The 51,510-nt window shown below is 35.2% G+C and overlaps 4 protein-coding genes across 14 annotated transcripts; 2 read left to right on the top strand and 2 right to left on the bottom strand.

Annotated features, from left to right (window-relative positions):
• Positions 1–4,736: 4,736 nt before the first annotated feature.
• Positions 4,737–24,855, bottom strand: LOC128181801 (WD repeat-containing protein 6-like). 2 transcript variants are annotated; one of them, XM_052850336.1, is made up of 24 exons: positions 24,565–24,854; positions 24,098–24,193; positions 23,395–23,594; positions 23,006–23,115; positions 22,273–22,420; positions 21,723–21,962; positions 21,329–21,391; positions 21,168–21,215; positions 20,849–20,959; positions 20,677–20,744; positions 17,349–17,506; positions 16,984–17,096; positions 16,464–16,631; positions 15,998–16,234; positions 15,380–15,559; positions 14,350–14,404; positions 14,161–14,220; positions 13,637–14,027; positions 6,393–6,958; positions 5,974–6,105; positions 5,577–5,671; positions 5,386–5,456; positions 5,139–5,194; positions 4,737–4,834 (listed from the first exon to the last, which is right to left on the bottom strand). In XM_052850336.1, the coding sequence occupies exons 1-24, from the start codon at positions 24,683–24,685 to the stop codon at positions 4,827–4,829; spliced, it is 3,495 nt and encodes a 1,164-aa protein (XP_052706296.1). In that variant the 5' UTR covers positions 24,686–24,854; the 3' UTR covers positions 4,737–4,826. The 2 variants fall into 2 exon arrangements, with proteins under 2 accessions (XP_052706296.1, XP_052706295.1); XM_052850335.1 differs by lacking the exon at positions 4,737–4,834 and having other exon boundaries at positions 4,942–5,194; positions 24,565–24,855.
• Positions 24,856–24,985: 130 nt separating this feature from the next.
• Positions 24,986–32,404, top strand: LOC128181984 (protein FAM204A-like). The gene is made up of 7 exons (XM_052850571.1): positions 24,986–25,201; positions 26,336–26,429; positions 30,012–30,135; positions 30,292–30,490; positions 30,963–31,019; positions 31,133–31,182; positions 32,263–32,404. The coding sequence occupies exons 1-7, from the start codon at positions 25,049–25,051 to the stop codon at positions 32,303–32,305; spliced, it is 720 nt and encodes a 239-aa protein (XP_052706531.1). The 5' UTR covers positions 24,986–25,048; the 3' UTR covers positions 32,306–32,404.
• An 86-nt stretch (positions 32,405–32,490) lies between these two features.
• Positions 32,491–34,503, bottom strand: LOC128181983 (uncharacterized). Of its 3 annotated transcripts, none has more exons than XM_052850569.1 (2): positions 34,498–34,503; positions 32,491–33,417 (listed from the first exon to the last, which is right to left on the bottom strand). In XM_052850569.1, the coding sequence occupies exon 2, from the start codon at positions 33,397–33,399 to the stop codon at positions 32,632–32,634; it is 768 nt and encodes a 255-aa protein (XP_052706529.1). In that variant the 5' UTR covers positions 33,400–33,417; positions 34,498–34,503; the 3' UTR covers positions 32,491–32,631. The 3 variants fall into 3 exon arrangements, with proteins under 3 accessions (XP_052706529.1, XP_052706530.1, XP_052706528.1); XM_052850570.1 differs by lacking the exon at positions 34,498–34,503 and adding an exon at positions 34,007–34,025; XM_052850568.1 differs by lacking the exon at positions 34,498–34,503 and adding an exon at positions 33,992–34,010.
• Positions 34,504–41,172: 6,669 nt separating this feature from the next.
• Positions 41,173–51,196, top strand: LOC128181686 (uncharacterized). Of its 8 annotated transcripts, XM_052850169.1 has the most exons (5): positions 41,199–41,310; positions 41,863–42,039; positions 42,231–42,267; positions 43,486–43,612; positions 49,741–51,196. In XM_052850169.1, the coding sequence occupies exon 5, from the start codon at positions 50,250–50,252 to the stop codon at positions 51,039–51,041; it is 792 nt and encodes a 263-aa protein (XP_052706129.1). In that variant the 5' UTR covers positions 41,199–41,310; positions 41,863–42,039; positions 42,231–42,267; positions 43,486–43,612; positions 49,741–50,249; the 3' UTR covers positions 51,042–51,196. The 8 variants fall into 8 exon arrangements, with proteins under 8 accessions (XP_052706128.1, XP_052706130.1, XP_052706129.1 ...); XM_052850167.1 differs by lacking the exon at positions 43,486–43,612; XM_052850170.1 differs by lacking the exons at positions 41,863–42,039; positions 43,486–43,612 and having other exon boundaries at positions 41,194–41,310.
• Positions 51,197–51,510: the final 314 nt, after the last annotated feature.

Below are 51,510 nucleotides of genomic sequence, written 5' to 3' on the forward strand. Positions count from 1 at the left end.
CGATGTCGAGCTCCTTTAATTACCTCTTTCCTCAAAAAGTGATCAGCATCCAGTCTGTGTTGTAATTAATCGAGCATGTTGATTTCCCGAGGAATAGAATAGAAACCACATATTTATAAGCACAATATGTGTGCGCGTGTATGCGTGTTTCATTTCCGGTTTTGTGATAGTCTGGTTTTCTATCAGAAGATAGCCACTAGGTGTCGTTTTATACGTTTTTCCGGTCACTTAGACGTAACTGAGCGCCCTCAATTAGTCATTGCAGAAAATACCTTTTCAATACATGTATGCCTCACTAAATAGAGCAAACAGGTTGGGACCAATCGCCTAAATGGGCTATAATAGCCCGTTTTGGAATATAATATCCCATTTATATAATTAGGGTATATATTTTTAGTGCAAAAATAAATAATTTTTTTTGTAAATGGCAATATTTGTGATAAATTAATCTGTATCAATATACATTAAATGCAACAGTTTTGGTAGGCAAGTTTTTCTGCATGTAAACCTACTGTTTGTGAGAATTCATGATCCACAAGAAGTTTGGCATTTTCTGAGAGATCAATCTTTGCAACAGTGGGGTTACAGGAAATTTTTTTAACCAAAGGTTTCTTATTTTGATGTATTTCAATGCGAATTTATAATATTTTTGCAAAATAAAAAAAATATTTAACTTTTTGCACTGTAAACACCTTGATTGGGATATCATATCCAAAACAGGCTATTACAGCCCATTTGGGCAATTAGTCCCAACCTGCAAAATATACTAGTATTTTAATTACGATATATTATACTATTGAGGCACTGTTAATTGTATCTAATGTTAGACGCTTAAAATAAAGTGTATACATGTAAGTAAGGTCCTTAAAGTTTGAAGCCCTGTGAATGGTTACTTTGAAGGTCAATAATATCCCTAAACCACAGGGGCTTGGTTGTTGGATATTGAATTTCCTAATTATTTGTTCACGAAGAAAAAAATGATTAAAATTGGTAATCTTATGTGTATTGCAATAGATAAATTCACTGAAACCCCCCATTTTAGTCATGTTAAAAAAGTGTATTCAATGTACATTTAAAAAAGTACATTGAATACACTTTTTTAACATGACTAAAACGGGGGGTTTCAGTGTATTTATTTAATGCAATACACAGAAATGCATCTAAGATTACCAATCTTCATCAATTTTTTCTTCGGGAACAAATAATTAAGAATTCACTATCCAACAACCAAGCCCCTGTGCCCTAAACGTGACACTATTTTCTGGAAATGCATTTGATTATTTAGATTGCTTGTGAACCACAAAAAGCCATTTTCACGGCTTAATTGATATTTTAACAAAATGCAAAAGCCAGTGGTAATTTCCTGGAAAGTAAACTAATGTTTATAAATTGAATTCAAATCACTCCGACTTTATGGATCCTAATCGAAGCTGTATTTTTTTATCGGCATACTATCCCAATACATTTGGTTTTATTCACCATCAATTCTGCTGTAGCTGACCAACTTTAGCAGTTAGAGCCCCTTCATAATCCAATAGCATCCACTTGATTCTTGAGTGGTTTTGCTCTGAGAGTTCTGTATAGACGATAGCTGGGTGACTTGGTGTCAATTAATGGGTTCTGAGCGACATGGCTGATTCTCTAACAAATTGATGAGTCGGGTCTGGTTGTATTAATCACCTCCTATTTACAATAATCAAACTTCTCTCCTTTCATCAGCTCTCGTCAATAACAATTGGTTTTGTCCCGTGTGTAGTTTTAGCAAACGGTATAATACGTTATCACATTCAGTAGACCAGTACACAAAAATTCACTTTTTTAATATACGGATGCCACTAGAATTAAAAGTAAGTTGTTTTTTTTTAAAGATAAAATGGGCGTCTTCTTAACATACTCCTTTAAAATCCCAATATATACATCCAATACACAAAAACAATACAACAGGCCGTAGACTAGACCTTCGGAATCAATCTAAAATAAATGGCATTGTAGGATACAGAAAATTTGTATTCTTTTTTAATAAAATGAAAGAACAATACGTGCAAATATACGGTATTCATTCTTTGATTTTCTTGTATTCTTTGATTTCTACATCTGCATCTTACTTTGTACAAAATACAATTTTATTTCTTACTTGCAAATAAATATACCAAAGATGAAAGTAGTTAATATCAAGACTCTTTCAAGATTTATACTACATATTATATATAATCATGTTATATACTTAACTACAATTACTTAAAGAAAAGATTTAATAGAGTATTTAATTCTTATATGATGCAAAATTTACGGTTAAGAATCCTACTTAATATTATACACTTTATCTAATAGTATTGATTCAATGATTCCAGTTACTTGATGCGTCTTGTAGCCTATTACTTGAAGTATATTACTTGAAGAAAATATTAAACAGGTGTATGTAGAATTTATATGTGTGTCACGTAAATTTTGCATGTACTGCCACCCAGTAAACTCAAATAAATTTACAACGTGACATGTGAATTAATTGTGGCTACGGTTGATAACACTAACAACAACAAATGAAAAGCTTCAACGAGATTTCAGATTGGATGACTGTGGCACATCAATAAACATAAACTAATTGACCCTTATGTCCAACGCACGTTCAGGATTGTGCAAAAGAGTTCCCCCAGATTTAAATAGAAACAAAAGGAAACTGAGATTAAGCAAATTGTTTTTATGCATGACGTTATCTAACATTAACATTTGAAGTTATTTTGATATTAATTAGCTGTGCTAGATATAAATCTACTGTTGGTGTACGGGGATTATACAATCATTTGATTCACCCAATGACACCACGCACAAAAACGTGTTACATGTACTATCAAAATTGTTTATTTGAAGCACGTGGTTAAAAATATTGGACGAAGTAGGCCAAATAAGTTGGGCAATCAAAGAAAGATAAACCACTTTTACTACTACTGAATCTGAATATATGTACAACAATGCACAGCGACAGTCAAATCTAATCAATATGAAAGCAATTACTTTTACATGTACATTAATATCTATGCTAAAAATATGGTATATATAGTCGACTGCACATATGCATATATTCAAACGTTTAATACCATTTAAAATTTATACTTAATAATATAATATTTATGTGTATTATTAGGTAGAAGGTATGTATTGTTTTTATGAGAAAAATAAATTCAGGTGCCTGTTACTTAATCATTTTTGTTTCAAGCATCAACTTACATTAAAATTTCTTAAAAATTCCTTTCTTCAAATAACGCATCATTGAAATTACATGTATCATACGAGAATACTGATAGCCAGAAGGGAATAACTCATCTCAAATTAGATTAAATTCGTTTAAAAATTGAAATACCGACATTCGTGTGAAATTCGGTGAATGATGTGTAATTCCAAACTGAATTGTCAATTATCAATGTAAAGTACAAGTATGTCTGAACACTGGGTTCATAATCGTTCAAATTCTCAAGCAACTGAATCATTGATAATAAAGAAACATTTTATTCTTACAATTTGAACAACGGACCCCCCTACCCACCCTGCGCCAACATAAAACACAAAACGCCGATCTAGTGTCACAAATTTCATAATATGGACTCTTTGCCGACTAGATGTTACGTGAATCCTTGTCCGAAATATCTGCCGATTTCCAGGAATTTTTTTTATGATTTTGATATTTATGATGATATTTTACACGTCTCATAAAAAAATAACAAAAACGTCAGATATTTCATACAGCAAAAATCAATGTACTTTCACTACATGTATATGCCCCCCCCCTCCCTCCCTTAGCCCCTGACCCAGGCACCCTTGCTCACCGTAACCATGCACATATGTTGCCTGCTTTAGTCGAGATTTTTTTAAGTCACTAGGATGCATGGGATCAGTTTGATTCCAACCCTAACTCCACAACATTTGAACAATTTTCAAAATTTTGGTAGAGGCATCCCTCCTCAAGATAATTACGACAGTTATGAAACAGTAGCAATTGGAGAGACGTTTCAACAAGCTCCCTCATTTCATGTAAAGCATTTCTTCATGTAACATACAAGTATTACTGACCAGAGTCCAACTATTCTGGGTAGGTTTGTTTTCATTTTTATTGAGACGGATTTAACGCCGTTTTAATTCCTAAAATGGCCAGATAACCTTGTTTTATATTTAGTAGTTATTTAGAAGTAATTGGAAGTAAAGTGTGATATTGAGTATTTGCTCATATGAAAACTGTTCAGTATAAAGGAAAAGCGTGTGTATTGTTGTAATGTAAAGTTTAACACATGCTGTATGCATTGACAGATTAAGGTGCGCAGTAGTTGCCGTATACTAGTAATAAATTGTATTTATGTAGTACACAAGTATATGAAAGGGAAGTACGTGTACGAGTCTAATGATTGTGTAAAGTAAAGTATATGTAGTGAAGTAGTAAAGTTATGTACAGCAAAATGTGCAAATATAAGTGTAAATACAGGAAAATGTATTGAGTAAAGTAATGAGTAGTAAAATGCAAATATAAGTAAAATATTGTTATCTGTGTATTTATCATTTCATTTGTATTTCAGATCCCTTTTTATACCTTTTATTTGGAGTCTATGGAAAGGTTGACTATCTACATGTATTTGTCAATTAACACCTGATTAAAAGCCTTGTAAACTTACTGAGAGCCGCAAAGCCACCCGGCGACAGCGTGTATCTTTAGAATTAGGACATTAGAATGATTCGTTTCTAAGAACCACTCCAAAGTAAATTTATCAGTATGATATTATGAAAAATACAAAACACAAATTTTTGTTTATCAGTTTTATTCATTTTACCTAAAAATTGGGTTAAATTCCTGGAAAAATAACAAAAAATAAGATTCAGAAATCAACTTTTTAAAAAAATATGCAATCAAAAATGAACAATCAACGACCTTAACCTGTGTATGATATACAACACAGTTAATGATCCATCATTTTGGCAATCTAATCTGGTAAAATTCAAACCAAGTATGACATGTGTCATCTTTTATTTTATATTAAATCCACTAAAATTGATGCCAATTGCAATGAATATTGATGAAAGCACAATATTGCTTTTTATCTGCCATGTTGATTGATGAACTCTTTCTTTTTAATTTACAACAACGATACACATACCATGAATTTGACAGGTTGCTAAGCCCTCTCCAGATATAACAACTGTAAATAGGTCACTATGGAAAAATAAATACCAATAAATTATATGTTAAAGATATCATGAATACACAAAAAACTATAATTGTTGGCATAATAATAATTTCAAATTCTCTTCAAAATTCCCCCAGTATTCTTTCATGATAAACAGGAACTTTTGATAAATGGTCAAATACTTTGTATAACCAAATTTTGATCTGAATTTGCTTACTTGTTTAATTTCTGACAGTCTATGTTTGATATATCAGCAACACACACAAATTTACAGCTCATCTGCTGTAGCTATATTAAAAAATAAAACATCAACATTCATTACATATAGAGAAATTATTTATAAAGATAAATCTCATTTTTAAATTAATTGATAACACAGGACATAAATGGCCTGAGTTTGACTTGTACCTGTATGCGACTCTCTGTAATGTTAACGCTCCACAGTATCAGTCTTTGGTCGATGGATACCGAAATCAGTTTGGAGGGCGACAAGAACTTCACACCTGTAACATTTGTGTCTTATCAGAACCACATACATTACATACATGTACAGTGTACATTTAATTTGTATTGATGTTTACCACAGACAGTTATTATTTAGCTTTCACTGTGTAACCTTCTTTTCATCGACAAGTATATCTATATTTACTATAGTTAAAACATTTTATAACATTTTATATACATTTAACCTGCATTTCTTTATATTCTGCTTTTTTTTTGTGCATAAAATTTTCATTTTGAATTCCTGTCTGAATATATTTTGCATTTCATGTGTATATTTTCAACATTCATTATTTACATGTACCTGTAATTTCTGTTGAATGAGCACATAAACACGACCCTGTTGTGATGACCTTTACGCCTTCACTGTTGATCCTGACTGATGTAACTACGAGGGCATTGTCATCTCCACCGCTAGCTATCAGGTAATCATCATCTAAACATAAAACACAACTGTGTGGTCAAAATTATGACAAAAATGAAAAGTCTAGAAGGAAATACATTGTAGTTATTTAATGCATTTTGACATAATTCATATATAAAGCATTTGGCAAGACCATGACTATCAGTTTTTCCAATACTTAACAGTTTAACATAATTCATATATATAGCATTTGGTAAAATCATGACTAGATTTCAATTTTTCCAATACATTGTACTTGAAAGTATATCATATGAAATGACACTGTAAACTAATTTACTAGATGGGGCATTTTACCTTACCTTGTAGATGTATATAATCCAACCCATTCACACCAGACTGATGATGTTTCATGAAAAACACATGCTTTGTTCTTTGGATACTGTTCTCCTTTGATGAATTGGACTCCATATTGGCTACGGACATTCCACTATCGTGTTCTTTATTGCTGACTTGGCCTTCATCACTGCACTGCGAGTCATTTCTATCATCACTTTTAAGTATATGTTGTTTATGATTTGAGGGCAATACACCCCACATAGACTCCTTATCCAGTAAGTCTTCCCTGAGATTGAAATTGTTTGCTGAAGATTCATGTATGTCACATTTCACAAAAGAGCATGTTTCAAATATCCTATTACCGGTATCAAGATTTGGTTGTGAGAATTTTTTACCAGTTTCATGTATGTCCTTTTTGTTTACTTTCCAGAAAGCAATACAGCCGTCAGTTGCTGCAGATAGAATGTATATTACAGAATCTGACCCGCACTCTCTCTTTAGACAACAGACCTTTAACACACAGTGTTCATGAAGGGAGGATTCCAGAAATGGTATCAACTCTGTTTTTTCTTCATTAAAAATATAAAACCTGAAAATATCAAACAGTGTTGTTAATTACAAATATTTGTCAAATCAATAACAAATACTAAACAACTGTAACAGGATGAGAGAAATATTGACTGGCAGGCCCCCTAAATCTTTAGTCAGGTGCTCTACCAACTGAGCTATCTGGTGCAGGTATTCAAACTCATCTGACCGTCACATTACTAATATTCAGTACTGGGTGCATTAATGCTTATTTTAACCAGGTTTTGACTGGAATTTCAGTATGATATAAATGTCTCATTCATCCATCAAAAGAAGTTAAAACTGATGCTGGCAAAAAAAACAAGAGGCCCATGGGCCACATCACTCACCTGCGGAACAATAGGTATGATAAAATCAGCTTAATGGAGTCATAATACAAACAATCTGGACAGTGTACAATAATACACGTAGATCCTGTATAAATAAAATCCATTTCCCCCCCTGTATATTCTTATGTTTATCATCATTAGTCCCTTTTCTAACAGGTTGATTTTATAGTCATATCACATGTTGAGTATTGCAGTTCTCAAAAAGATCCTAAACAATTGTTTATATATGGGATATAAAGCTACATCAAACTCTGAACCTTCTTGTGAAGCCGGAGAATTGTCCTGGAGCCAAAGTCTTAACAATTATAAAGAATCATCTGGCTGATTAGTTTCTGAGAAGAAGATTTTTTAAGGATTTACTCTATATATTCCTATGTAAAACTTTAACACCCCCAATGTGGCCCCACCCTACCCACAGGGATCATGATTTTCACAACTTTGAATCTACACTACCTGAGGATACTTCCACACAAGTTTCAGCTTTCCTGGCTGATTAGTTTCTGATATGAAGAATTTTAAATATTTACTCTATATATTCCTATGTAAAACTTCGACCCTCCATTGTGGCCCCACCTTACCCCCAGGGGTCATGATTTTCACAACTTGGAATCTACACTACCTGAGGATGCTTCCACACAAGTTTCAGCTTTCCTAGCTGATAAGTTTCTGGGAAGAAGATTTTTAAAGATTAACTCTATATATTTCTATGTAAAACTTCGACCCCCAATTGTGGCCCCACCCTGACCCAGAGATCATGATTTTCACAACTTGGAATCTACACTACCTGAGGATGCTTCCACACAAGTTTCAGCTTCTTGGCTGATTAGTTTCTGAGAAGAAGATTTTTAAAGATTTACTCTATATATTCCTTTGTAAAACTTTGACCCCCCCCCCCCATTGTGGCCCCACCCTACCCCCAAGGGTCATGAATTTCACAAATTTGAATCTACACTACCTGAGGATGCTTCCACACAAGTTTCAGCTTTCCTGGCTGATTAGTTTCTGAGAAGAAGATTTTTAAAGATTTACTCTATATATTCCTATGTAAAACTTCGACCCCCATTGTGCCCCACCCTACCCCCGGGGTCATGATTTTCACAACTTTGAATCTACACTACCTGAGGATGCTTCCACAAAAGTTTCAGCTTTCCTGACTGATTAGTTTTTGAGATGAAGATTTTAAAAGATTTACTCTATATATTCCTAATATGTAAAACTTCGACCCCCCCACCTACATGTATTATGGCCCCACCCTACCCCCAAGGGTCATGATTTTCACAACTTTGAATCTACACTACCTGAGGATGCTTCCACACAAGTTTCAGCTTTCCTGGCTGATTAGTTTCTGAGAAGAAGATTTTAAAAGATTTACTCTATATATTCCTATGTAAAATTTCAACCCCCCATTGTGGCCCCACCCTACCCCCGGGGGTCATGATTTTCACAACTTTGAATCAACACTTCCTGAGGATGCTTCCACACAAGTTTCAGCTTTCCTGGCTGATTAGTTTCTGAGAAGAAGATTTTAAAAGATTTACTCTATATGTTCCTAAGTAAAACTTTGATCCCCCCCCATTGTGGCCCCACCCTACCCTCGGGGGTCATATTTTTCACAACTTGGAATCTACACTACCTGAGGATGCTTCCACACAAGTTTCAGCTTTCCTAGCTGATTAGTTTCTGGGAAGAAGATTTTTAAAGATTAACTCTATATATTCCTATGTAAAACTTCGACCCCCAATTGTGGCCCCACCCTGACCCAGAGATCATGATTTTCACAACTTTGAATCTACACTACCTGAGGATGCTTCCACACAAGTTTCAGCTTTCTTGGCTGATTAGTTTCTGAGAAGAAGATTTTTAAAGATTTACTCTATATATTCCTTTGTAAAACTTTGACCCCCAATTGTGGCCCCACCCTGACCCAGAGATCATGATTTTCACAACTTGGAATCTACATTACCTGAGGATGCTTCCACACAAGTTTCAGCTTTCCTGGCTGATTAGTTTCTGATATGAATAATTTTAAATATTTACTCTATATATTCCTATGGAAAACTTCGACCCTCCATTGTGCCCCACCTTACCCCCAGGGGTCATGATTTTCACAACTTGGAATCTACACTACCTGAGGATGCTTCCACAAAAGTTTCAGCTTTCCTGGCTGATTAGTTTCTGAGAAGAGGATTTTTAAAGATTTACTCTATATATTCCTATGTAAAACTTCGACCCCCATTGTGGCCCCACCCTACCCCCGGGGTCATGATTTTCACAACTTTGAATCTACACTACCTGAGGATGCTTCCACAAAAATTTCAGCTTTCCTGACTGATTAGTTTTTGAGATGAAGATTTTAAAAGATTTACTCTATATATTCCTTATATGTAAAACTTCGACCCCCCCCCCTATTGTGGCCCCACCCTACCCCCAAGGGTCATGATTTTCACAACTTGGAATCTACACTACCTGAGGATGCTTCCACACAAGTTTCAGCTTTCCTGGCTGATTAGTTTCTGAGAAGAAGATTTTAAAAGATTTACTCAATATATTCCTTTGTAAAATTTCAACCCCCCATTGTGGCCCCACCCTACCCCCGGGGGTCATGATTTTCACAACTTTGAATCTTAAGTTCCTGAGGATGCTTCCACACAAGTTTCAGCTTTCCTGGCTGATTAGTTTCTGAGAAGAAGATTTTTAAAGATTTACTGTATATATTCCTATGTAAAACTTTGACCCCCCCCCCCCCCCATTGTGGCCCCACCCTACCCCCAGGGGTCATATTTTTCACAACTTGGAATCTACATTACCTGAGGATGCTTCCACACAAGTTTCAGTTTTCCTGGCTGATTAGTTTCTGATATGAATAATTTTAAATATTTACTCTATAGATTCCTATGGAAAACTTCGACCCTCCATTGTGCCCCACCTTACCCCCAGGGGTCATGATTTTCACAACTTGGAATCTACACTACCTGAGGATGCTTCCACAAAAGTTTCAGCTTTCCTGGCTGATTAGTTTCTGAGAAGAGGATTTTTAAAGATTTACTCTATATATTCCTATGTAAAACTTCGACCCCCATTGTGCCCCACCCTACCCCCAAGGGTCATGATTTTCACAACTTTGAATCTACACTACCTGAGGATGCTTCCACACAAGTTTCAGCTTTCCTGACTGATTAGTTTTTGAGATGAAGATTTTAAAAGATTTACTCTATATATTCCTTATATGTAAAACTTCGACCCCCCCCCCCCCCCCCTATTGTGGCCCCACCCTACCCCCAAGGGTCATGATTTTCACAACTTGGAATCTACACTACCTGAGGATGCTTCCACACAAGTTTCAGCTTTCCTGGCTGATTAGTTTCTGAGAAGAAGATCTTAAAAGATTTACTCTATATATTCCTTTGTAAAATTTCAAACCCCCAGTGAGGCCCCACCCTACCCCCGGGGGTCATGATTTTCACAACTTTGAATCTAAACTTCCTGAGGATGCTTCCACACAAGTTTCAGCTTTCCTGGCTGATTAGTTTCTGAGAAGAAGATTTTTAAAGATTTACTCTATATATTCCTATGTAAAACTTTGACCCCCTCCCATTGTGGCCCCACCCTACCCCTAGGGGTCATATTTTTCACAACTTGGAATCTACACTACCTGAGGATGCTTCCACACAAGTTTCAACTTTCTTGGCTGATTAGTTTCTGAGAAGATGATTTTTAAAGATTTACTCTATATATTCCTTTGTAAAACTTTGACCCCCCCCCATTGTGGCCCCACCCTACCCCCAAGGGTCATGATTTTCACAACTTTGAATCTACACTACCTGAGGCTGCTTCCACACAAGTTTCAGCTTTCCTGGCTGATTAGTTTCTGAGAAGAAGATTTTTAAAGATTTACTCTATATATTCCTATGTAAAACTTCGACCCCCATTGTGCCCCACCCTACCCCCGGGGTCATGATTTTCACAACTTTGAATCTACACTACCTGAGGATGCTTCCACAAAAGTTTCAGCTTTCCTGGCTGTTTAGTTTCTGAGAAAAAGATTTTAAAAGATTTACTCTATATATTTCTATGTAAAATTTCAACCCCCCATTGTGACCCCACCCTACCCCTGGGGGTCATGATTTTCACAACTTTGAATCTAAACTTCCTGAGGATGCTTCCACACAAGTTTCAGCTTTCCTGGCTGATTAGTTTCTGAGAAGAAGATTTTTAAAGATTTACTCTATATATTCCTATGTAAAACTTTGAACCCCCCCCCCCCCCATTGTGGCCCCACCCTACCCCCAGGGGTCATATTTTTCACAACTTGGAATCTACATTACCTGAGGATGCTTCCACACAAGTTTCAGCTTTCCTGGCTGATTAGTTTCTGATATGAATAATTTTAAAGATTTACTCTATATATTCCTATGGAAAACTTCGACCCTCCATTGTGCCCCACCTTACCCCCAGGGGTCATGATTTTCACAACTTGGAATCTACACTACCTGAGGATGCTTCCACACAAGTTTCAGCTTTCCTGGCTGATTAGTTTCTGAGAAGAGGATTTTTAAAGATTTACTCTATATATTCCTATGTAATACTTCGACCCCCATTGTGGCCCCACCCTACCCCCGGGGTCATGATTTTTACAACTTTGAATCTACACTACCTGAGGATGCTTCCACAAAAGTTTCAGCTTTCCTGACTGATTAGTTTTTGAGATGAAGATTTTAAAAGATTTACTCTATATATTCCTTATATGTAAAACTTCGACCCCCCCCCCCTATTGTGGCCCCACCCTACCCCCAAGGGTCATGATTTTCACAACTTGGAATCTACACTACCTGAGGATGCTTCCACACAAGTTTCAGCTTTCCTGGCTGATTAGTTTCTGAGAAGAAGATTTTAAAAGATTTACTCTATATATTCCTATGTAAAATTTCAACCCCCCATTGTGGCCCCACCCTACCCCCGGGGGTCATGATTTTCACAACTTTGAATTTTAACTTCCTGAGGATGCTTCCACACAAGTTTCAGCTTTCCTGGCTGATTAGTTTCTGAGAAGAAGATTTTTAAAGATTTACTGTATATATTCCTATGTAAAACTTTGACCCCCCCCCATTGTGGCCCCACCCTACCCCCAAGGGTCATGATTTTCACAACTTTGAATCTAAAGTTCCTGAGGATGCTTCCACACAAGTTTCAGCTTTCCTAGCTGATTAGTTTCTGAGAAGAAGATTTTAAAAGATTTACTCTATATATTCCTATGTAAAATTTCAACCCCCCATTGTGGCCCCACCCTACCCCCGGGGGTCATGATTTTCACAACTTTGAATCTACACTACCTGAGGATGCTTCCACACAAGTTTCAGCTTTCCTGGCTGATTAGTTTCTGAGAAGAAGATTTTTAAAGATTTACTGTATATATTCCTATGTAAAACTTTGACCCCCCCCCATTGTGGCCCCACCCTACCCCCAAGGGTCATGATTTTCACAACTTTGAATCTAAAGTTCCTGAGGATGCTTCCACACAAGTTTCAGCTTTCCTAGCTGATTAGTTTCTGAGAAGAAGATTTTTAAAGATTTACTCTATATATTCCTTTGTAAAACTTTGACCCCCAATTGTGGCCCCACCCTGACCCAGAGATCATGATTTTCACAACTTTGAATCTACACTTCCTGGGGATGCTTCCACACAAGTTTCAGCTTTCCTGGCTGATTAGTTTCTGAGAAGAAGATTTTGAAAGATTTACTCTATATATTCCTATGTGAAACTTGGACCCCCCATTGTGGCCCCACCCTACCCCCAGGGGTCATATTTTTCACAACTTTGAATCTACACTACCTGAGGATGCTTCCACACAAGTTTCAGGTTTCTTGGCTGATTAGTTTCTGATATGAATAATTTTCAATATTTACTCTATATATTCCTTTGTAAAACTCCAAACTTTTTGAAAATTTCTCAAAATTTTTCATTAATTTTTAATTATCTCCCCTTGGAAAAGGGTGTTGCCCTTAATTTTCACAACTTTGAATCCCCTTTGCATAAGGATGATTTGTGCCAAGTTTGGTTGAAATTGGCCCAGTAGTTTTTGAGACGATGTTGAAAATGTGAAAAGTTTACGGACGGACAGACAGACGGACGACAGACAAAATGTGATCAGAATAGCTCACTTGAGCTTTCAGCTCAGGTGAGCTAAAAAGCACAGATTACATATGCACTGCTTACAGGATCAAATCTGTTTAATTTCATTCAGCCATGACTGAATGACTTACACAGGTAGACAGGCCTACATCACATTGCTGTTTGATACAAACTACCCAAAATCAAAGGTCTTAGCTCTTAGCTCTTAATACTAACTCACCTAACGAAGGCATCTGAGCAAGCAGAAGCCAGGAGGTGCAAATGAGCTGGAAAGTCAGACCATACACTAGAAAGCTGAACACTGCTCAAGTCCATGAACCTGGTTTCTGGGTTCAGTTTGATCTGTTGTAGTTTCCACATCCTGGTTTTGCCTTTTCTTTGTGTTTGGCCAATCATATGCATGCATAGATTCTCTGTTACAACGGAGGTAGAGTCTTGAATGGTCAGTCTCCAGACCAACAACTGGGCTCGACCGCCCGCAGAGAACATCAGTGTAGACTTCTTGCTGATTGAGTCTTTGGAGGACGGACATAAACTGAGTGCCCGCACACTAGAGATGTGTCCACTCAAATGCTCTAGGCAAACCATTTCCTTCACTCCAAATTCATTACCTTGTCATATATTAAGAAAACCTTTTTCATGTTCAATTTTCAATATGGTAGCACTGGACAATTTGATTTTCACTATTTCACAACAGAGATCAAAACTTAGCATGTGAGCAGTAAATTACTAGACTAAGGATACATCTGATTGCTGATATCTGGACACTGGTGTCTTCACTCCCTGTAGCAACAATGCATCCTTCTGAAATAAAAATAGAAAACCTCCGATTATGATTAACTCTTACTTCTAAAACTCCTGAATATGAAAAAATACATGTAAGCAAAAAATCATGATAGATTTCACAGAATAAGAAAGTTAAGTTCTACTCACCTGTGTTTGCATCCAGTAATTTAATACAAGTAATCTCCCTTCCATGGAGAGCATTCTAGGTTTAAATAAAAAGAGTTACTCAACGAACACAAAAAATACTTGTGTACATAGTTTAAACACTTACTACATATTGTATCATGTGTTTGATAACAGTGTTATTTTTTTTAGCCATTTATTTGAAACATACAGTCTAACTTTGTTGTCTCAAACAAGATTGGACTGTTTAAAAACTTTGAAATATACAAGTATTCCTGGTATTAAGGGTAAATCAAAGTACTGAAGTACTGAAAGCTGGGTTCTTTTGGTGTGTTTTTGTGCATATGGTGTAGTAAAGACTGAAAATCTCTCTCTCTCTCTGTCTCTCTCTCTCTGTCTCTCTCTCATGCTTTTAATGTCAGCAAAGCATCAGAGAGCGACCAAATTTTGTAAGCGGCTATAAACAAAAAATAAGTCTGTCAAGTAGAAGTTAAAAAGTTCAACAGTTGCTTCCTTGAATTTTGCAACAAGCATTATATATTCAATCCCCGTTTCTTCATCGTGCAGCAAAGTAGTTCATGGAAATTCATGCGCATTGTATGAGTTCAAAATGCATAGTAATGTTTTAAAAACACGTTATTAATAAGAAAACAAAAAAAGATAGACTATTCATTTGAAATTTAAAAAAAGAAACAAAATGCCAACACTTTTGACAAAACGTAGCTCTTTGTGTAACTATTTGGTATAGCGGAAGCTTTACCTTGACGCTGTTTGGTTTTTTGTTTATTTGTGCTATTTATAGTAACATTGGCGATTAGCCTGCCTATAGCCAGGACTCTGCTTCAGCAGAGCCCGGCTAAAACTTAAAAATCCATAGTAATCGAGATATCAGTGTTCGAGATATTGAAGTTCAATTGCAGCAGCATGTATGCTTACCTATAGGCTATAGTATTGTTCATTAAACACACACATTAACCTTATTTTCCTAAAACTGACATATCCTCTTCATAAAGATACAAACTGCAGTTTTTTACTGAGTTTCATCTCTCCTCACCTTTAACTTGAGCTGATTCTGCTCCAGTCTGGTGTCACACACCACGACTTCACGAGTTTTCTGATAGACGAATCTGAAGTGCTCTCCCCTGATGGAGCAGTCCCATGACCTGTGCCCGCCTCCACACGGAATCTGAAGGAGTTTCTGGTTCCTGTTCACGCTCCACAGCACAAAGTCACTCTGTAGATAACAATAGCATCAACAACTCGGACATTAAATGATTTTTTTTTAAAATCACTGCAATAAGTACATAATACTAGTAATATATATAATGCATCAGCATTTAAAGGTTACTGTTAAAATTTTTTGAGTTTGTGGAGGTTCAATTTCATGATTTCCCATCTTAGATGTAACATTCACTGATTTCCCATCTTAGATGTAACATTCACAATGAACTATTAAACAGTCTTTATTTCATATTTGTAAAGATATAAATTCAAGAAATTATATTCCCTTTAACCATTACAATGTTGACAATCCATGATTAATAGCTCATTAGAATCAAATGTTCAACAATAAATGGTATAATTCTTATTTCGACTACCGTTATTATCATATCTATTTACTAGTAAAAGAAAGTGACGTCATATTAGATGAAAATTACATTTTTCAACTTACAGACTGAAATCCGAATATATGATAATCGGCTCCATCGTCAGCTATTTGCAGCTTGTCAATCCACTCGAATCCTTTGTAAACGCGATGAGTGTTTAGGAGGGTCATGTGACTGTCGTCATGACTGAACACCCGGTAGCAGCCGTCCCTCCCACTCGTGTACACATTACCTTTGTGACAGATAATGTTCGTCACTCCAGTCTTTCCATGAATTTTTGGAAAACTTTGAGATGGGTTCCTCTGTGAAAACAAATTGCAAATTAAAATACATGCAATAGCAATAGGTAAAACTTTATAGGTAGAAGCTTTTAATGACTTATTTGACTTTTCATAAGAGAACTCTCAATTCTACCAGCAATTGGCTAATAGCTTGTAATAAAAAGGCATTAATATTGTAGATTATCTTCTAAAATATCATATGGTATTGATGTTATTTGGTCGATACTCAACCTTTATTGAATGTACTTACAAATTCACTTCCTAGTTGATATACATGAATGGTTCCACCTCTGTCTCCACAAATCAATGAGCCGTGACTGACAGAAGCTGCCGACACCCATCGCTGCTTACATTCTGGTAATATGTACTGTTCATCAAGCTCCAAGTTCAATGTATCAGCATCAAAATTCCATAATTTCTAAAAAACAATCATCACTGACATTCACTCACTAATTCTAGCATCCACCGAGACTCAAACAGATAGAATTTAATTGTAAGGTTTATAACAACTGTAATTTGACAAATTGGGGATGATACTCAACTACAATGATATTGGTGTATACAAAAACAAGTTAATTGAACCTATTTTAATAAACGTATATTTTTTTGTACAAATGTTCACTTCGAAACCCCTTCTCTTTTATTTCATATGATCTTTATTAATCTCAAATTGTTAAGCCTATGCACTTGATTTCAGAGCAATAAGATTAGAACTGCAATATGCATTGCAAGTTAATCCACTGCTAGTCCTCTATCTGACCTTTACTTACAATGCCCCCCTCTGGCCCTGTGGTCAGGAGCCGGGTACCAGACAACCAATGAATGCTCATTATTTTCCCATCATAGATGTCCCAGTCCTTACTTTTCCAAACAGGCTGAGAACCTAAGATAACACAACATGGTGACAAATGGCTTCATGGTTTACATATTGCTCCTTGCATTAAAATGTCACTCCTTGATTTAAATGAAGCTAGAGATCTGTAGTTCTTCAGAAAAAATTGGGACTACAAATTGAAATCTTACAGTTCCACTCATACACAAAACATGTTTCAAAGCACAATGAAAGGACCAATCAGTCATTGTTAAAACTAACATGATGTGTAAAATAGGTGTACACTGATTATCTGCAATTTACCCTCTGCTAGGAAAATTCTGAGCTTTCCATGGATATTTCCCAGCACTACACAGCTCTGCTGTGCTGGAGCTACAGACATCACTGTATATGACCTGTAGTCTGGATCATTCATTAATGTCAGCCATCTTTCTTTTTCAATGTCATGCAGGTAAAGAAACCTGTCACAAAAACAAAATGTAAAACAAGAGGCCCATGGGCCACATCGCTCACCTGAGGAACAATAGGTATGATAAAGTCAGCTTAATGGAGTCATGAGCCTGTATAAATAAAATTCATTTTTCCCCCTTGGAACTCAGATAGCCCTGATTGCTGAAAATATTTACAAGAGCAGACTTTAATCACCGCTCCTGCACATATATAGGGACTCAACGTTATGCAGGCAGAGATAACCGCACACCTACGCAACTCAACAGGTACCAACGTTAATGCAAGCAGAGGTAACGCAAGCAGGGATGACCTCACACTTGCGCCAACAGCTCAACCTAACGCAGGGAGTGCCGCACACTTGCGCTAGAAAGGCCAGAACACCAGCAGGGATGACCATACACTAGTGCTCCGCCGCAACCACCACCAATACAAGCAGGTATGACCGCACACTTGTATTAATGCAATACAGGGCAGAAATGACCGCACATTCTGTATCGTTGGTTAGAATAACACGAAGATTAGAAAGAGCAGGGATGTCAACACCCTCAATCTCTCCGTACCTGTTCAAGTTTAACCCCAAACAGTCGCTCTTTGCAATGCTATAGACACTGTCGCTATATATGTGACCAGCCTAAAATAATTTATAGTATCTAAAAATTGGAAATCAAAAATAAACAAACTAATCCAGCCTAACCCAAAACTACTTATGCAGAACAACTTATATACATTGAATATTTATTATTGTATAAAAATAATCATCACAATAATTGGTTAACAGTGGATGCATTAATTAAAATAATCAAGAATCAATAAATCAAGGGCAATGACCCAAAACAGTAATACAAAAAGATTCTAATGAAAAAATAGCTGCCTGCTTCAATTTTATAGTCATATCACATGTTGAGTATTGCAGTTCTCAAAAAGATCCTTTACAATTGTTTATATATTGGATATTTAGCTACATCAAACTCTGAACCTTCTTAGGAGGCCGAAGAATTGTCCTGGAGCCAAAGTCTTAACAATTATAAAGAATCATCTTGCTGATTAGTTTCTGAGAAGAAGATTTTTAAAGATTTACTCTTTATTCCTATGTAAAACTTTAACACACACCCCCCCCATGTGGCCTCACCCTACCCCCAGGGGTCATGATTTTCACAACTTTGAATCTACACTACCTGAGGATACTTCCACACAAGTTTCAGCTTTCCTGGCTGATTAGTTTCTGAGAAGAAGATTTTTAAAGATTTACTCTATATATTCCTATGTAAAACTTTAACACCCCCCCCCCCAATGTGGCCTCACCCTACCCCCAGGGATCATGATTTTCACAACTTTGAATCTACACTACCTGAGGATGCTTCCACACAAGTTTCAGCTTTCCTGGCTGTTTAGTTTCTGAGAAGAAGATTTTTAAAGATTTACTCTATATATTCCTATGTAAAACTTCGACCCCCCATTGTGGCCCCAACCTAACCCCAGGGATCATGATTTTCACAACTTTGAATCTACACTACCTGAGGATGCTTCCACACAAGTTTCAGCTTTCCTGGCTGATTAGTTTCTGAGAAGAAGATTTTTAAAGATTTACTCTATATATTCCTATGTAAAACTTTAACACCCCCCCCCCCCCAATGTGGCCTCACCCTACCCCCAGGGATCATGATTTTCACAACTTTGAATCTACACTACCTGAGGATGCTTCCACACAAGTTTCAGCTTTCCTGGCTGTTTAGTTTCTGAGAAGAAGATTTTTAAAGATTTACTCTATATATTCCTATGTAAAACTTCGACCCCCCATTGTGGCCCCAACCTAACCCCAGGGATCATGATTTTCACAACTTTGAATCTACACTACCTGAGGATGCTTCCACACAAGTTTCAGCTTTCCTGGCTGATTAGTTTCTGAGAAGAAGATTTTTAAAGATTTATTCTATATATTCCTATGTAAAACTTCGACCCCCCATTGTGGCCCCACCCTACACCCGGGGGTCATGATTTTCACAACTTTTAATCTACACTACCTGAGGATGCTTCCACACAAGTTTCAGCTTTCCTGGCTGTTTAGTTTCTGAGAAGAAGATTTTAAAAGATTTACTCTATATATTCCTATGTAAAACTTCGACCCCCCATTGTGGCCCCACCCTACACCCGGGGGTCATGATTTTCTCAACTTTGAATCTACACTACCTGAGGATGCTTCCACACAAGTTTCAGCTTTCCTGGCTGATTAGTTTCTGAGAAGAAGATTTTTAAAGATTTATTCTATATATTCCTATGTAAAACTTCAACCCCCCATTGTGGCCCCACCCTACACCCGGGGGTCATGATTTTCACAACTTTTAATCTACACTACCTGAGGATGCTCCCACACAAGTTTCAGCTTTCCTGGCTTATTAGTTTCTGAGAAGAAGATTTTTAAAGATTTATTCTATATATTCCTATGTAAAACTTCGACCCCCCATTGTGGCCCCACCCTACACCCGGGGGTCATGATTTTCACAACTTTTAATCTACACTACCTGAGGATGCTTCCACACAAGTTTCAGCTTTCCTGGCTGATTAGTTTCTGAGAAGAAGATTTTTAAAGATGTACTCTATATATTCCTATGTAAAACTTCGACCCCCCATTGTGGCCCCACCCTACCCCCGGGGGTCATGAATTTCACAACTTTGAATCTACACTACCTGAGGATGCTTCCACACAAGTTTCAGCTTTCCTGGCTTTCTGGTTCTTGAGAAGAAGATTTTTGAAAATTTCTCGAAATTTTTCATTAATTTCTAATTATCTCCCCTTGAAAACGGGTGTGACCCTTAATTTTCACAACTTTGAATCCCCTTTGCATAAGGATGATTTGTGCCAAGTTTGGTTGAAATTGGCCTAGTAGTTCTTGAGAAGATGTTGAAAATGTGAAAAGTTTACGGACAGACAGACAGACGGACGGACAGACGGACGACAGACAAAATGTGATCAGAATAGCTCACTTGAGCTTTCAGCTCAGGTGAGCTAAAAAAGTTATGTTTTGCAAAAGAAACTGAAAAAACACTTGAAACTCAACCAGTAACAAAATCAGAGTTATATCTAAACAGTGAAGGAAATTAGAAAGTAAAGATACAACGGATTACGGTAATGACCTGCAAGCAATACATTCTATAATGGTACATTCAGAATACTTCAACTTACCCTTTATTGGTGATGATGATGATTTCATTGTAATTCAGCAGACTCACTGAACGTGGGTAGTCTTCTTCCTAAAACAAAATTTTTCTTTTAACTGATCAAATTTATATTTCCCAATTTTTCTTCTACAGATGGTATAAATTGTCAATTGCTTTTTGACCTTATATAATTGTACCTTCTCCGATGAAGTCTGCTGTAGCTGCAGAGATTGTGTGATGTAATTTGACCTCTCTGACCTTGAGGATAAGTACCAGAGGCGTACACTGGTGTCTCCCCCACCAGTCACCTGCCAATATACAAAACAGTCAAAAATAAGATGTTAATACCACTCTCACTATTAGAAAGATCCTGCATCATATTTTCGAAGAGACAAATATATTTCAATTATACATGTGAAAAATCATTAATTATCATAATCAATTTTATAATGAACATGTATCAAATGTATGAAAATTAAAAAAGAGAGAGAAAGAGGTTTTTTTTTAAAATCCTACCACATATCTTTCCTTCTCATCCACAGATAAACTCCAAATACTTTTTCCCTGCAAAGACAATTTCCCCTTTTGCTATAATTGTTTAACAAATCCAATGAAAAGCTAACATGTGGATTTATTGTGAAATTTAACCTCTAATATGGGATTCCCTGAGAACTGACCCTATGACCTTTGAACTTTTGTAGAACATCTCCTTCATAGTTCCAAACACAGCATGTGGAATCCTAAAATCAAGCAAATATAAATCTTAACTCAAAATATTATCAATATCAAAAGAAATACCAAATAAAGAAACTAACTTCTATTCGAAAAAATGGGAAATGTAAGTGAGCAATGTCATTACAGAAGTATTTATAATTTTGAGTGCACAGTACATCTAGGGTACTGGTGTATACTATGCACCTTTTTTCAAATTTGTGGGGGGTGTGTATCATACATAGGAACAAAACTTCAATATTTCAGACTACGCATTCAAATTGAAATGAGTTATAAGATAGACATTAAAGATAACATATAAATCCATCAACCGCTTGAATAATGATGTACAAGTATTACCTCTCCCACACTGACCAGTGTACAGGTCAGTAGTCTGACGTCCCAGACCCGGGCTGAGTGTCCATACAACACATGCACACAAGTACAGCTACTGTTCTCCCATGATTCCAGAGGAATTTCAGTTTCATGAAGATTAGAATGGTTATCAAATGAAAACTGCCAAAGTCGGATACTGCGATCATCCGAGGCAGAGCACATCATCTGCTTCTGGTGAGAGAAGTCCACAGAAAAAATGACACCCTGAAATGAAAAGTTTATGTTTTAGTTTATGGGGAGTTCTAAAATAATCTGGTGACTTGTGATTAATATAAAGAGGGTGCTATAAAGCTAATTAGACAATAAAATTGAGGCAAATACATGCATTTCCTTGCAGTAAATTGAAAATAACTTTCCGTACATGTGAGCGAACCCATTAGGCAAAAGTTATAATTAATATACTTGTTGTGATTGTCACCTTAGTCCTATTGAAAGTTGGTGATCACAACTTTAAAGAGATAGCATTTGCAAGGTCATAAGGTAATTATATGACACAGAAATAAGCGCCACAAACCTGGTGTCCCTTTAGACTTTTTATCACATTCACATGACCAGACTGGGACCTTTGACCTTTTGGTGACCATAGCAATATCTCATTGAACACAGTTCCTGCAGCCAAAATTAGACAGTCCCATTGTGTGTTAATAAACTTGGCAGAGTATCTGATTACACAAGATAAGGACTATCAAATGCATGCACAAATCTTGATTATGAATCACTTGACAAAAACATCCTAACAAATTATTTTCATTAATCTAATCTAATCTCCACCTCCTAAAAAAATGTTGAACCATTTTTTTTTCACTTAAACTGAAATAGTCCTGGGCCCCAAATGTAACAAAATATGGAAGCGGAAAGAACTGAACTCAAACATTTGGTAAATATTTTAATGATAATGTTATGTAGGTTAGTACATGTAAGAATACATGCAAGTAAATATTTATGCTAAAACTTTCTTCTGGCATACACACTGCAAGTACTCCATAGTGGAAACAAGACTGTCAATATGCACAATGCACAATAGCATTGATTGGATTAAACACTTTAGTTCATTGCTGTCTATATTTTATAGATGGAGAGTAGCAAATTATAGATGGCAACATGGAGGCTGTAACATCTTTCTTAAAACAGATAGATTTGGTCCTTGACAGGTGAAAACACTTATCAGGTTTTTTTTTCATGATTTAACAAGCAATAATATGATCAGTATATGACATATATTTATTTGAACATGTAGAAGAGGATACAGTATACAGGACTCCACACACGAGACTTTCTCCACCAGCCGTGCATGTTTCCAGTCCCATAAAATCACAGAGTTATGTCCCAGAGCCAAGGCCAAATGACAGCTATCTTTCTGTAAAACAAATACATCTACATGTACAATAAAGACAAAAATTAAAAATAAGTAGTTGTGTGCCTCCTTGTAAATTACTGATAGATGTAGCTGTAGTAAATATACATGTACAGTCTACCATATACAGGTATATACATGTACACTGGGCATACTGGTACTTAATACAGCACTTATGTATATAAAACTACATTTTTATTCTAATAACCATGCATTTCAATCATAAAACTTTCTGCATGAAATGTCCAGAAAATATAATCAGAAACAAGACAAAAATCTCACAGGTTTTAAAAACACAGCATCCCAAATCCAGTCTTCAAACTCGGACATTTGTGCTCTTGTTGTTCTGGTGATGGAATAGTCACTATGATCCAGAGGACCTCCATTTTTACCGCTTTGTGCTGCTGAATGGTAGTCCACAACGGTGACACACTTTTCACCAAACACAGCAAAAGTATGAACATCTGTCTCATTGGTAAATTCTAAGGGGAAAAAAAACAAGATCAGAATGATGGTCATGTAGAATAAAAGATTCCATGTGTCAAACTATTGTTTACAATCATGTTGAAAGTGGGCAATTTGAGAGAGGCTTTGATAAAGAGTACATAATAACTTCATTATTTGACCAAAAAGTCTAACTTTCTTTGGAGATAGAAGAATGGATAATCCAATCTAATACAATATGCATTCCAATATCAGAAGCATGACATTAATGTTAAGTTAATTAACATGAAGAATCATTGTCAGGAACCCACTGTCGGTCTTGCTTCTCTTACCTCAAGGTGTGTTTCCAACAATGACATTGAAGAGTGTATGTTATATATTTGTGTGAATGTGTCAACATGTTTATAGTATACTCTTGTACATGTTTATCAAAATACAAAATTTTATATATACCTTTATAATTAATGGTAAAAAAAACCCCATTAAATTTCTTATTTGATTTTGTAACCATATCTGCTTTTTTGGCAAAAAAATAACAAACCTCTTATTCCATGAATACAGCGACATGGCAAAACTAACAGACAGCTATTGCTCTTCTGTTCCGAAATAACAAAAGAATGAAGATAGCTTCCAATTCCTAAAGTCAGAGAGAAAATTTGATAATAATTGAAATGCTTGTTTCAATCTGAGATACGTGTGTCCCTGGCTTTAACATATCTCAATAAAAATAGAGAAAAAAAAATACTATTGGGAATCACTATCATGCAAACATTCCTATATAGAAACAAATTGCAAACAAAACATTAATGAATGTTGACTATGTTTACATTTTTTCAGATCAACAAATTCATGATCATATGTTACAAAAATTATACTCTGCCCAAAGTTATCCTCACATCACATATTGCTTATTTATCAATATATAATGGTTTATGGTACAGTGATAGAAATTAACGAGAAATGCAGATTGATTTGGAAATCCCCAATATCAGCTGGCCTGACATGTACCTGCCAACACGATATTGTCTCCGACAGTGTGTAAAGCGGTTACAGGACCAGTCATAAAATCGCCCTGGATGGCATTCTTTTGTTCCATGATCGGGTCTCTCGTTGTAAGCTTCACAATCATTCATGCTCCATCAGGACCAATATAAGTTTGTTATTGTCATCTCCACATGTTTTCAAAGCGTTATATTGATTACGACAACAGGTCATGTATAAAGTTTAGGTAATATAAGACGGGAATGTGAATTCCCGAAAAATAATTTTTGTTTAAAAGCAGTTTGAAAAAATATAGTCCGGTATATAACTATAGGATGGCATTGCCTTGAAACAGTCGTTTATGTACTGTATCTTTTATTCACAGTCATCGTTGTTTAAATGGGGAGGGGTTGTTATCTGGCCAAGGGGCGATTTGACTTGCTACCAAAATACAAGCGTAAATTCTACACCGACTTTCTGTAAAACTGAAAGTAGATTCTTGTGAGCAACTATGTTCAGCCGTGTCCCACCAATTCCTTCTGCATTGGATGAAATTGCCTCAGAAGAACGTGAGCAAACAGGAACAGACAATCCAGATTCAAACGATAAGATAGACAGTTCTATCCCCAAGAAACCAAAACATATCAGATCTGACCTATGGGATGTAAGACTTCATTTCATTTGTAACTGTTTTATACATACACTTGAATATACATAAATATGACAGTCTTTGATTTATATCGAAGACTGTAAAATTGAAGTTGAGAATTATTATGTGAGTCAAATGTTAAGCAGTTAGTTAGGATGTCTATCAGATTGATTAACTTGTAGCAGGTCAGTGCCGTATAGGTTTTTATCAGTACTTCGCGTTGTGTTTATTTTTGTTTTGTGACTGAATTTGACCTCTACATTAAGAATTAAACTTACTAAATTATAAATAAGGTATGAAAACGACTTTACTCTCAATATAGATAAACCAGATATAATAAACCAAAACTCAATGTAAATGAAATCCAAGATTAACAACCCTTTATAAATTTATTATAACAAAATAAGAACACAAGGCAATAGCATATACTTAAAATCCCCCAACCCTAAAACCTAACTTTAACAGGGACCTTAAATAGACAGACGAGACGGGCCGGGACTCAGGAGAAAAGTAGCTAGCGAAACCAGCTGTCTCCCTCCCCTTCTTTGCTTCAGGAGAAAAGTAGCTAGCGAAACCAGCCGTCTCCTTCGTCAAATAAGGACTTACACGGGTTTATATATGGGACAGAACAATAGACAAATGTCATTAAAGTTATTGGCTATCGTATAAAGTGGGCGTTACCAAAGTAATAGAATAAATCACACCGGGATCGGAATACTAATAATAATAAATAGAAACAAAATCCCGATCTACCACAAACTTGATGTCAGTAACAATTAATTAATGTAATAAAAATAAAGTCAATTTCAGCGAGATTTGTCGACACTGAAAAGTTTTGACAGGGGTCTCTTCCGAAGATACGCCAGTCACAATTTTTTCAGTCTTGACGAGTCCACGAAGAGACGTCAGTCAAAATATTTTCAGTTTCGCTTGACAAATTTCACCGAGATAAGAGGACCATAATGTAAGAGGAGTACATACTCTGGTGATATCATTAATGTGTTTTAAATGTTTAAACCATTGAATTTGGGATGTTTTAATTTTTTACATTCCAAGAGAAAATTATTAAAAATTTAATGTTAAAATATGGGCATTCAATTTTGTTTGTCTACAAACAGGTGACAGAGATGTACATGTTATATATTTTAGAAATTCAAGGCACTTGAGAAAAAGACAGATGACGTTACAAGAAGATCAACAGAGAAAAGAATAAAACATCTCAAAAAAACTTTGATGCAAAAAAGTAATTATTATATATTGTATTAAACATGTTAAAGAGTAAATAACTTTAATAAAGAAACAATAAAGGAATTTTCATGTAAGATAATATTATAAATGTTGGAAAACAGACATCTCCAACTGACATGCTAATTTAACTGACATCAACCATCTTTTACCATTAAACTCATGTAAGCCTTCATGTGTTTTAAGGTCCCAAATATTTAAGTTTGCATGTACATGTAAAAATGAATGAATTTGATTAAATTTTATGTTTTTCAATAGAAAAAACTAAGAACAGACTATAAATTACATGTACAGATATATGTGCCATAAAACACCCAAACTTTTAGCTACGTGTGATATACATGTACTGTTTTGAAAATGTGCTTTAACATGAAATTTTTCAATTGATAAATTGATGCAGTTAAATAAACAGAATAAAGGGGTGCAGGAAGAGGTAAAAATTGGGAAAATTTTGAACTGGGATTTATTTCAATTTGCAACACATACAATGTTATGATTAGAAATGGGTGTATACATATATGATGTCATATATTGATATCGGTCTTCGATCATACTCAGTCTTTATAACAACTTCACTATGAAGCAATATTCAGTTAAATAATTAAGACACAATGATTCTTTACCTCTCCCACAATTTTAAAGAAAATACCAACACATTTTTGAATGCTAAAATTAATATTTCTGCAGATAGGTTTTTGGGGTTCAGGTTTGTTGTTGTTGTTTTGTTTTTTTGGGGTTTTTAGCTCACCTGAGCTGAAAGCTCAAGTGAGCTATTCTGATCACATTTTGTCTGTCGTCTGTCTGTCCGTCTGTCCGTCCGTCCGTCCATCTGTAAATTTTTCACATTTTCAACATCTTCTCAAGAACTGCAAGGCCAATTTCAACCAAACTTGGCACAAATCATCCTTAGGCAAAGGGGATTCAAAGTTGTGAAAATTAAGGGCCACACACGTTTTCAAGGGGAGATAATTAGAAATTAATGAAAAATTTCGAGAAATTTTCAAAAATCTTCTTCTCAAGAACCAGAAAGCCATGAAAGCTGAAACTTGTGTGGAAGCATCCTCAGGTAGTGTAGATTCAAAGTTGTGAAATTCATGACCCCCGGGGGTAGGGTGGGGCCACAATGGGGGGTCGAAGTTTTACATAGGAATATATAGAGTAAATCTTTAAAAATCTTCTTCTAAGAAACTAAACAGCCAGGAAAGCTGAAACTTGTGTGGAAGCATCCTCAGGTAGTGTAGATTCAAAGTTGTGAAATTCATGAACCCCGGGGGTAGGGTGGGGCCACAATGGGGGGTCGAAGTTTTACAAAGGAATATATAGAGTAAATCTTTAAAAATCTTCTTCTCAGAAACTAAACAGCCAGGAAAGCTGAAACTTGTGTGGAAGCATCCTCAGGTAGAGTAGATTCAAAGTTGTGAAAATCATGATCCCTGGGGGTAGGGTGAGGCCACATTGGGGGGGGGGGGTGATAAAATTTTACAAAGAAATATATAGAGTAAATCTTTGAAAATCTTCTTCTCAGAAACTAATCAGCCAGGAAAGGTGAAACTGTTGTGGAAGCATCCTCAGGTAGTGTAGATTCAAAGTTGTGAAAATCATGATCCCTGGGGGTAGGGTGGGGCACAATGGGGGGGGGGGGGGTTGAAGTTTTACATAGGAATATATAAAGTAAATCTTTAAAAATCTTCTTCTAAGAAACTAATCAGCCAGGAAAGCTGAAACTTGTGTGGAAGCATCCTCAGGTAGTATAGATTCAAAGTTGTGAAAATCATGATCCCTGGGGGCAGGGTGAGGCCACATTGGGGGGTCGAAGTTTTACCTAGGAATATATAGAGTAAATCTTTAAAAATCTTCTTCTCAGAAACTAAACAGCCAGGAAAGCTGAAACTTGTGTGGAAGCATCCTCAGGTAGAGTAGATTCAAAGTTGTAAAAATCATGATCCCTGGGGGTAGGGTGAGGCCACATTGGGGGGGGGGGGGTGTTAAAATTTTACAAAGAAATATATAGAGTAAATCTTTGAAAATCTTCTCAGAAACTAATCAGCCAGGAAAGGTGAAACTGTTGTGGAAGCATCCTCAGGTAGTGTAGATTCAAAGTTGTAAAAATCATGATCCCTGGGGGTAGGGTGGGGCACAATGGGGGGGGGGGGTCGAAGTTTTACATAGGAATATATAAAGTAAATCTTTAAAAATCTTCTCAGAAACTAATCAGCCAGGAAAGCTGAAACTTGTGTGGAAGTATCCTCAGGTAGTGTAGATTCAAATTTGTGAAAATCATGATCCCTGGGGGTAGGGTGAGGCCACATGGGGGGGGGGGGGGTGTTAAAGTTTTACATAGGAATATATAAAGTAAATCTTTAAAAATTTATTCTCAGAAACTAATCAGCAAGATGATTTTTTATAATTGTTAAAACTTTGGCTCCAGGACAATTCTTCGGCCTCACAAGAAGGTTCAGAGTTTGATGTAGCTAAATATCCCATATATAAACAATTGTAAAGGATCTTTTTGAGAACTGCAATACTCAACATGTGATATGACTATAAAATTGAAGCAGGCAGCTATTTTTTCATTAGAATCTTTTTGTATTACTGTATTGAGTTATTGCCCTTGATTTATTGATTCTTGATTATTTTAATTAAATATAATGCATCCACTGTTAACCAATTATTGTGATGATTATTTTTATACAATAATAAATATTCAATGTATATAAGTTGTTCTGCATAAGAAGTTTTGGGTAAGGCCGGATTAGTTTGTTTATTTTTGATTTCCAATTTTTAGATACTATGAATTATTTTAGGTTGGCACGTATATAGGGACAGTGTCCATTGCATTTTGAAGAGCGACTGTTTGGGGTTAAACTTGATCAGGGCTGGATAGATTGAGTGTGTGAACATCCTTGCTCTATCTAATCTATGTGTTTTCTAACCTTCGATACAAAGTGTGCGATCATTCCTGCCCTGTATCGTATTAATACAAGTGTGCAGTCATATCTGCTTGTATTGGTGGTGGTTGCGGCGGAGCACTAATGTATGGTCATCCCTGTTGGTGTTCAGGCCTTTCTAGCGCAAGTGTGCGGCACTCCCTGCTTGCGTTAGGTTGAGCTGTTGGCGCAAGTGTGCGGTCATCCCTGCTTGCATAAGCGTTGGTACCTGTTGAGTTGCGTAGGTGTGCGGTCATCCCTGCCTGCGTAACGTTGAGTCCCTATATATGTGCAGGAGCAGTGATTAAAGTCTGCTCTTGTAAATATTGGCAGCAATCAGGGCTATCCGAGTTCCAAGGGGGAAAAATGGATTTTATTTATACAGGATCTACATGTATTATTGTACATTGTCCAGATTGTTTGTATTATGACTCCATTAAGCTGACTTTATCATACCTATTGTTCCTCAGGTGAGCGATGTGGCCCATGGGCCTCTTGTTTTAGTTTATTTTTTTGTCTGAATAAATCAATTTACTAATATTAATTAAATAAAAGTATCAAAAATTCATTTAGTTCAAGATGAATATAAAAGCAATTTACTCATATTAAATAAATATCTGTATCTAAATAAGAGTATCATTAAATTGATTTAGTTCAAGATGAGATAACCAATGAAGAGGACAAAGACATATTACGCCAACATGATGTGAAGTTTGGACCCCCTGTAAATGATAATAGCTGTCCTCCCAGAAAGAGAAAGCATCATGAAAATAACAGGTATGTTATGAATTGTACATGCATAAAGTTATCATGGTATAATACAGGTACATGCAATTTTAACTAACATTCACTAACAAATTTTGGTCTCTGTCACCTAAAGAAAAGTCAGTGCATCAAAAAGTTCTGGACTGTTTACTTTCTGGTAATTCATAGAGAGAAAGATGAAGAACCAAAGAGCAACAATGAATGGAAGAACATTAAAGGATTTCTTAATGTGAATGATCATTTAAAGGGAACAGATCCTGGAAAGTATGCTCCCAAAACCTCACTGGAACTAAAGATAGACAAATCTATCAGTGAGGGAGATTTTGAAAGAGCTGAAAAACTTAGTGATTATATGTCAACGAGAGAGGTATGTATCCTGCTGCCAAGACACAAGTATCTATACTATGATAAAATCTTTTGAAATGCTTATTATAGTATAATGAACGAAGTTATGGAAAAACTTAACACTTGCAACAAATAATTCTCAATGAATTGTTATTTACATGTATTCAGTCAATACATGCAGCTGGTACAACATTGACTAAATATTTTAAGTTTATTTTACTGAAATTTTGGATCATGAAATTTGAATATAAAAGCCAGCAAGTAAATCCATTATTTGGCTAATTTGGGTTACTACACAGTGTATATGTACATGCCTTTAAAAAATGCATTGCAATGCATTAAAAAGAAATAACTGCTACATGTAAATGGCAGTTTGTTTGTGGTGTTGTTGTTTGAAAAACTCACAAGAACAAAATTGTGAACATTCTTACTAGATAATTTGTCATGTGTAATTTTGTTTGCCAGTCCTAAAACTAATCTTTTTAATGTTGTAGTTTGGAAAAAAGATAGCAGATGCTATAGATGCTAAAAAGTTCAGTGAGCAGTCGGAGGTAAATAATCATTCAAATTTCAACAATTTTAAGAATACTTATATACACCTCAGATATATATGCAGTGGCCTTATCTGTTATCCTGATAATGCACTTATTTCCACATTGTACAGGAGAAAATGGAATCCAGTAAAGAAAAGAAGAAAAAGAAGTTAGCCTGGAGGTAAGTAGCAGTACATGTATTATTGTACTCTACATGACATTCTAGGGTTCAGTACTGTCTCATTAAGAAGTCTCAACTACATGTATATAAGTACTGACATGCAGTGGTCTTATCACCTTCACCAGCCAAGGCTTTTTGGTCCACTCCACTCCCCATGAACCCTTGGCAGATCTCATTACAAAAATTCAGTGACAAGCTCTGTTTTATGATTGGCTGCAGCTGAGAGTAGCTGATCCAACTGCAATGTTTAAAACACATGATTTGTAAATATGTAGAGTCTGTATAGTGTGAACTACACGAGTGGTAAAATGTTCGGTGCTATTAACAAGTCGACACAGTGATAACTGTGCCTCCCCCATGAGTTTGCTTAGGTAGTTACGAAGTTCAATAAATTGTGTATTTTTCAAAATTTCATGTACCCACAATATTCACTTAGATGATGTGTACCTGGTTTTATGACATGAATGCTTTCATGTCATCAGCGAAATTTTACTGCCAGGATCTCAACAAACATTACGATAGTTTTAATAAAACATTTATTGCTTTCTCTAGAATACTATAGATTATATCTTAATTTGTATTCAATTGTACAAAATTTCTTTTCTGATATCCGCCAGTCAATATGTGTCATGTTATAAATTATTTTTTCTGTAGAGTGTATAAAACATGCTCATTGGATTAAAATGTGAAGTTGCAAGGGGCGCAACTTTATTTATTCGCTAGATAACACCACCGCATCACCAAGTTTTCATAATGAAATCTGCCAAAGGTTTATGGGGAGGGGAGTGAAAACACTTGGTTAGCAAAGCTGTGGTCTAATTGAATTGATATACATTGGTAGTGTTTGATGTTTTGTCCTCATCTTGTAGTGGAGATACAAGTACATGTACATTTAAAATTCTGTTTGTTCATATAAGAATACTAGTAATCATTAATCTCTACAATTGTAGCTTTGTTTCTATAGTCATCCCTTAATGTTTTGTGAAGTTCATATGACAATGTTTAAAATTTCTGATTTCAGATACCATAGTTTTTTGTTATGTATACCCCCATATTATAATTCAACATCCTTTTTTTCAGGTTTGAACATAAACAGAGATGGGAAACAAAATCGGCCATGTAACTCCAGTCTTTTCAACTTGTAAATTTATTTTTTTTTAATTCATGTACTTTAAATAATAAATTAAGTCAAACATCCTAGATAACTTTTTTTTTTTCAATCTTTCAATTAAATATGCTCTTCTTTACAACTTTATACATGTGCAGGTACATGTATTATTATTATCATATACTAATAAATAACAAAGACACAATTTATAAAATATGTCAGATTTTAATATGCATGATTTCATGAAATACAGCTGTAGTACGAAAAAATGTGTAACAATATTTTTCAAGATAAAATTAAGACATTGATGATGTTCACAGACACTCTTTCCTGCTTTTCATTCATTCATCAATTTCATTGATATCCTGTATTTTAATATAGTTCTTAAGAAGACGAGGGATTTTTAACTGCTCAACACCATAGAACACATTACAATTGCCACAAAAACTTTGGCGTATTGTTAATCTACAGTAATGCATTAATCGTTGAGGCCGTTTTTGATAATTGTCTAACCATTCATAAAAAGACTTGTCTCCTTCAACAGATGACTTCATAAAGTGGGTTTTTTCTTCATCACTAAATTTATATCCAGCAATTGTCATAGAACGCAGGCTACCGTACATACTTTTGTTTTTACACAGAAAGAATAAATTACTCCGTGTGTTACTCCTGCACCTCACTAAGTTCGGTGTGGCTTTTACCAAGACACAAATCATGATATCTTTAGCATCATTCCATACTCTCTGAGCATTATCCATCTGCATCCAAACCGGGTCTATACTCATAAGCACTCGGTTTACTCGTAAAAGAATCTCCACACATTTTGCATAGTTTCTCCTGAGTGCAATGTAAAGGGGTGTTAGGTTGAAATGGTTGGTTTTGTCAGGGTCTGCACCATACTCCAACAAAGTTTCTACACAGAGAAATAAGCCTTTATGCGCGGCAATGTGTACAGCACAGTTCCCTCCGTGTTTCTGTATTTCGGTGTTTGGATCCACCTCACCACTTTCTAGCACTTCTTTGAGTTCCTTGATGTTGTTCTCTTCAATGGCAATTTCCAGCTTTTTAAGGGGCGATGACTTCTTCTTGATCAAGGTTAACAGGTCCATCACTTTTTCTTTCAACTGCTAAAAAAAATGACCGAAATTTTGTATACATAACCCTTTTCTCAGTTTTCTGTAAGTTATACATGTATATATATAAATGCATGTTTCTGTTTCAACTCTTCTCCATTTTGATTTTAAAAAATATACAAAACAAAACCTGATTGATAATTTTAAAAACATTCAAATCAAGATTTATTCATGTACATGTAGTAACCATTTAAGTTAAAGTATTTATATGGCTGATATGGAAAATCTCAAAAGAACCAACATTCAGATATGAGTATAAAGAAAATTAAGACACTTCCTCTAAAACATCCCATGCAAAAATCTGAACAAATGAGAAATGGGATGAATTTACTTCTAAATGAAACATATGACAATAGAGTTGTATATATATTACCCATTTTGTATTTTAAAAAGTAGTTTAAATAAGGGGGAATGTGCCTCTGTATATAAGATTTTGACTTACGCGTGTACCCCCTCAAAGGATGAAAACTTGCTACTGCATGTATGTGTCTGTCACTCTTCACATTCATTAAAATATTCACTTTCATTTAATTGTACTTTAAATAATTACGTCATTAGGCCTACGTACTGTATTATTATTTACCAGCTGTTTACATTAGCAGTATCAGTCCAATCCACACTTTGCAAAAGTTGTTCCCCTTTACGGGGTCAACCCAAAGGTCAAAAGGGAAAAAACAACTTTTCCCTTCTTTATGCAACCAAATATTTGGGCGTGCTGTGAAGAAATCTCTTGGAATTTAATTTATTCCTTCGATGTGTGGGTTGCCCCAACTTGGGGCAATCAAAATTCACAGAGGAACCCTATTTCTAATGTTAAATAGCGAGGTTACAACCCTCTAAACTACAAAGGCTACTGTGAGAAATATATGGGTTTTTCCCCAAAGATGGCGGCCAAGGGACATAACTTTTGTAAAGTGTGGATTGGTCTATGTTCGTGTCTTGGGCTGTTGGGTGGAAATGTCCCTGTGCTAAAACGTGTATGTATCAGAATAAGGTATTACAATATGTATTTTATCTTTTAAAAAAAACCACTTCTGACGTAACAGACTCTACTTAGATTACTACACAACTTACCTGTGCACTGTTACACTGTTGGATAGCTCATTATTAGCTGTCACAAAGTGTTTTTACAACGGTACTACTTCCGGGTCCTTATAAATTCGTTACCAAGACATTTCAGGTCTGTGCCGTTTTCGCACTAGAAATAACAAATTTTCAACACCTCCAGAAAATAACTTTGTTGAATTATATATAAGATATGGCCCATATCTCCTTAATCATCTAGTAAGCAAAACAAAGTCAGTAAACTTGGAGAAAATTCGAGTCGTTATTTGAAAGAATTTTATTATGACAAACTTTACTTTTTGGAGGTTGATGGAGGCAAGTGATTAGGTGAACTCATTTGTAATGAAATGAAAAATCTTAAGATTTTTTTCGTATAAAAATTAAAATGATAGGTTATGAAATCATAAAAACTAAGCATTTTTTTTTTTGCGCAATATATATGAAAAAACTGTGTACGATCTGTTTTTATATTTTTCCAGAGAGCTATTAATGTACAGTTCATACACTCCATAAACAGTTTCGTAAAACATTTATTAGCTGCAGGTCTGTAGCTCCATGTCTAAAAAAATTCTTATGAACGACCTTGGGGCTACAGTTCTGTACGTGTTAAAAAGTTGCAATTTACTACGCACCAAAAAATTGCGCTAGTTTCGGACTGATCTTTCTTATTTCTGAACACATTCTGTACAAATATTGGATCCCCAAAATCCTCTGATATTCTTTGAAACATCAACAGCAGCCTCGTAAAATGAGTAGACAAGTGCATATTTTTTACAATTTATAAATAGTGCCTGTTTGGGAGGGTTGACACCCAGAGAAAACCATTTTCAACCGACGCGAAGCGGAGGTTGACAATGGTTTTCGAAGGGTGTCAATTTCAACTGTTATCCTCCCAAACAGGCACTATTTATTTTGTTATACTGAATGACTTAATTTTAAAGAAAACATCACTGCTTTTAGATAGGAATAACGTGAATTCTAAGGCGAACCGTACGCGCATGATTTTCGCGCTGTAACAATTCGTATTGTTATACTTTCATGTTAAATACTGAAATCTGATTGGTTAAGACGCAGTTCATAATCCGTTCTATTACCCTCAGCGTTAGCAACGCACTTAGCAACGGGTAACATTAAAAATTGTTACATGCGCGAAAATTATGCGCGTACGGTTCGCCGTAGAATTCACGTTATTCCTATATAAAAGCAGCAAAATTTTCTTAAAAATTAAGACATTCAGTCTAACAAAATAAATAGTGCCTGTTTGGGAGGATAACAGTTGAAATTGACACCCCTCGAAAACTATTGTCAACCTCCGCTTCGCGTCGGTTGACAATGGTTTTCTCGGGGTGTCAATTTCAACTGTTACCCTCCCAAACAGGCACTATTTATATATTGTTACCCGTTGCTAAGTGCGTTGCTAACGCTGAGGGTAATAGAACAGATTATGAACTGCGTCTAAACCAATCAGATTTCAGTATTTAACATGAAAGTATAACAATACAATTTACTCCACATAATTAGTGCAAAAATGAGATCAATCAGCCCAGCACTAGGGAAATTAATTAAGTGCGTCAATTGCAACTTCTTAACATTTTTAACGAAATGTAGAACCTAAGTCACCCTTCCGAATCTTTTCAGATCGGAATCTACATATTTATCTAAAACTACAGAGGTGAGAGTCATGAACAAATAGTGTATAAGATACAATATTCGTTTTTGGAATCATATTTATAATAACTTACCAAATACAAGTTTATTGAAATAAATTAATCTTCTCATCTTCATCGCTCGCACAGCAAATACTCTTTAACTCAAATGCCCTTATATAAATACATTTTATATTAAAACCTTTTTACAAAATAATTGCAAAAATGTTGATTTTTAGATTTTTACTGTAACGAGAACAAACAAAAAATATATTGAGGCCAATTGCTTCCGGGGTATATATGTCACGACAAATTCACAGCTAACATAGTTTCACAGTTAATAAACCTGTTGACTATATACTTTACGAATCCTAAACTACAGTTAATTAATCGTTAACTTTAGTTGTCATCTGTAAAACCACATTTAACGGTTGTAAACTATAGTTTAAGAGTGCTAATCTAAGTTTTTCTGTCTTTAAATAAACGTTAACAATATATTTTGCTCATAAATATATATTCACATCTTTAAACTATAATTTACATTCGTTAGATATAATTAAGAATTGCAATTGTTAATGATATTTTCACAATCATGAAACTATTTCTATATATCAGATAAACTATGTTTTGCAATCGCAAATGCTGTTTGTAGTGTTAATTAAAGTGTAAACTTCTGAAATAAAGAGAATCGCGTTAACTATGGTTTACAGATGTGAAATATACTAAGTAGATGAACGGGGTTAACTATAGTTTTACAGATGATAAACAAGGTTTATCGCCTGATAACTATAGTTTAAGAGCCATATAGTTAACTGTTTACAATAGTTTACGAACTATAATCAACAGTTTACGAATCGTTATTATAATAGTTTTCATCTGTCAATCATATTTAATGGTTGTAAATTATGTTTATCAGATAAACTATATTTTGCGATTGCAAATGGTTGTTTTTAGGGATAAATATAGTTTACACCTCTGAAACATAAATGATCGTATTAACTATGGTATGCAGATGTGAAATATAGATAAACGCGGTCTTTAACTATAGTTTTATGTCCCTAAACTGCAGTTTAGAACCGATGAACCTTGCTTATCGACAGTGAAACTATGTTTAACTCATTTTTGGTGAATTTGACGTGCCATACAGGGGGCATCGCCCTGTGGGCCTCACTAGGATTTCGAAGGAGGCAAATCTAGAGAAGTAAGGTCATAAAGGCAATAATATCAATCTGGAAACCCCGGATGAAAGAAGAGAAAAAATGTACAATATGGCGATAATGCGCTTCCGTAGTTAATAGTTATTTTTTTTTCTTTTGTCATGTTCTTTTGAATGGAAGCAGACTTTTACAAAAGCAGTGGATCATTGTGTCAAACGCCTCAGACTTTGCGCATGCTCTCTTCTTTACTTTATTTATTTTCTTGTATCTTTAGGCCACCCATGAAGCCATAATTTCTGGGTTTCAAATGTTAAAAAAATCAGACAGTGCATCTAAAAAAACAACCAAATGTAACGAAACCCTTAGAAAATCCCAAGTTACATGAGTATGTCTGCGTCGGTCGTTATAATCGGTATCAGGGATTTGGGATTAGTGTTTGCCATCTGATTTAATTTATTTCTGTATGAATACGTGAAAATCTCTCTCTCTCTCTCTCTCTCTCTCTCTCTCTCTCTCTCTCTCTCTCTCTCTCTCTCTCTTTAACCATGATCGATTATTCTAACGTTTGTCAGGTTTAACTGTAATGAATGTTTACTTACTTTATATTATAGCAAGTATAGAATAAGAAAAAAAAATCACCCCTGAGCCATTTTCTCTTAATCTATGTAACCAAGAAAGCTTTTATCAGAGTAAATGCATTAAATGCATATATATCTATTCATTCCAAATAATTCTTCAGAATTAAATCGAAGCTCTTTACAAAATACTAGTACACCAATGCTTCCACCTACAAAGATTATGTTCAAAAGAGGAGAAATATGTATATCCAAAACCATTAATTTTACATGAACCAAAAACAAACTCATTCAAAATTTACTTTAATTTTGTGGTGTTTGTTTAAAAATCTAGAGATCTGTGATGAATATTGTGAATTTAGAATAGCTGTTTTATTGTTTAAGACATCAATTTTAAAGGTTAAAATGTAAAAAAAAAACCAACTAAATAGGAAACAAACATATCGTAAACCGCCACCACGCCGACTGATATTGAAGGTATTCCTGAGAAGACATGCGCCGAAATCTACCCAATTTGTTCGATCGAATCGAGTTCGTTTTGAAAAAAAAATCATCCGAAAAACTAATCGAACACGCACTCTGCGCTTTTAAACAAATTCGGTCATGGTCGAGTAATTGCTTACCCGATTACAATTTTTGGGGCATTAACAGTGAAGCATTATAAACAGCAGTTAATAGTGGCAACGACTTAAAAACTATGTTAACGTTTTCTAATTAATAAAAAATAAAAGTGGAGCGTTAGAAATTATTACCAGTATACATGCAATTTCTGTATGTTGGACTCACAGGCACCTGACGTTTAATACAAATGTAGTAAGTATTCAAGCTACATGTGTATAACATGTTAATGATCTTTCCTGTCAGTTTTTTTTTATCTTATTAGGTATCCGATGTATTATTCATAATATAATGTGCCCCCCCCCAAAAAAAAAAAAAAAAAAAGAATCGTATTTCCAAAGATTGCAGAATTCTGTCCAAAAAAATAAAATAAAACTGGAAAAGATAAAGTGTATTTGTTTTAAACAACAATTTCCTAAACCTACGCGCGCGGGTAACGTTTAACATGGAATTAACTTTGGACAGCATAAGTATTATCCCACAATCCCAATACGTGTTGCAGAGGATCATGGGACAAAACTAGACGATGAATATTTGAGAATTAGGAAAGTTAATGTGCGCGATGTAACTCCCTGGCTACCATAAACGGCTAGGATAATTGGAGAATATTTGATCACCTTACTTAATTATATGGACATCAATTGCGCATTGTAGACCACGTATAGTAGCCTGCTCGTCAATCAATCAATCAATCAATCAATCAATCAATCAAAAAGTTATGACAAACGCTGGACTACCGCCTTCTAAGGCACATATTGGTTAAAAAGCTTTGTAATCAGTAACTTGTAGGCCTAAATGTATTAAACGTGGAGGGTTTAACATCCTTTTTGTACAAAATAACAAGATGCCCACGGGCCTTATCGGTTACCTGAGTTTAAAATAATCTCTTAACAAGATACGCACACACCGGTAAATGGTGGCTTAAATCTTTGCACACATTTATTAGCATATAGCGTAGTTTTTTTTCAGGTTTTTTACCCCCAAGAGTATTGTTTTTGCAGATTACTACATTTATGAATGACGTCATCAAAACCAGTGCAACTGCCTTTCAGGAAGTCAACATTTTAGTTTAACTAAATGACTTGCCTTTTCCTAATTAAATATACATCATATCATCTTTGTAATATTTTAAATTAGAAATACATTGTTACGAGTATTGCTAGAATGTATATTTATCATTTAAAGCTAAGCTTTTAATGATTGAGCCCATTTAGTGCCGAGTATAGGACTAACTTAAATATCAAATCAACTACATTTTTACCATATGACCAGCATGGTCCCGCTCTAGTGCTTGAACCAACCCTTGACCTAGGGACAATGAAATATTACAGTTTTGGTACAGGGCATCATCATCTTTATAAAGGTTTTCTTTTAGGTCGAGAAAAAGATTTTTTGAAAATCTTTTAACTCTTTTTTTATATCATATATTTTTTTAATATTTTGCAGAAAACAAGAAGCCCAAGTTGGGGAGGGGGAGGGTCTTTAAGGTCTTTAAAAAAATCACAATTTGGATTTTTTGATTCCTCTTATTAATAAAATGATTCAAACATAAAAATAATGTAGCAATTTGCCTTGTTGTTTTAAAAGAGTCGCAGCAAAACGGACGAATAACAATGGCAACTTGGTCACCTGAGTGACGCAAAAACCCCCACAAATTCTGTATTGTAGGTGACTGCCACTATATTGTTTTTGTAAAGTCACCTTTTTTTAAATCAAATTTTGACAGGAAACACAGACATTGGACCACACAAACCACATTCGACATGTATGAAACGCGTTTTGTCCGCGAACAAAAAACATTATGAGGAAAATCAGGTTGATAGAGGAACACTTTATTTCGTCTTTTGTTCATTTTGACCAAACATTACCACGTTCTCAGACTCTACACTCGTACACCGCCAAACACTTCTGTAACAAGGTTTAGTGTTATTTTTCAATTTTTCATGCTATTCACAAACCAATGCCTGCTCCAGTGCTTACAGAATAACCGCTAAAGGTTGATCTCAGCTCTGTGGAGAGGCACTGTCATTTGTATCGCTAAAACAAATGTTAATAAGGGAAAATCAAAATAAATATCAAATTTTAGGAAACGTTCATCGCATAGATAGAATTGCTGCACTAAGATTGGTGTGCAAGGGACGTCATAGTTACACGGAAGGGCGTAAATCATAAAAAATTAAATGTTCTGCACTTAACTGCAGGTTAGGAAAAAGAATTCTCAGTTTACTGCATATTGGATTCCGCATACGACAAAATGGCATAATAAAACAGGTATATAACGTTTTCCTTATAAGCCTTTCTTTGGCGAACTTTACGCCGATCACGTCCTCACACACTAAACGTAATGGCTTACGTTTTTGCCACGGTCTTCCCCCATTAAAAGTTGAGAACTCTCAAAAAAAGAAAAAAATCTCAACTACGAGTCTAAGAATAGGGGAGGGGGTGAAAATATTCTTAGACTAGATATGTTTTATGGCGGTGGACTAGCACCTCTGATAACCAAAATGCAAAGCATAGAAGAATGAAAACGTGTATTTTAAATTATTTAAGCAGATAAAACATATTTTTTTTTAATTTATGAATAGCATGTATAGGTTTGAGTGTCCAATTAACAACGAGAACAATAAAACAATCGATCGTTTCAGTTGTCTGGCTTCGAATGATGAAACCGTTGACTGGAAGGAAAGGGTATTTAAAGGTTATTCTCGTCTGCTTCAGCTGTCTGCGGATGATGAGCTTGAGATATTTCCTGCACAGCTTGGGGGTTTTACTTCATAATGTGAATATTTGCTGTTAGATGAAAGAAGATATTTATACCCGCAGCGCGTAAGTATTAAAAAATAATAATTATATAGATATGCTTCCTAGTTTCAAAATAAATTAACAGTCGTTATTGATTCATCAACGTTATTTGATTTCTGAACAAGAATATATCTTGATAGCTGACGTATAAATCAAATTTTCTGATGAATTTTATTAAGATCAACCTATGCCATACACCTGCTATATAACTGCACGTTTCTAACTGAATGTTGGAGAATGGAGTTTGTAACTGTTATTTGATATCTGAACAGGAATATATATTGAAAACCAAACTAGCTGATGAATTTTATTCTGGACAACTGATGCCATATTCCTTTTATATAAGTTCACTTTTCTAGTTGGATGTTACAGAGGGGCGTCCCTTTCAGCTTCTCTCGTCTCTCGTTACATCGTACACTAGAATATGACGTTCATCACCAAGTAACATTACAGGGGGTCTTGATCAAATATTTTTGACGGTCAATTAGCATTGAAATCTGGAATTAAGCGCCGTATTTTCAGATCTTGATATTGATTTTTGCTAGCTTTTAATTTTTTCTTCTCTTCATGTCCCAGTAACAAGACCGACGAACAAAGCGCCAGTTTCGAGGGCGAGTATTGAAATGTTCAAAGGCATATCCAAGGAGATGGTATCGCGTGTAAACACAAACCCAGCCTGTCGCGAATCGCGCTGATTACATAAGCCTCTCTTTGTGTTTTCAAAAGGAAATTATTTTTATCCATTACGGAAAGGTAGAGTTTTATTTAATCTTTAGCGTAATCAATACAGACAGAATTTTTATTATAGGGAAAGTAATGGTTTGATTATAAAACCATGTTACTGATGCAAGAGCCATAGGTTTTCTTGCGAAGATTTCAAATTTCGAAAAAAAATACCGGTGTACGTAAATTGGAATATTTATACTATTTCATTATTTCACAAGGTTGTTAATACATAGGATTTGAACAGAAGCTCATCAAGTAAGTAGACAATTATATGCACATCAAATCTTTATCACAGAGCGTGTCATTTTTAATTTTTTGATCTGAAGTTCTATACAGAGTGAATACTCTTTGGATCCCGTTTATTTTCAAAGTTTGGCTGTACTTTGTATTACAGAGAGCGGTGTTTCATTAAAAAATATGAATAAAACTAGAAACATATATTTTACAAAAAAAAAAATGATCTTGGCAAAGAATCATTTTATATGTCTTTTTAAAAAAATATGATCCTTGATAATCTGATTTTTTACAATTACAAATACGCTTGTATATCATTATTATTAAGAATCTAAATATTTGTCAAAAGCCACATACTGTATACTCCGTTAATATTTACTTCTGTTTGGAATGCAGATGATTATATTGTTCATTCTTAGTGTTATTGCTATTGGTTACCAGTTATATAAAATTGATTTCATCGTTCAAAAATAGTATACTCAATCTCAAATTATAAATGGTATTGTGTTACTGGTCGTAGCAACTACGTAATACGATACTATATACATGTATACAGCAAATCAGCTGATTCAAACACCTACGGGAATTGTCGATATAAGGTCATGGCTAATTACTAGTTTTTGTCGCACATCAAATCAATTCTAAAGAGAGAGAGAGAGAGAGAAAGAGAGAGAGAGAGAGAGAGAGAGATGCCATAAAAATCAAATAAAAATGTATCGGTTAGGGGATCCATTTTATATGTATGCAGATCATGTTGTGTTTAAGAGCTTTGAAATAGTTTTATATTGATCCAGAGTGCTAAGCGTAAGTACATGTATAAATTTACACCACCGTCACTTCTTTATCCCTTGGTTAACCTGACGTAATTTACTGGCTATTGATTTCCATGTTAAAACACATCCACCATTCATACACAATAAAAACCCTACATAAATACTACTATACCGCTCCTTATCGGATTTTATAGACATTTGTAGCAATACCAGGCATGGGCCGCAGAACCCGGTTGGTTTTTTCAGTCACATCAGTAGTTCTTCACTAGCCAAGGATTTTCGGTCCTCTCCGCTCCCCCCGAGTGAACCCATAACCCTTGGCCAGCACAGGTGGGGAGCGTATAGTGGAGCGTAAATCATTGACTAACAAAGATGGTAGGTAATTAATATTCAATGTATGATCATTGACTAACAAACATGGTAGGTAATTAATACTCTATGTATGTACATTACTGTTCCTCCGTAGGTCGAAATATCAACACCAAATGAACTGTGTCTTCAATTGATAGATTTTTCGATTGCTAACATGCACCTGTGCTGGATTTAAATGAATTTGTCAGAGAGTCAGACGACACCACAGTTAACCCTTCCAGGTTAGATTAATCCGTCAATTCAAGGCCCTTTGTCCCCCTGAATTTCTGGAGTGACTTTCTGTTTTATTCATTGATTGCTTTTTATTTTCTGTCTATTTTTTAATTCATTGAATAATCTTATATTTGCAACCTTCTGATAGCAAAGATTTGCAGCGGCTTAGACTGTCCCAGTTTGGAAGCGAATATGACGTCTTATGCAAACTGATCAATATTCTTCAAATTGACTGAGGATACAAGCATGTCGTGTTTTCTTTCCTTCATTATTTTCATATACAAGGATTGGTTGTAAAAAGACATTAAAACCAAATCTTGTGTTATTAGGCTATTGTATTTAAGTGACCAGATGACCTACATCAATTTTATGCGATGTCGCTCCAATGTGTACCTCAATCTAAAAATAATCAACAACTTTTCAAAGTACAAACAGTATAGTACATGCAGTTCATTTGTATTAAATTAAAAGAAAAAAGAATCGACCATACTGTATTTAAATCCACTTCCAAGTCCAAATACCAATGATATCATACAAATTCGCAATTCGCAACTCATGGAAACACATTTAATGAAGATTATATTAACATCGTACTGAAAAAGTCATAATTATTGTATTAAATCATAATTTCAAGACTAAAAAAAAAATAAATGATGCAAAATTATACACGAGATGCTTTAATACACACGATAACCCAATCAGGTGTCCCTACCAAGTCTACGAAAAATACATTGTTTGCAGGGATTGCAAACCAGATTAGAAAGGTTAAGCCCATTACCGTAGTTTTATGCAATTATGCAAACATTCAGTGGTATTATCGTCATTAACCGTTTTTTTCCTATCGATTTTTAACTGGATAACTCGAAGACAACGAAACATTCGTCACGTAATTGTCCGATGAAAACAACGAACCTTGTTTATTATGCAAAGAGCAGTATTTAGTAAATACTTAAGCATTGCATTATGATGTCAGAGCTGATTCGATATTTGAGAAATTATACGTTGGTAACACATATTGCTTTGTATCTTACTTGTTTGTTAGGGTTTCTGTTTAGTCATATTTTTATAAAAGTAAAGAGAGTTGCAAAGTTTCCTTAAATCAAGATATTAGAATTAAAAAAAAACTTTTAAAATGAAGAAGTTTAACCAGACAAAGCAACACACTTGTAACAAATAAAGTTTTACAAGGTTAGTGCCAAATTCAAGAATTGAGTAAGATATTTTAGTGATGGACCATTCAAGGCTAGCACGACCTCCTACCTTATAAAAACTTAAGTTGATTGAGAGGTATATAGTAATTAAATTTTGTACAACACTTTCACATGAATCTCGAGCAATGCACATGCTCGGCGGTGTAAATGAGAATCTGAATAGACTACTGACTCACCAAATCTCACATAGTTACTTTGGTTTAAATGTTAAGGGGTTTGGTCACGATTTTGGTCAAATTTTATTTTTCTGTTTTTATTATTTGCAATGCTTTAGGAATGCATTTCTAATGATCAAATGAAATTTGGGTGCCAGTCGTTGAGTTTTAAGCAAGATAAAGGGCTTACAATTCTTCGTCATGTAAACAAGGCTCGTGCCCTGTTTTTGTTTACATAGGTTCAATATACCAGTAAAAAATCTTTTTAAAGCTGGTTTGTAAATCTTATCATTCATTTTAAGCATAAATAAACAGTTCCTAACGATTAACACATTTATTTTAGGTCTAAAACTGGAATGTTCACTTCAACATTCAAAATGTTAACAAAAGTTTTGTTTACATAGCGAAGAATTGTAAGCTCTGTAACTAGATAATAACTCACCGAATGACTCTCAAATTTTTTGTCTATTAAAAATGCCTAACTGAAGCATTGTAAACATTAAAATCGAAAAAATAATTTTTGACCAAAATCGTGACCATGCCCCTTTAAGGGGTTTGAAACATTTTAATCAATATTTATATTTGATGTGTGAAACAGAGCTGGCTAATTGCATGAACTTTACCAATGTCCAGACAAAATCAATTCTAATTTAGACTTCATATATGCAAACTACAATGTGTAGCGTTGTTTCCAGAAAGGGTAAGTTCTCAACGGGGGATGCTGATGCCTGAGGGAGAAATATAAGCAAGTTTGACATGTGTAATGGAAGTTTAATTGTTATTAATTACCATATCATACCATGCTTCTTTGTCTGTCCGTCTATCTGTCTGTCTGTCCGTCCGACAATACTTTTACTGGACAATGCAATGTTTTGGGGGCTACTATACGTGTGTGCATCTATTCTATTTCCCTTTCTGTTGAGTGCCCTTACACAGTTATATTTGTGTGGTTCCTGTTATCATTATTTTATAATTATAGTTTATTGTGTAGTCAGGAATATTCATTTTGATAAATTCATGTAATTTGATATCCGTTCTTTCTTCCTTGTTTAAATTACAAAATAAACACAGCTACGGGCATGGCAAACATTTCTGAAACACGAAGATATATTAACAAAAAACATAATTAATTAAGAATGTATCTTAATTATGTAAAAACGAAACTGATATCACGGTATAAACAATATAACGTGGTCTATTTTTTACTATAAGATGTAATTTAAACAAAGTTCTAAATTTTAAGAAAAGTTTCTAGTAAGTTTCCTGATTAAAGATCGGGGCAATTAACAGAAATAAAATGATACCAAGTTCCTAGGAAATCTGAAGAAGACAATAATGTTTGTCGCAATGTTTGAGTAAAGGTTTCACCGAAAGTAGAGTATCTGGGTATTGTTATTGGTGGGGAATACCATGTCCTACACAAATTACTGTATTACATTTGGAATCAATAGTTTTGTTTTTGATTGCTTCATTGTTTGTTTGCTTGTTTGATATGTCGTTTGTTTGCTTGATTGTATATATAGTTGTTTGCTTGATTGTATATATAGTTGTTTGCTTGATTGTATATATAGTTGTTTGCTTCTTTGATTGCTTATAATGAAATAGAGAAAAGGGAAATGATGTAAAGTAATAAAAATTATATTGAAGTTACTTCTTGCTGGACAGTTGAGTCAATGCAATTGTTGATCGAAGCAGGAAAACTCCGTGTATTTTTATGAAAAGTGGTCATCCATGTTTTGGGTTCCATTTAATTTCTTTATGAATCATTTTTTTTAACCAAAATAGGCAGAAAGGTTAACCCTAGAAAGAAACTGTCTTTCATGTACAGCACAGTTCCAAAACATGCATTGTTTCATTAAAAACAATTCCCCAAACCTATTGTCCATTTCTAGGAATAACATAATCTAATGTCCTTGTAATATTGCTTGATGATTAAAATGCCTGCACCCTTGGCAACAAATTATGGCATCTGCATGCATGTGATAACTCACAGATCGTGTTTAGTAGCCTACGCACAAACACATATTGCACGAAATTGGACAAAACAGTCTATGAAAAAATCCTTCCATCAACAAGCAAACGTTATAGGAAGAGATTAAGGTTGTAAAGTCTCTTACGTAGGTGGGTTAACATGAAATCACTTCGGTTGCATTTTATTCAAAGAGATCAGTGCATGGATCAAAAAAGTCAAGTGTTTTTGACGTAACAAGTTTACGTGAGAACGCAGGTAAGATCAAGTATAAATACGCCCATACGGTGTAAAATTCTAGCCATTTACGAACAAAACAATCCGAGATATTTCACTCAACAGTTCGAATATCAATTTAGTTCATTGTTATTGTACTTTAGGCAACTTTTATAAGTGGGAATTTAAATGGAATATATTAACATGTCATTTTATGAGAACAAAAATTATGTAATTTGAATTGTGTGCGTTTTGACATGTTTCATGAGAAGAATAAACGTTATGTAATTTAAAATTTGTGTGTTTGAACAATTAAATGGGCATTGTGACAATCACTACACGTTATGTTTTGTTATCACTGTTTATCAATTAAATATTTTCAAACAAACACTGCATGCTTACTTGCAGTTTATTACGCAAGAATAAATTTAATTAAAAGCTAATTAATTTTTCAGCAAAAAACTTTTCGTTCTTTTTTTTCACGAAATTAATATCTATATACTTTATCTAATGAACGAAAAATTAAGTTGTTAAAATATCGGTTACTCCGCTGCCTGTCAACTGTTAACCGTCACTTGTACTTCTCAACATACACAATCTTTAAATCAGACTTTAACTAAGGACAGTCTAAGTGGACCAACGTTTAATTCGGCGACATGTTTTCTGCTGCTATTAATAAGGTTCTGCATTCACCGACGTTCGCCTACAGAACACGGGTCTATCAATAATGGCCAGTCACTGCATTACTCAATGTCTCCAGTTCTTGACGAGCTTGCGGTGGTGCAACGAAACAAAAAAAAATCAAACCCCTGTTCTTTCTACAAACAGAACACCTGGCAAGTCGCAAGATAAATGAGACCCAATAGTTCTCCCTTTTCCTTACATCGTTTTAGTTTACAGACCAGTGTTACCTGCCAAGGCATATAAACGGTTCTATATTTCTGTCGACGCAACACGCGGAAGTAGAGATCCCGGAGCGACGAAAATAGGGTCCTCGGAAAATCGCGATTATAAAACATCTCCTTCCTGTTACAGTTTATCGATCATCTGCTCTTGTTAAAACGGTCCGTCAAGTACTATAAACATATTGGATGTTTAGTGTGAGTGTATGCCAACTCATAAAACAATCCATTCGCTTCCAACGCCAGTTCTGAGCCCTCAGATATTATATTCAAACGGATCGACTGACCATCTGATTTATTGGTAACTATAATCATCTTTAACTAATTTCATTGAATCGATTCATATTTTAGATAGGGTAGTATTTCTCGGGATTTTATTAACGATGTTGTCATTTAAACACAAATCCACTTACTGTACAATCAATTAGTAAATTATATCTTCTGTTTACGTCATCATTCATGATTCACGAAGAAATATTAAACTGTGCATACCGACTTTCGTCTGGGTTATATTGGTTTAATTTATCATATTTTTAATTGCTGTTTAAACAATTGTGCGTAAACATTTTGAATTATTATCATTGCTATCAAAATATCTATGAATAGATTTAATTGTCACGCGCACTTAGAATTCGCGTATTTATTCACATCATCGTATTCTCTAAAAGTTTTTTTTCTTAATCAGTTTATTTTTAAAATGCACCAGTATATTTTAGTTCCATAATAATTCATACACACGTATGAAAACGGTCTAAAATCGTTTTTATTTATAACGGGAAAAGTTTTAATTTGCAACAAAATAAAAACAGTAATAAGTCTCCTCAATATTTTAAAGTAACAGTGATACTCGTGTAATTTATTTCAGTGTCTGTGACAGCTAATTAAAAACAACTTATATAAGAAACGAGGGCTTGAAACCAGAAAAAATGAGAATTGTTTATAAAGTTATGTATAACACTGTCATGTATAAGAGGTTTGTAAGAAAGTACAGAGAAACTGCAAATGTCGAGTATTGAACGTTTTATGTTTCGAATACATCAGCAAACAAAGGTCTCTTTTCAGCTCAATTCGTAATCATTAACAAATTTCGTCGTCATCGAATTGGGCAGCAATTATAAGCCACATCAATATTCTTAAGATTGTTATTGCAATATAATCTCAAGTCCACTGATGTCTTTTCATGATAAATCCCCGTACTGAAGCGTGACATCCAAATTCGGTTAGCGCACCAAATCTGATAGTAAAAAATCAGCTAATAATTAACTGTTCAATATTTAAATGTAAATAGACGATTTGTAATGACTGGAAAAAGATCTAGGGTGTAGTGGAATGGTTGAGAGAGAAAAAAAACCCTTAAACCACACTGTCTGTCACCCTTCGAAATCAACAGTTCTGGCATCTGCGTACTTTGACTTAAGGGACTCAGTGTGCGCAAATCACGCTCTATCCTCTCGGATTAAATCGATAGAGGGCGTGCAAGTCAATCAAAATAGCATTAGTCCGGTGCTGTCTTTTACTTAATTGTTTGCCTGACAATGTGTCCGTTTCAGAAGACCTATTTACACATTTAACTAAGACTGTAACTTCTCAAACGGTTGTTTAGGACATTTTCCATTCTCTTGGGATCAATAAACGCCGGAAATAAGATATTTATCTAAAGCATAACTCTTCTATTTTTTGCAGGAAATAGCCGTTGTTACAAGGATGGCTGTTAACATATTTTACCTTTGGATGATTTTCGTTACACGAAACCGGAGGTGTTGACACAGTGCAGAGGAACAGAGAGTACAGCATTGACTTGAAGCTCTTCAGAGAAAAAAATAGTGAAAGCAAGATGCATACTTTTGAATCAAAGGAGTAAAAAAGTGAAGTTATATTGTGTGTATTGATCTTTTACCATCGTGACAGCAGAAGTACAAACAAGGGTTCTTGTGGTCAGAAGGGTTGGCCAAACACTGGCGCAGGCTGTGGCAAACTTAAACACCAACCTATTGATTCATTCTTGGATCCCATTCCCATTTAAGTTGTATTCTATTTTTTAATTACACCAGCGGAAAAATTTTGATTGGGGATACAAAGTAAACTTTGAGTTCTTTTTGGATGTAGAACGTGTTGGGATACAGAGTAACCCTTGTGTTGATTTTGCAGTGTTGTATTTTTTTTTTGAAAGAAAATCGTTTACTTGGATTATTATGGCGTCGAAAAGAAATGTACCGAAACAGTTAAAGAAACGTAATTTAGATGTAGCTGATTTTCACAGTGACGAGGAAGATGATTTTTGCGATATGAATAGACGCGGATCGAATGTGTCCTTATCGAGAGTGCGATCCTGTCCCCAATTATTGGAGGAGCAAGATGGCCGACACATCAAACAGTCGTTTGAGAACATCGTGGACGATAATGTGAGCGCGCCAATGATACAAGATTGCCGTTCGCCGCGATCACCGATGGTCGTCCAGGGGTTCCAGTTCGAGCCGACCTGTGTAACCCCCGGGTCAGCTACACCAACGCCCCCTTCTTCTCCCGGAAGTCAAAGGAGTTGTCTGTCTCAGAAAGACACGCCTTCAACGCCCGTACAGAACAGCTCTCCGATAACAACGCCAAAAATCAGGAGAGGTAGCTACTCTTGGAGGGCAAACATAAGTCGCGGCTCCTCCACTGAGTCCTTGGATGACGAGCAAGTTGTTCCGAATGTCAAAATTGATCTACATTCGCCACTTATTTGCGAAAACTTACAGAAACACGACCGTTTGTCGTTGAATCCACAGCAGAACGTGAGTACAGAGGACACTAAGTATTACGAAGCCTTACAAGCCGGTTTAGTCTGTGATAAACCTCGTCATGTCAAGGCTATTTCTCCTCAGGGTCAAGGTCAAAATGACGGTGAATTACACAGCAAATGTGAGATGTGGCTCCAGACTCTAAATATATCGCAGGGAGACAAGATTAAATCCCGAAGTCATATACAGCTGCCACCTCTATGATGCTTAGGGTCCAAGATATTGCAGCCACCGGTGATATGCCAAAACAGAGATGTAATGTGTACATCCTACATGTGTGCACGTACTCTATACGATTTTTTCTGTTCTAAGTTACAAAAACAATGGTATATATGAATATATAAAGAATTTTAGACAAATATATTCTTTTTAATCGTATTATTTAGCATACAGTGATATACGGTAATACTAGTACATTATTTGGCTATGTCGTGTGTGTCATTCAAGTTCAATAACATATTTCATACAGATTTTTTATTACAAATATACGATGTAAAGCAAAGGTGTTTAAATATTGGAAATCCTCGGGTAAGCCTTCTTTTAGTTACCTAGTGACAATCTGCTGAGCCATTTTATTCAAAATACTTGTTAAGTTTCTACAGGATTTACTGTAATATGACGCGGCCTGATATACTATGAAATGAAACCGGATCTGCATTTGCTAAACACACAT

Source organism: Crassostrea angulata, chromosome 4 (genome assembly GCF_025612915.1).
Source record: "Crassostrea angulata isolate pt1a10 chromosome 4, ASM2561291v2, whole genome shotgun sequence".
NCBI classification, from domain to species: domain Eukaryota; kingdom Metazoa; phylum Mollusca; class Bivalvia; order Ostreida; family Ostreidae; genus Magallana; species Magallana angulata.

Bases quoted from the DNA above. Each gene is read 5' to 3' on its own strand.
- LOC128181801 (XM_052850335.1), bottom strand. From the start codon at position 24,685: ATGATTGTGAAGCTTACAACGAGAGACCCGATCATGGAACAAAAGAAT. The intron at 22,421-23,005 runs GTATCCTCTTCT...TTGTGTAATCAG, and splicing joins TGTGTGGAGTCCTGTATACT to ATACTCTGCCAAGTTTATTA. The intron at 21,392-21,722 runs GTAATACTTGTA...GCTTGATTTTAG, and splicing joins CACTGGTCAGTGTGGGAGAG to GATTCCACATGCTGTGTTTG.
- LOC128181984 (XM_052850571.1), top strand. From the start codon at position 25,049: ATGTTCAGCCGTGTCCCACCAATTCCTTCTGCATTGGATGAAATTGCC. The intron at 30,136-30,291 runs GTATGTTATGAA...GGTAATTCATAG, and splicing joins AAGCATCATGAAAATAACAG to AGAGAAAGATGAAGAACCAA. The intron at 31,020-31,132 runs GTAAATAATCAT...CACATTGTACAG, and splicing joins AGTTCAGTGAGCAGTCGGAG to GAGAAAATGGAATCCAGTAA.
- LOC128181983 (XM_052850569.1), bottom strand. From the start codon at position 33,399: ATGGACCTGTTAACCTTGATCAAGAAGAAGTCATCGCCCCTTAAAAAG.
- LOC128181686 (XM_052850168.1), top strand. From the start codon at position 50,250: ATGGCGTCGAAAAGAAATGTACCGAAACAGTTAAAGAAACGTAATTTA.